Below are 72089 nucleotides of genomic sequence, written 5' to 3'. Positions count from 1 at the left end.
CTGAAAGATATTAGCTTGAATCTAATCAGGTTTTCATCTAACGGTGAATGTTGAATGCTTTGTTACGAATCAAATATTGATTGCAAACCCTGATTTAAAAAACTATATAAGGGAGAACTCTAGCAACTGGGAAACCTAATCCTCACATCTCCTGTGTGATACTAGTTGTATTAGCTAGAGTCAATTCTCCTTTAACCTTAGGTTTCTATAGAGACCTTGTAGGTTAACGACTTGAAGACTTCATTGAGATTGTGAAGCCATACCGATACTACTTTCTTGTAGTTGTGTGATCTGATCTTGTTGTTTCTATCGTACTAAGTACAATCATAAGATTGGATTGATATTTATTTCTCCGATAGGAAAGATATAAAAGAAGTCACAAACATCTTCGTCTCATCGTTTGTGATTCCGCAATATCTTTTTTCGCTATTCGATTAAGATTATTGTGAGGTGATTGATAATACTGAGTTGTTCTTCGGGAATATAAGTCTGGTTTATCAATTGGTTCCTGTTCACCTTGATTTATCAAAAGACGGAACAAAAACTCGTAGGTATTTCTATGGGAGACACATTTATCTATTATCGTAGAATTTTCAGTGTGATACAGATTTGTTTATTAAAGTCTTCGATTTTGGGTCGTAACAACTCTTAGTTGTGGGTGAGATCAGCTAAGGGAATCAAGTGTGTAGCATCCTGCTGGGATCAGAGACGTAAGGAGCGCAACTGTACCTTGGATCAGTGTGAGATTGATTGGTGTTCAACTACAATCCAGACCGAAGTTAGTTTGTAGTAGGCTAGTGTCTGTAGTGGCTTAATACAATGTGTATTCAATCTGGACTAGGTCGCGGGGTTTTTCTCCATTTGCGGTTTCCTCGTTAACAAAATTTCTGGTGTCTGCGTTATTTCTTTTTCGCATTATATTTGTTTATATAATTGAAATATCACAGTTTGTGCGTTGAATCAATCAATTGGGAAATCTAACCTTTGGTTGTTGATTGAAATTGATTGATCCTTGAACATTGGTCTTTGGTACCGTTCAAGTGATTTCTCTTGTATTCAGTTAGACTCGCAGATTTCGATTTGCATGAGTAAGTATTGAATCACAAAGTGAGATATAACTCTTTGATATACTTTTGTTAAGATTGAGTCTGATTGTCTAGTTGATTCTCTTAAAATTATATTGGAGTTAGTCCATACAGATTGCTAAGAGAAATATTGGGTGTGGTTGTTAGACCTCCACTTTTTCAATTGGTATCAGATCAGGCAAACACATTTAAGACCTCAAAAGTCTGTGTTTGTAGCGATGTGACTCTATGGACAAGAGTATTAATCTCTGATAAACGCATCACCAAAAATAAAAGTCATGTCTCGACTATATCTATTAAAGAGAAAGATTCATCAATCTCAAATATAGACGAACCATATGTTCTGAAGAGACAGACAGACACTGACATGTGTTCTACCGGTTACCCTTCAAAAGAGTCTATCTCTATTAATAAAAGGGAAACAGCTGAAGAGAGTGAACTGATTCTAAATCTTGTTAGAATCCAAGCTGATAGATTTATTCGGTTGAAAAATCATGTCAATGATCTTCTTGGTGTCGTAAGAGACTGCAATTCCAAAAACGATGTAGTTCAGTCTTCAAGTATCCTACTTGAGGCACGCCTTGAAAAGGATATTTTGGAAATTGAACATTACTTGAATAAACTCTCAATTCAATGATGTTTCAAAAAGTCCTCTATAACATCTACTTCTCTTGAAACCAAAAGATCTCCAGTTTTAGAAGTAAAACCCGAATCCCTTCCTATTAAAAAGGATGTGACTGCAATCTTCATTAATCAAGGATCTTGCACATCAAATGTGGGAGGAGTAAATCTTCAAACGATGATGTTAAGACGAAACCTTCTAATCACTCTCTTGATCAGAAAGTATATCTCTTTTGTGATTCAAAAGGTTTTGTTAAGCTAAAGAGAAACTCTAGGTTGAATAAGAATTCCATTGTTCAACTTCAACACACCTTAGACTTAATTCTCAAAGCTGGAACTGACATTCGTATGTCTAAACCAATTGGTTTTCGTACTTACCCTGTGTATGCTACCAGGAAAGTCAGTTCAATGAGTTCCTCAAATACTCAGAAGCATAACAGACGTCTTAACAAAAATCGTCTAAAAAGAGATCAGAAATTTTCCTTCTTCAAAAAGGGAGATAATAGTACAGTTGATGTGAACAAGGTATCAGGAAAGAAGGGCAAAGATGATGATATAATAAATAACCTAGAAGAGTTAATTTAAGTTTATAAAAAAATCGTCAATAGGTTGTTAACTTCCTCTAGCCAAAATTCTTCAGGTAAGAGTCGATACTAGGAGTCATGTTTTGATAACAGTAAAATTTATGACAACTTTTCACATCATAATGGTTTTCCTCCAAATTATCGAAGGAAGAAGGATAACCGAAAACAATATTCATTTAATGAGCTAAAAGATCATACTTGTGTCAATTAAATCACAAGGTTGAAATCCCACTTACGAAAATCCTGGTTGAGTGAGAATTGGTTAAGGTAAACTTATTGGAAAAGTGTCTATGACTTTTTAGCTAATTTCTTATCGTTCTTAGATGGATTGTCAGTTAACACTTTTACATGAGTATTTTTTTCTCTGGTTGTTCTTTTTTTGTTTTTGTTTTGTTTGCTCTATGCTTTCAATCTTAGTTTTTGAAGAGATAAGATGCATGGACCTTTTTTTAGCAACAAGGTGCTATGTAAACTATCTTCACAAATAGCCCTTCTGGTTGAGGTTTTGTGGACCCTCTTCTTACGGGTACACGTACGGTTTCAGGGTTCTCTCACAAACCGATCTTGTAAACCCTAAGTCTTTCCGAACTTGTTTATATACCCTTCCTATTGAGTTGAATTATCTCACTCTAGGCTTCCTATTATCAATGGATTATTCTTCTTGCTCTTGGGATTTACCTGAAGACTTCATTGATAATGCGGTATATTTCGAATTCGATGAAAAGAAGGGAACTTTTGTTGAAGTTGAAGGATCTTTTCCTCAATCTCCTGATTCCTACTCAGATATTGAGGAGGTTGACGAGATTTCAACTGAAGTGGTTCCTGACTTTCTCAAAAACTTTGAGGATGCAAAACAACAACTTGTTGATACAATGAAGTGTCTTGATGTGGTAAGAACTGAGTTGAAAAAGGTAAACTCTGACCTTATTCTCATGAAGACACATGTTAAATAACTTCTCAGTGAGGATATCCACTCTGAATATACAGAGGATACTGTCTATCACAAGCTCAAAGACCTCAAGGCTCGTGAGGATCCTGAATTGTCTTTTTGACATCAGTTCGTGTTCGACCTTGGCATAGCAGTCCACTTTGTTTTCTTTTTTATCTTGTTGATTTTATTTTGTCTAGTAAATATTCTTATGAGTATTTTATTTTCTTGGTTTGTTTATAAGAATAACTAGATTTTGGAATAGCCATTATTGTGATTACACATAGCTATGTCCAACGTTTTCATCTTCATTGTTTTTTAGGTTTATTTGTTTAAATTCTAAAATTTGTTTGGAATATGACTTTTGTAGTATTAATCTTTATGGTTTTATATTTTGCAAATATATTATGGGATATGTGTGTTTGCGTCCGTGAACTATGATTGTCCCATACTTTGTCAAAAGTTAAGTCTTTCGTATGTCGATATGCATGTATTGATAAAAGAATGAATGAACTTTTGACATTACAAAATTTTTAAGCCTATTATATGTCATTATGCAAGTATTGATGGAAGATAGGATGAACCTTTTTTACAAGGATTATGTCTATTGTATGTCATTGTGCAAATAGTGATGGAAAATAGAATGAATCCTTGTCTATTCCGCAGTATTGATCTTCCCTGATCCATATTTTATGTATATATTGTGAGGCTCCGTAAGTTCTCTTATGTTGAGCATTTCCGATTGAATTAATCTTGGGTTCTCTTATGGTTAATTTAATTGAGTATTTTTGGATTCAAATTCGTATTCGTATGTGATTTGTTAAGTCCAAAGAAATCATTCTTTTCTTGTGAAAGTAAGGTCGCTCTTGTTGTTCTTTCGGGAATGACACTTTATGGGGGAGAGTTCTTAATTGAACTTGCGCTTAATTGCCAAATCTTTTTGGGGAGTGCGGTTGTGGAATATTATAGGGGTTATCTTGTATATTTATAAACTCCTTGATGAAAGCATTTAGCTTCGGCTATATGATTGCATCTAAAAAGTTGATATGTGCTTTCTTTTGGTCATGAAATGTCTCTATGGAAATTTCATTGGGATCCCACTAGTTTTCGTACCTTTGCCAATTTTATTGATTAATGTGTAGTTCACACTACAAATACATATGGTTTTCGGATCATTATGTAAGGGGAAGTGCTTTCCATGTGAGATGGAGTATTGACTAACGGGGAGTGATACATATCACCATAGTATTGTTGTCGAAGTTGTGATACAATTGAACTTTGATGTTATGTAATATTACTATGACATGATGATTGAGAATTCTTGTTTTCTCATTGTTATGGATACAAATTTTCAACAACAGTGATACTAAACTTACAACCTTTGGGATCATTGGAGTACTTAGAAGTGACGAAGATTTCGAGTAATGTTGAAGAACCAAGAAGATCAGGCATGTGGAAGAGAAGCTACAAAAGTTTATTTATCTATTTTTGTGTTCCATATGTATTGATAGTTTTGTCACTAAAATTCACAAAGGGGGAGATTGTTAGAGCACTGATCGGTCGGACTCGCATGTTGTTTGATGGTGAAAACGGTTTCTGCTGATTTCGGTAATTTCATGTGTTGTGGGTGAGAAACAAGCCTAAACCCTAAACAATGTACTGCAAGGGAGTACTTTGATTTGAGATATCAATCTGTACAAATCCGTCCTAAATCAAGAAATGGCCGTTCCAGACTTGCTTCGGTCACAAAGTGAAGGAGAAGGGTTTGTCTTAGGGAGGTAAGCGAAGAGAGTGTTGAGACCAGAATAGTTGATTCTGGAAGAGTAGTTGTTTGACGACTTATATCAGAGAGTGAGACACTAGCAGGTTGGAAAGCTAGCAAGTGATTTCTGAGTGTGGTGTATTCTCCTGACCAAAACTTGTTCTTTGGTGGAAATAGGTGAGACCTATTTATACAAGTCGCAAGGAAACGTACCCTGGTCTCATAAGAAGTGGAAACGGTTGAGTAAATGGAAGAAAGCGGTAACGGGTAACGCCTGGAATTGATGTTTCCATAATGAAGGAAACGTTTCACCATTACTACTTGTATTTACTAACCGCCTCACTCTTATGACACTTTCTTGTAATGGGCGTAGTGTACGCCGCACGCTGTAAATCGCCAGACCAATACCCTGATGAGAATCCCCCAGTTTGTGACATGTTTTGATGTCTCGAGTGTTTTGTGTAGCATGTTGCTATTGTTTGGCAAGTTGAGCTTGGTAGGCTTACCGGCTCGGTGGTTACCTTCGACGGTCGAGATTTTGCATCTTGAGAGGAAGGTTAGACGTTGATTGTGGTTACCTTCCATGGGTAGCTAGTGGCGTGGCCACGGTGCTGGCATGGCTTGCACATGCTCTTGGCATGGCTAATTAGGGTTTGGTGCCGTGACCATATAATTGGCATAGTTAAGTGTGCGTTGTGGCCAAAGAATTGGAATCGTAGCCAAAGGTTGCCACAAGTCGTTTGGTTTAGTGGCGAGCTTGTACGGCTGAGATTTGCATCTCAGAAGGAAGGATAGTCGTTGATTGTTGCAACCTTCCGTTTGGCAGCCAGCGGCATGGAGGCATGGCCGACATGGCTTTGGCGTGGCCAAATTAGGGCTTTGGCACCGTGGCCAAGAGTTGGCACCATAGCCAAGAGATTGCCACAAGTCGTTTTGTGGCAAGTTTTTACGGCTGAGATTTGCATCTCTGGGGGAAAGGTAGCCGTTGATTGTTTCACCCCTCCGTTTGGCAGCCAGTGGCATCGAGGCATGGCCGGCGTGGATTTGGTACGGTTTAGGCACGGCCAAGCTAGGATTTTGGCATAGTTTTAGGCGCGGTCAAAATTAGGGTTTTGCCATCGTTTAGGCGCGCCCAAAATTAGGGCTTGACATTGGGCCAAAAGTTGCCACGCGTTTGGTGGCGAACTTGGACAACTGGGATTTGCATCTCAGAAGGAAGGGTGGTCTTTGATTATTGCAGCACTTCGTTTGGCAGCCAGCGGCATGAAGGCATGGCCGGCGTGGCTTTGGCATGGTTTAGGCGCGGCCAAGCTAGGATTTTGACATAGTTTTAGGCGCGGCCAAATTAGGGTTTTGGCATAGTTTAGGCGCGGCCAAAATTAGGGCTTGGCATTGGGCCAAAAGTTTCCACGCGTTTGGTGGTGAACTTGGACGGCTGAGATTTGCATCTCAGAAGGAAGGGTGGTCTGATTGTTGCAACCCTTTGTTTGGCAGCCAACACATGGAGGCATGGAGGGCGTGGATTTGTCATGGTTTAGGCGCGGCCAAGCTAGGATTTTGGCATAGTTTTAGGCGCGACTAAAAATTAGGGTTTTGGCATAGTTTAGGCGCGGCAAAAATTAGGGCTTGGCATTGGGCCAAAAGTTTCCAAGCGTTTCGTGGCGAACTTGGACGACTAAGATTTTCATATCAGAAGGAAGCTGGCCGTTGATTGTTGCAACACTTCGTTTGGAAGCCAGCGACATGGAGGCATGGTCGGCATGGCTTTGGTGCGGAGGTGTGGCTGGCATGGCATGCCATTGGCACGGTGGTGCGGCTGGCATGGTTGGCATGCCTTTGGCACAGAGATGTGGCTGGCATGGCATGCCATTGGCACGGAGATGTGGCTGGCATGGCATGCCATTGGCACAGTGGTGCCGCTGGCATGGTTGGCATGCCTTTGGCGCGAAGGCACGGCTGGCACGGTTGGAATGCCTTTGGCGTAGAGTTGTGGCTGACATGGTTGGTATGCCATTGGCACGACGGCGTGGTTGGCATGGTCGGCATGCCATTGGCACGGTGGTACGGCTGGCATGGTTGGTATGCCATTGGCGTAGAGGTGTGGCTGTCATGGTTGGTATGCCGTTGGCACGGCGGCGTGGATGGCATGGTCGGCATGTCATTGGCACGATGGTACGGCTGGCATGGTTGGCATGTCAGTGGCGTAGAGGTGTGGCTGGCATGGTTGGTATGCCATTGGCACGACGGCGTGGCTAGCATGGTCGGCATGCCATTGGCACGGTGGTACGGCTGGCATGGTTGGCATGCCATTGGCGTAGCAGTGTGTCTGGCATGGTTGGCATGCCATTGGCACGGTGGTGTGGTTGGCATGGCCGGCATGCGTTTGGCACAGCGATGTGGAGATTAAGGTTTGGTATGTCAAAACCCTAATTATCATATACAGCATGTGGTTGGTGTGTGCGGAGATGATGCTAGTCAATATCATGGGTTCTGCCGTGGAATATAAGATATACATAAAAAAGGGTACGCTGGTAAATTACACGTAGACATATTGAATGGCTCAATAAATGCGCTAGTGGAGATATTGGTACCCTCGGCTTCGTTTTCTTATAGAGTAACGTCACGTTAGACTAAGGTTTTACGATTTTAACACTAAGCTAAAAACCACCATCAACACATGCGTTGCTATCTCAAGCATGTTTGTCAATGTTAGTGATCTAAACTATAAGTCTTGATTTCTAGTCTACTTATAGCTAAGTCTCGGACCAGGATAGAAAGTGTAGTTGAGCTCAAGACTCCATGGAGATCATCATACAAAGACGAAGAACTACTCAAGGAACTGGTGGAACTTAATCGACTAAAAGGTATGTGGAAACTTGAACTTATCTATCACTGAAAAGTCTATCTACTCCATCTCCTATCTTGAGACAAAAGTCGTTTTGCTATATAGACTTTGATTATGCACATTTGCTATTTCGAGCCGAGTTTATCTCGCTTATATATTTCTCGAAATATGTGTTGGTAAGATTTTGCTTTGTCCAAGTTCATCTTTACTAGTGACGAAAATCATATTAAATTTCAATTACTTGAAAATTGCTTTGACGAAAAATAGTGTGTGAACAACAACTATATAACATCCTCTAAGAATGTTTCAATGATTGAAATGAGAGTTTAGATTACATAACCATGGTTGGATATAAACACTGTGTGGTAACTCATATGTGTATAAGTCCTTATTCCTTGAACCAAAGTATGCGTATTTTACCGCACAAGAAAACCGGAACTAGAGTCCGCGTACCAAGTTCGCGTACCAAATCCGCGTACCAAGTTCGCGTACCAAATCCACGTACTAAGTACGCGTACTGTCGGAGGTTCTCATCCCGAGAATTTCTGCTGGAGTTTGTGAATTGAAAACAAACTTATTCTGGGTATTTAAGTACGCGTACCAAGTCCGCGTACTTAAGTTGGTTATTTTCTAAAAACGATTATTCGTGAACTTAAACTTATATAAACTAAGGAATGCAAGTTCGCAAGGGTTAAAATCGTAAAACCATAATTATACATGCTCCTGATCCGGCAATAGATGAGTATTGAGGCTCATATCTATCGTTGAAGCATGAAAGCTCATGTCATAAAATCTCTGACTGAGAAGGCTGTCTCTCAGAGTATATGTAGATGTGTAGTCTACCAGCTGAGGCAACAACACATCTCATGAATACTGAGCAGTATCAGTAATTATTTCTATACAGAATCAAATGATTGGACGGCTCCTAGACAACGTGCCTGCTAGTATAGAGCGACAACATCTTCAGGATACAACAAGGTTTTCCCTGACTATATAAAGGAAATATGACATTTCAACAAGATCATGTTTCTCAATTCTCAGATAATTAATGCTCCTAGACAGCATGCCTGCTAGTATAGAGCCTTCAGTTAATTATCTATAATCGTTAACTTAATATTCAACAATATTCTACGATTCTTAGTAATATTTCATCACTTCAATTTGTGGTTCTTCCCAGCAGAATTCCACGGGTTAGTGATAAATATTCAATGTGCAGGCATCTGAGCAGCTATCGAGTAAGCCCCGACCAAAATGGTGTTAGTGTACTCGGCAATAATGCACGAACGAGCACCTGAATACGCAAACGAGCATTCCAAAACATGAAGGAACGATAAACCTATACAAAATATGAAGAAAATAATAAATAATAAAATATTAATCAAGGCGCTGGGGACTGGGCCCACCGGACGGCCGGTCGTGTCGTGGCCAGTTCCACGTCCAATTTTATATTTTATCATATTTCTTATTATTTTTCCTGATCTCATGAAAATCCCTTCATTTGAAAAAATCTCATTCGTCTCAAGGAAACTCCCCAGTCTCATGGTGTTTCCTCGTATCAAAGAAATAATAAAATTTAGGAAAAGTGTCGCGGGACCGGGTCCACTAGCTGGACGGCCATGCCCGAGACGCGGCCGGTCCCACACCTCATGAGTCCTTATTATTTTTATTATTTCCCTCATCCCATGAAAATTCCTTGATTTCATGATATTTCCCTCAATTCATGAAATATTATAAATAAAGGAGAAAACGCATGGGACCCGGGCTCATTGGCCGGCCTGCCATGCCCTAGCCATGGTCGGTCCCACACGCCCATGTCTTATTATTTTAATAATATTTGTTTCCTCATCTTATGGAAACTCCTTCACTTCAAGAAAATTCCCTGGTTTCAGCAAACTCCTTGGATTCATGAAATTTCACTCAAGTTCATGAAAAATAGTATAAAATTAAGAAAAATCATGGGACTGGGCCATAGCCGGCCGGTCACGCCCTAGCAGATCTACACGCCTCTTATTTTATCATTATTATTTTTTATGTTTCCCTCATCTCAAGGAAACTCCTTGATTTCAACAAACTTCTTGATTTTATGATATTTCCCTAAAATCATGAAAATATTATAAATTAGGAAAAAGTGCCTTGGGACCGGCTCCTTGGCCGGACGACGATGTCTTTTCCTATCCGGTCCCACACCTCACGATTCCTTCATTATTTTATAATTTTATTCCTTGATCTCATGAAGTTTCACGGTTTCAGCAAAATCCCTGATTTCTTCATATTTTCTCAAAATGTTGCTCAAACGCACACCGGAAAATATCGAAACTCTCAGGACTGAGACACGGACATTATGGTGATGCAGGCATGTCTCCTTGACCGACCAAAGCCGGACCTGAGTCTTATAAATAGCCCGTCCCATGTGTTTTAATAATTTTGACCTAATTTGCTCAATTGCTCATACTGGTTCCAAATTATTCTCAAACAGCTGGGAGTTTGTTAAAACGACCATCAGTTGGTCCCATGACCACCAAGGGCCGGTCTCATGATCCCTTGATCAGTCCCTCATCTCTCCATAATCAGGTTCTGCTACCTGACGCTCATAGGAGCACTATTTGAAAAATGATTAAACCAACATTTAATCATCCTTTCACCAACTGGTCTTCAAGAGACTTTGGCATTTTGCTCACTGGAGCATCTGGGCTCTACATGGTCGGTTCATCATCCCATGTAGCCGTTCCCTTCTCCATTTCATGAATGATTTTCAATAAATCATCAATTTATCATCAATTCAGCAGTTGATCAAAGTTAGGGTTTCGAATCCAGAGCTCTGCAAAACGTAATTCTGAGTAAATTCAAACGCCAATAATTTTTATGTTGATCCCATAATCAACACCCTAATTAATTATACTAGGGTCAACTACCAGTATTTTAATTAATAATCTTGGTCCTGTCACCAATGATTCCTCAAATGAGCAATATTCGCTCAAATGAGCAATATTTGTTCACGTTAAGAATATTGGTTCAACTGTCAATATTCAATAATTCATTAAATGAGCAACATTTTTTCTCGTACGAGCAGCATTTGCTCATACAAGCAACATTTGCTCATACGAGAAATATTTGTTGGTCTGACTATCAATATTCAATAATTCATCAGACGAGCAACATTTGCTCAGATGAGCAATATTTTCTCAAACTAGCAATATTTTCTCAGACTAAGGAATATTGGTTCAACAATCAATATTCAACGATTCAGCAGCACTTGCTCAGGTTATCAACATTTATTCGACAATAATATTTTCTGTCTCAGCAGACATGTTCGATTCATGAGTCTCAGAACATTTGCAAATTATGTTCAACTCATCAATACAAGGACTCATAGTCCCATAAAGTCAGCAACTGACTAACTAAATACACATCTGTCTTGCAGACTCCACATTCATGAGATATCAATCGTGTCACATGGGGGGATATTAACTAGGCTTTTGGTCTGGAGGTCTACGGCACGTGTGTTCATACACACGATGAGAATGTGAGCAAGTAGTGCAATTAGTTGGAGGATTTAGCAAAGTAGTGGGTGGAAAGTTAACCAAGTCTCTGCACGACGAGCAACTGGTTTTAACACGATTTTCCACTTCCCCACTCTTTGACTCCAGTAACTGTCACACTTCATGGGATCATGGTGTTTTCAATTCAGCAATATAAAAGGCCTCTGAATCATGATTGAAACAGACAAGAATCTCTCGACAAGTTCACACAGATAATCCTTCGTCTACACGAACTCATCGTCTGAGCAATCACTCTCAATTGAGTAAAATTCAACCATTCAGAACTTCCTTATGCAGAATACACAACACACCTACAATCTCGATCACCATTGATCTCACACATTTCTCATCTTCCCTCATGCATATCAACTCATACTCTCTTGTGAACGAATTGACTCTGGAACGACCATTGTGGTTTAGGCCGGAGTCCTACAGATTGATCTCTCGAACTTAAAGCACTCCCTTCTTGCAGTGCATCTATGTGAGGTTAAGCATTTGCTCGGTTCAAGGAATCTCCACACGGTCATCTCCTCAATTCCGTAAAAACCAGCAAATCGTTTTTCCCCATCTACAGATTGGCGACCACAATGGGAGATTAATCTCTCGGTTGCAATCTCAAGCTTCCACCATATGGATGGTCTTAGGATTAAATCAACTGCTCCGGATCCCAGCCAGAATCTCTCGAATGGTCGTGTTCCTCACGTTCCTTCAAACAATTCTGGTTACAATGACCTTTCGTATTTTACTACTCCATTTATCTCTGTTGAATCAAACGACGGAGAAATCCCAACTTTGGCTGAATTAGCGCGGAGACAAAGCAATTTGCCGAGAAACGTGGACATATTAAAAGGAGCAATGACAATCTGTTCACCTTCTTAGTGCACGTGACAAGAATGCTCGGAGCAAAAATGGTGGAGCGCCCAAATGCTCCAACTGATGACCCTCATCAAGCCAACAGTTTCACTACTTACGAGAAGCCGGTGGATCAGGAAGTCACACACTTGATTGAAAATCTATATGAACTCCTGCACTTCTCAAGAGATCAACGTACAAATACGTTTGTTGCACTTAACCAAATATCATAAGATGTGCAACTAACTCCGTCATGCCTAGCAGTTGAGCAATCATCCATGATGTATGAGCGTTCAATCAACAACATCACATTTGGATAAGAAGACCGCATGGCAGATGAAGGTCATAACCGATCCTTGTACGTGACAGGTTTTATCAAAGATTCTGAATTCAACAGGGCTATCGTTGATACGGGCTCTTCTACAAATATTGTTACCATGAAGACTCTCAAAGCAGCCAAATTCCCACATAGTAAAATTGTTCGTCATCCCATCTTGATAACAAGCTTTGAAGGAAGTCAGATCCACACATATGGATATGCATACATAGACCTGAGGGTAGGGCCTATTCAATCAAAAGATAAATTTCATGTGATTGAACAAGAACCTAATTACCACATTATAATTGGAAGACCGTGGCTTCATGATAATAAATTAGTTCTTTCAACATATCATCAATGCATGAAAGCTCTGCTCAATAACAAAATCGTTCGTATCGCAGCTTCATCATCTCCTTACGCTCCGATCTATGACGCTGAATTCCTTGAATCTCAAAAGGACATCCCTGAACCTCCCAGGAAGATTTACAGCATCCCACTCCCAAGCTGGAAGTCCATTGAAGAAGTTGCTGACAAACCATCATCCTCAGGCGCTAAGCTGATCAAGTCATCTGTTACACCGGTCAAGCGTCGCAAGGACCAGGTCTCAACTCCGGGGTCTAATTTCATATCCAGTCATGATGCGGAAGGGAGGATCATTTACCGCCGACGTAAGGATTAGAAATTAACAGGGGAGAACGATGAAAAGTCTCCCCGCCTAGAAGAAATATACTAGAGCGAACCATCACTCCATGGGGAAGTCCAAGATGCTCCACGAAAATTGTAAGACGACACTGATTCCACCACTGATGACCTCGAAAAAATTAACATCGGGACAGAGGAAGATCCAAGGCCAGTTTTGATTAGTTCCATGTTGTCACCAGAGGAACGGACGGAACTGATAAATCTACTGAAAGAATATTATGATGTTTTTTCTTGGACGTACGAAATGCCTGGACTAGACGACAAATTAGTTACTCATCATATGCACATCACTCCCGGATCTAAAGATGCCAAACAACCGCCTAGGCAGTTCAGACACGAAGTTGAGGAGCAAATCAAGGTCGAAATTCGGAAACTACTGGCAGAAGGGTTTATCAAACCCATCCAGCATCCGACATGGCTCGCGAATGTTGTTCCTGTCAAGAAGAAAATGGTCAAATCAGATGTTGTGTTGATTTCAGGAATCTAAAAAAATGTTGTCCGAAGGATGATTTTCCCCTACCCAACATTGATATGCTCGTTGATGCAACCAATGGTCATGGTATGTTCTCGTTCATGGATGGTTACAACGAATACAACCATATTAAGATGTACGAAAATGACGCCAACAAGACCGCCTTCCGCACTCCTATTGGGAACTTTCACTACACTGTGATGCCCTTTGGATTAAAGAATGTCGGTGCTACCTATCAACGAGCCATGACTTCCATATTCCACGACATGATGCACAAGCAAGTGGAAGACTATGTCGATGATGTGGTAGTGAAGTCGAAGACTCGAACATCCCACCTTGAAGTTCTGAGACAAGTATTTGAAAGATGCAGAGAATACAAATTAAAGATGAATCCTTTGAAGTGTGCTTTTGGTGTTTCTTCCGGAAAGTTTCTAGGGTTCCTGGTCACAGCAGAAATAATCAAAGTCGATCCAGACAAGACGAAAGCTATCACCACCATGCCTCCTCCATGCACTGTGAAGGAACTCCAGAGTTTCATGGGCATGGTAAACTATATTGGACGCTTCATTCCTGGATTGGCTCAACTCATTACTTTGTTCACCCCCTACTGAAGAAGGGAGCAAGTTTCACATGGACAGTCGTCCAACAGGAAGCATTCTAGAAAATATAGGAGATACTATTATCACCTGATGTCATGAAATCTCCGGTGCAAGGACGACCACTGATAATTTACACAGTTTCCAGCGATGTCGTTATCGGAGCATACCTCGCTCAAGAAGACGAAGAAGGTATCGAACGACCGATCTACTACTTCCGCCGTACAATAAGAGACACTCAACTCCGACACCCAAAATCCGAGAGGGCATGTCTAGCATTAGTACATGCAATCCAGAAATTCAGGAATTACTTGCTATCCAACAGAGTCGTGCTTGTTTCCAAAGTTGATCCTATAAAGTTTTTACTGTCAAATCCAACCTTAATGGGAAGACCAGCAAAGTGGCTACTTCAGATGTCAGAATTTGACATAGCTTGTGTACCACCCAAAGCAATCAAGGGACAAGCAGTTGCATACTTTCTTGCTGCTTTTACAGGGGAATATGCAACAATGATACATGAAGATGTGCCCGGTGAGTTTCCAGAGGTATTGATTATCAAGGAAGAAACGTGGCTCTTATACTTTGACGGATCCGCCACCCCTAGCAAAGACATTGGAGGAGCGGGCGTGGTGCTAGTCTCTCCATCTGGTGAATTCTTCTCACATTCATTCAAACTGGATTTTCACTGTAACAACAATTCAGCGGAATATGAGGCTTTCTTATTAGGTTTGTCCCTGGCCAAGCAAGCAGGAGCAACACACCTTGAGATAAGGGGAGATTCAAAGTTACTGGTCAATCAAATGAACGAAGCATATTCTCTCAAATAAATCACGCTTGCACCATTCAGAACAGAAGATCAGTGGATCTTAACCCATTTTACAGATGCCACAATTGTCCATACTGGACGAACTAACAACAGGCATACTGACTGTCTAGCAACTCTCGCTTCTAAACTGCAATTCGAAGGAGCGGAGAAAACAATCACGGTACAAAGGCGTGTTGTATCATCTACCTGTCTTGCTCAAGTTGAAGATTCAGAAAAACGATTGGCGGACACCCATTATTCATGAATTGAGTAATTCTCTTTCAGAAGGGAAAGTCAGTCTCAAGGAACTAAAGAATTACTTCTTGCTTCATGGAGCATTATACTATCGGAATCCTAATGGGTCTTTATCACGATGCCTCGGAGACGATGAAGCGGGTGAGCAACTCAAACGCGTACATGAAGAAATCTGCGGACAGACGTTGGTGGTAACACTTTACAGAAAGATTCAAGGGATGGGATACTATTGTCCTTCCATGGAAGCTCAGTCAAGAACTCTGCAAAGATCTTGTCCCAATTGTCATACGCCTCCTCATCACTTAGAGGCTTTGACAGTTCACCATGCTGGGGATTGGAGGGAACCTTACATCAAGTACCTTAGGGACATTGAGCTGCCATTGGAAAAGAAGGAAAAAATCAAGCTCATTTAGAGAGCTAAAAGACTTTCCTTTCTGGACGGAATCTTATACCGCAAAAGTTTTGGTGGGAACCTGCTGAGATGCTTAGTTGAGCATGAAATCCCAACAGTTTTAAAGGAAATGCACGACGGAGAACATCAATAAAAAAGGAAACTATTTCTCCAGATTCACGAGAAATACTATTGGCCGACCATGGAAGACGACGCAGCTGCACACGTTAAGAGGTGTCATCAATGCCAAGTCCATAGTAATCTCATCCATACTCCTTGTCTCCCGTTGAATTCTGTGAATAGTCCATGGCCTTTCTATAGCTGGGGACTGGATATCATAGGGAAAATCAATCCAGCATCTTCGAAGAAGCATGAATACATCATCACTGCAACTGAGTATTTTACCAAGTGGGTTGAAGCTATCCCTCTCCGAAGTACCACTGGAGTCATGATCGCAACCTTCATCAAGGAACACATAATATGCAGGTTCGGTATTCCTAAGCACATCATCATTGATAATGGAACTCCTTTTGCCAACAAACACGTGACAGAATTGCTCGAGGAATACGACATCAAACAAGTTTTCTCCACACCATACTATCCCCAAGGAAACGGACAAGCAGAGAGCACTAATAAAACTTTGATTTGAATTCTCAGTCGAACAATTCATGATAATCCTCGGACGTGGCATGAAAAATTGCCTATGGCTTTATGGGCCTACCGGACCGCACCAAGGAGATCAATCGGGACTTCACCGTACTCTCTTGTTTATGGAGCTGACACCATACTCCCGGCAGAAATCAAGATTCCTTTAGCAAGGATCGCCACATCCAGTGGAGTACAATGGGATGAAGCAGAAGTGTCCAATTCAAGGATTGCTGAACTGGATATGCTTGAGTCAAGGAGGGCTAAGGTAGAAAAAATACGTGGAAGCATACAAACAAAGGATCTCCAGAGCTTATAACAAAATGGTAAGGCCTTGAACATTCCAAGTAGGAGATTTGGTGCTAAAGACAGCAAAACACATTCAACAAGATATGTCTGCTCCCAAGTTCTCTCCAAAGTGGGAAGGACCATATGTGATCATCAAGGCAGTGTCCAGTGGATATTACAAGATCTTGGCCATTGATGGAGGAGTGGAAGGAAATATCATCAATGTTAAATGGCTCAAGGCATATTATGCCTGATCCATAGAAAACCATTACCTTTTCATTAGTACAAGCATTTCTCAAAATGTAATTTACATTCCTCCAAAGAGTATGCAAAATACTCCTTTGTTTATTAAACCATTTCATAAATGAACAAAAAATTCTTTCCATGATCAATCATTCTACCTAAAAAAATCCTAAGCCTATTCGAAAACAACAATCATAAATGCTCACTCAGAGTAAACCATCCAGCAGAGAATAATTATTAAAAATATCCATGTCGAGCTTCTTCTGAGAGTTTCTGGTCTTCACTTTCAAGTCCTGGACAGCCTTATCAACTCTTGCTGACTCTAAGGAAAGTGCCTTCTCTTCTTCCAAGAAAGCAGTTGTGGTAGAAATTGCATCAGCAGCAGCCGTTTCCTTGTCGATTTTGATCATCTCGAGTCGACGATGGAGCCAACTCATGTTGAACCCTATGGTCTCACAATTCGAGATCATGTCATCCCACCTATGAAGTTCATGATTCTTGACGTCCCGCAGATTCATATCGTTCATCTCTTCAATGATCGGTAACAGTTCGGCAACCGTAGTCATAAGGGTTGGGAGAAAGCCTCTTCATATTTCCGTCATAGCAATATGCCCGTACCGTCTCCAAATTTTAGTGTACATAGGTGCGTGACATTGGGAATGATGAATCCACCGACAACCTCATTATTTGGACTAGTATTGATCATGAGAGCTTCAAAAGGGAGTCCAGCTGTTGGATATTCATGAACATGAGCTCTAACCACAGCCTCCGCGGAATCAGTTGATTCTTCATCAACACGGTTATTGTTATCGTCAACCACGACCACGGACTCCCCATTCCTCCTTTTTCCAGCATCAACAAAAACGCGTACATCAACCTGTGGTAAAGAGGTTTGCAATTTTAGATGAAGATTGGATAAACCATTGAGTAAAACTCCAACCAAGAAGTTATAGAATCACTCACAGATGTGCTGGCTTCAGTATGAGCTGATCTATACCGAGCAGGGCTCTATCAGTCCGCTTAGGTCTCGAATTATGATAAGGAGACGGATTCTTCTGATTATCCTGCAATAAATTATTTTCCTATGATCAATAACTCTGATCAAATGGAGATGAAGAAAATATACAACTTACTGAGACAGACGCTTCCACTTCATGCTTCGACTGAGATTCGTTTCGAAAAGACATACTACTGCTGGACATAGTAACGAAAGGTATATTAATCAAAATTTTCTCTGCGCGATGAAACTAACTCAGGAACAGAAGAAGTATATGCGTAAATGCTAAACCCTAAGTCTTGGAGATATATATGATATACGGTGGGTGCTTATCTTCTGCGGATAGTCAATTCAGTTGCGAATTTTACTAAAACCCTAAGTTCCAAACAAGATCGATACTGGAGATGCATAGGAAAATAATACACTGGGGACTGACCAAAGTTGGACGTGGTCAGAAAGCCAGACGTCCTTGTGTGTGTTATGTATCTTTTCGGCATATGTGGTGTGTCTGGATACTTTCACAGATAGAAGTCGTTAAAGCAAGTAAAGGAAAATCACAATGGGTTTAGCGCAAGAGCATTGGCTCATTCTATTTGGTTCAATCAAGAAGAACCGACATTAATAAAAGGACTTATCTTTCAAAAAGAAAATCTTAATACTGAAGTGAAGTTGTTCAAAATAATCAAAGAAGATGTCTATTATGAAGACTAAGAAAACATTCAAATGTTTAAATAAGATCAGGAGTAAAGTTACTCGTCAGATTCGTCGGAGTCATCAGATTTGTCAGACTCATAATCATCTTCCTCAGAATCCTCTTCTTCGTCGGAATCACTTCCAGAGCCATTGATGGAGTCTAGGTGGATATCAAGATCGTCTGAACCCGAGTCATCTTCGGCTTTATACTCAGCTTCGAGTTCATCTTTAACTTGTTTTGCGAACTTTTGGAGCTCTCTGGTACGCCGATGCGGCTTGATCTTGCGCTCCGGTAACACCCACACGGTTTCCTCTTCAAAAGCGTCAGCGTCAGAGTCATAGGGTACACCGTCGAAAAATCGGCGTTTTTCCTCATCTTCTAGTATTCTGCGCCGGATTCGACCCTTTCTATGCCGACGATCCTCTACCTTATCATCCTCAGCTTTTCTCTTCATTAGCTCAGCATAAGTGATTGTACGATTATTAAGAGGCGCACTTGGCTTTGATCCCTTAGCACGGTTTGTCTTAGCACACGTTTTAGCCGCAGGGATCCTCGAATCCTCCTCAGAAGAGCTGGAAGAATAATCACTGCTAGAAGACACCATTTTTTGGAGCCAAGAGCACAGAATCATGGATATGTTGATAATAAATTCACTCCAAAATGGTAATCCTTAACTCTTACCTTTTTACAACTCCACTAACAATAGTGATGGCAATGCAAGAGTTAGCACTTCAAAACTTGCTCGTTTCTTCCAGTCTGCAAAAGCGAGCAAAAACTCAGGTTTTCATAAAATCATGAACATAAATTTTCATCATGTGAACAGTCACGACCAGGTTATGAAAATTTACATGAAAACAATATTTCATCACAAATAATTGTTTACTTTAACGATTGCTCAAAATCATATTTGTCAACATAAATATATATATATATATATATATGCGAGAACTATTCATATATATTTTTCATGAAAATATATTTCACGTGAGCAAAACCCACGTAAAAAATAAAAGAAATTCGTGACCAGGTCACGGTTTTACAAAAGAAAAAAGAGGAAATAATAATCTTTTCCTTCGTACGAGCATTCTTTCTTTGAAAACGAAGGTTTATTTCAGTTTTGTGAAAAGTTCACATTTTTTAAGATAAATGTTTTGGTTTTCACGAAATCTCAAAAACAAAATTTTATCAATGGACACAAGTTTATTTCAAAATAAAAATCTCTCTCAAGTTAGGGATTATTGCTACTCTCTTGAACTAACGATCGAACGAACATACGTTTTCTAAAAATAAGGGTTTTCTATATAGAATAAAGAAGAGGTGATAAAGGTGGTGTCCGTTTGTAGGTGAAATAAAGAAGAAAAGGGATTAATTCCCTTTTATATCAATTTTATTTCCAAAACCTAATTCCATAAGGATTTCCTTTTTGGGCCCGGCCCGTGAATCCTAAACCAACCAAGGTTCCACCATCAAATCAGCGGTTCTACACTAGTTTATGCTCGTTGGATGACACTTTATTGTGCCACTGGGGATTTAATTCAAACCATGGTTTGCTCATTCAGTCAAAAATCCGGTAACGTCTTGTCTTATCTTACGACTAAGTTCAATTACTTATTTTGTCTATAACTGGAAAATCACCATTCAGTGTTGACTTAGGAACATGATTGTCCCTCACTAAGCAGGGGACTTAATGTAGATGGTGGTTTTCGACAAGGGTTAAAATCGTAAAACCATAATTATACATGCTCCTAATCCGGCAATAGATGAGTATTGAGGCCCATGGCTCTCGTTGCAGCATGAAAGCTCATGCCATAAAATCTCTGACTGAGAAGGTTGTCTCTAAGAGTATATGTATATGTGTAGTCTCCCAGCTGAGGCAATGGCACATCTCATGAATACTGAGCAATATCAGTAATTATTTCTTAATAGAATCGGAAGATTAGACGGCTCCTAGACAGCGTGCCTGCTATTATAGAGCGACAACGTCTTCAGGATACAACAAGGTTTTCCCTGACTATATAAAGGAAATATGACGTTCCAACAAGCTCATGTTTCTCAATTCTCAGATAATTAATGCTCCTAGACAGCGTGCCTGCTAGTATAGAGCCGTCAGTTAATTATCTATAACCGTTAACTGAATATTCAACAATATTCTACGATTCTTAGTAATATTTCGTCACTTCAATTTGTGGTTCTCCCCAGCAGAATTCTACGGGTTAGTGATAAATATTCAATGTGCGGGCATCTGAGCAGTTATCGAGTAAGCCCCGGCCAAAATGGTGTTAGTGTACTTAGCAATAATGCACGAACGAGCACCTGAATGCGCAAACGATCATTCCAAAACATGAAGGAACGATAAACCTATACAAAATAGGAAGAAAATAATAAATAATAAAATATTAATCAAGGCGCTGGGGACTGGGCCCACCGGCCGGCCGATCGTGCCGTGGCCAGTCCCACGTCCAATTTTATATTTTATCATATTTTTTATTATTTTCCTTGATCTCATGAAAATCCCTTCATTTGAACAAATCTCCTTCGTCTCAATGAAACTCCTCAGTCTCTGGTGTTTCCTCGTATCAAAGAAATAATAAAATTTAGGAAAGGTGTCGCGGGACCGGGTCCACTAGCCGGCCGGCCATGCCCGAGCCGTGGCCGGTCCCATACCTCATGACTCCTTATTATTTTTATTATTTCCCTCATCCCATGAAAATTCCCTGATTTCATGATATTTCCCTCAATTCATGAAATATTATAAATAAGGGAGAAAACGCACGGGACCCGGGATCATTGGCCGGCCGGCCATGCCCTAGCCATGGCTGGTCCCACGCGCTCATGTCTTATTATTTTAATAATATTTGTTTCCTCATCTTATGGAAACTCCTTCACTTCAAGAAAATTCCCTAGTTTCAGCAAACTCCTTGGATTCATGAAATTTCACTCAAGTTCATGAAAAATAATATAAAATTAGGGAAAACCGTGAGACCAGGCCATAGCCGGCCGGTCACGCACTAGCCGGTCCACACGCCCCTTATTTTATCATTATTATTTTTTATGTTTCCCTCATCTCATGGAAACTCCTTGATTTCAACAAATTCCTTGGTTTCAACAAACTTCTTGACTTTATGATATTTCTCTAAAATCATGAAAATATTATAAATTAGGAAAAAGTGCCTTGGGACCGGATCCTTGGCCGGCCGGCCATACCTTGGACTAGCCGGTCCCACACCTCATGATTCCTTCATTATTCTATAATTTTATTCCTTCATCTCATGAAGTTTCACGGTGTCAGCAAAATCCCTGATTTCTTCATATTTTCTCAAAATGTTGCTCAAACGCACACCGGAAAATATCGAAACTCTCAGTACTGAGATACGGATATTATGGTGATGCAGGCATGTCTCCTTGACCGACCAAGGCCGGCCCTGAGGCTTGCAAATAGCCGGTCCCACGTGGTTTAATAATTTTGACCTAATTTGCTCAATTGCTCATATTGGGTCCAAACTCTTCTCAAACAGCTGGGAGTTTGTTAAAACGACCATCAGCTGGTCCCATGACCACCAAGGGACGGTCTCATGATCCCCTGGGGTCAGTCCCTCATCTCTCCATAATCAGGTTCTACTACCTGACGCTCACAGGAGCACTATTTGAAAAATGATTAAACCAGCATTTAATCATCCTTTCACTAACTGGTCTTCAAGAGACTTTGGCATTTTGCTCACTGGAGCATCTGGGCTCTACATGGTCGGTTCATCATGCCATGTAGCTGGTCCCTTCTCCATTTCATGAATGATTTTCAATAAATCATCAATTTATCATCAATTCAGCAGTTGATCAAAGTTAGGGTTTCGAATCCAGAGCTCTGCAAAACGTAATTCTGAGTAAATTCAGACGCCAATAATTTTTATGTTGATCCCATGATCAACACCCTATTTAATTATACCAGGCTCAACTTCCAGTATTTTAACTAATAATCTTGGTCATGTCACCAAGGATTCCTCAAATGAGCAACAACTATATAATGTCCTCTAAGAATGTTTCAATGATTGAAATGAGAGTTTAGATTACATAACCATGGTTGGATATAAACACTGTATGGTAAATAATATGTGTATAAGTCCTTATTCCTTGAACCAAAGTATGCGTACTTTTCTGCTCAGGAAAATCGGAACTAGAGTCTGCGTACCAAGTTCGCATACTGTCGGAGGTTCTCATCCCGAGAATTTCTGTTGTAGTTTGTGAATTGAAAACAAACTTATTCCGGGTACTTAAGTTCGCGTACCAAGTCCGCGTACTTAAGTTGGTTATTTTCTAAAAACGATTATTCGTGAACTTAAACTTATATAAACTAAGGAATGCAAGTTTGCAGACCGTGGCTATAAATTTCATGAATCGATCGAGTGAATCAAATCGTTTTTGCTTCGATTGTGTCTTGTATACTTATATAAGATCTAAGCAATTGAAAAACTCTCTAACTAGTTCATTTGAGTCATTTGAACTAGTTATGGTAAAGAAGAATATGGTTGATATGAAAGTGCTCATATGGCTAACCATTTGGTTAACTACTGTTGAAGCAACTAGATGTACATGTTTGGGTACGGTTACACAAACCTAAATAAACGTGCATTTCATTTTTGTGTAACAAGCTAATTTTCGATCTAACGGTTGAAAGATATTATCTTGAATCTAATCAGGTTTTCATCTAACGGTGAATATTGAATGCTTTGTTACTAAGCTAACATTGATTGCAAACCCTGATTTGAAAGAATATATAAGGGAGAACTCTAGCAACTGGGAAACCTATTCCCCACACCTCCTGTGTGATACTAGTTGTAATAGCTAGAGTCGATTCTCCTTTAACCTTAGGTTTCTATCGAGGTCCTGTAGGTTAACGACTTGAAGACTTCATTGGGATTGTGAATCCAGACCGATACTGCTTTCTTGTAGTTGTGTGATCTGATATTGTTGTTTCTATCGTACTAAGTACAATCGTAAGATTGGCTTGAGATTGATTTCTCCGATAGGCAAGATATAAAAGAAGTCACAAACATCTTCGCCTCATCGTTTGGATTCCGCAATATCTTCTTTCGCTAGTCGATTAATATCATTGTGAGGTTATTGATAATACTGACCTGTTCTTCGGGAATATAAGTCTGGTTTATCAATTTGTTCATGTTCACCTTGATTTATCAAAAGACGGAACAAAAACTCGTAGGTATTTCTGTGGGAGACAGATTTATCTATTATCGTAGACTTTTATGTGTGATACAGATTTGTTTATTAAAGTATTCGACTTTGGGTGTAGCAACTCTTAGTTGTGGGTAAGATCAGCTAAGGGAATCAAGTGCGTAGTATCCTGCTGGGATCAGAGACGTAAGGAATGCAACTGTACCTTGGATCAGTGTGAGATTTATTTGGGTTCAACTACAGTCCAGATAGAAGTTAATTTGTAGTTGGCTAGTGTCTGTAGCGGCTTAATACAGTGTGTGTCAATCTGGACTAGGTCCCGGGGTTTATCTGCATTTGCGTTTTCCTCGTTAACAAAATTTCTAGTGTCTGTGTTATCTCTTTTCCGCATTATATTTGTTTATATAATTTAAATATCACAGGTTATGTGTTGAATCAATCAATTGGGAAATCCAACTTTTGGTTGTTGATTGAAATTGATTGATCCTTGAACATTGGCCTTTGGTACCGTTCAAGTGATTTCTCTTGTATTCAATTAGACTCGCAGATTTCGATTTTCTTGTGTAAGTATTGAATCGAGAAAGTGAGATATAAATCTTTGATATGCTTTTAATAAGATTGAGTCTGACTGTCTAGTTGATTCTCTTAAAAGTATATTGGAGTTAGTCCATACAGATTACTGGGCGAAATATTGGGTGTGGTTGTTAGACCCCCGCTTTTTCAACTTTATTATTTGGTATCAAGTGTTTTTGCTTAACGAAATTCAGTGCAATTGCGGTGTTTACAATGATTATATTTGTTTTAATTTCTTCCGGTTGATAAAAATAATGACAAGTCAGTTTCTTTTGATTTGTATCTATTGTTTTAGGCTTAACGAAATTACGGGATCTTCTGTTTAGTCCATCTGATTCCAGATAAGAGAAACCAAGTTTATTCTGATCTTGGTTAGACTTATCAATTGGAGGATTCGGTTATTCAATTCTAGTCGAATGCCTTTACAAGAAAAACTAGTTAACTAACCTAGTGTTTATCTTGTCTACAGGGAAAGGTCTAAGTTATTTTTTGAAATAATTAAACCTTGATTAGAGAAATAGAGTTAATTCTGATCTCTATTTGAGTTTTGTCGAAATAAGAGATTGTACATACGCAATCGGTTCGACAAAAGAATTAAGTATCTTAGTCAATTTTTCGGACTAAAGGGAAAATTGCTTCGGGTTATTGTTTCCTTGATACCATACTAACACTAAATTGCTTTTATGGTTTCAGTTTTAGTATTGGTTATCTAAAATGGTATGTGAAACCTTCGTGCTTAACTCTTGTAGGTTGTACAAGTCTTATAGATTTGTAAGATCCTTTCGGTTTGTCCTTTGTTTGCTCGTACCTTTGTCATTTTTGTGACAAAAAGGGGGAGAAATATATGAGTGAACAAGTGATGTTTAATCACAAGGAAAGGACATTAGTGCTTAAATGTTATATCTAACGAAAAAGTAAAGCATAAACTAAGGGGGGAACATACCATCATGTTGTGTAGTATTTCATACTACAAAAGGGGAATAACAAAGTTGTCCGAATTGAACATTTACCTAACTTGATTTTAGGGGGATTAAAAGCTTTTGTTATTCAAATGTCAATAGCGGCATTTATTTATTGAATATATGCAGGTTATTGTGTTGTTGAAACTTGCAATCAAGCGTATGAAGAATGAGTTATTTTGTAATTCGTTTAGCTCCATATGTAATAAGAGTTTCGTCACTAAAATTGACATAGGGGGATATTGTTAGAGTATAGCTCAGTTAAACCCACCAATCGTTGGTATGTAAAGTTTGGTTGTCATATTTTAGTATCAAAACTCATCTAGAGTCGCTTGATTAAATACTAAAGTCAACTTCATTTAGGTTAGACTAGAAATTCTAGGAATGTTGAGACGTACAAGTATTACTTCGAAGACCTAAAAAAAATGAAGAAGTAACGACTACAACGACGACATCATCCTTCCTCTTGAGGTTAGTAATATTGACTTAATCTTGTTTACATTCCTAATGTATCTTTCAAGTCGGATTATATTGAAAACATAACATGCGAAGATGTATATAAATAATACTCTAGTGGTTAGACTTGGTCATGACATTATGGTCAAAGTGTCAAGGAATTTATTGAATTGCGAAGTATAACGCTTATCTTTTGAACTTCGTAAATACGACATCGACATAATCTATTGTATATAGTTGCTTGATTACGTGTGCATTATATAGGTATGATTTCACCCTAGGAAAAAATATTTTACATTTGTTTAAAGGAAGTACATATATAAACTTGTTTCATAATCGAAAGGAAATCATGATTGGTCAGGTTCTTTATTGAATATCTTTTGAATGACCAATATAAGATGACAAGGTAGAACCTATCTTAACTTGTTGAGATTTTTGGTATAACCTGTCATAGCCTATATAATATAGATAGTTGTAATCCGTAAAAGTTACATTGGAAATCAAGGTGTAATCGATCGCAAGCTATATTGGAATGCAAGTTGTAACTGGTTACAAGTTTCTTTGGGATCCAAGGTATGACCAGTCACAAGATGAATTGGGAAGCTAGTTGTAATCGGCCACAAGCTACCTTTAGGAAGAAAGGTGTAACCGATCACAAGCTACTTCGGGAATCAAGGGGTAACCAGTCACAAGCTACTTTGTGGACCAAGGTGTAACCGATTACATCCTAACTTGGGAATCATGTTATAACCGGTCACAACATATTTTGGATTGATGGTATAATCAGTTCCAACGAGCAAAACCAAGTTTACTTGATTCACATATTTCTTCATGATTTGTGTGAATTAGGGTTTTGGGTTTGCTAAGATGAGAAGCTTCTAGATGTCGACATTATTTGAACATGTACATAACTCTTATCATTAATTATTCAAAGATATTCTTTGATACTCAAGGAGATTCCACGTCCGAAAAAGTGAAAAGCATTTAATTATGATTTTCATCATATATATTTTAATTAACATCAGTTAAAGCATATCCTCTGGAAAATATTATTATTTAATGTGCTAGACTAATAGAAGTTTTCTATGAGAGTTTCCGAAAATATGGTTTTGCATTTAAGTGGAAATAGGTTTAATGACCCGTCCCTCCATCGATATTTTCCCTACTTAGCCGCTACGGTTATCCGGCAGTGTGGGTTTTCAACGGGCATCGCTGCGGTAATCCAACACCAACTTTTTGGGAGGTCACTCATCCCTGGATTTCTCCTTCCCGAGTACGCTTGACTGCAGAGTTTTCTTCCAACTATGGAGAAAATTGCGTTGAAATGGCCTCAGTGTCAGGAAAGGACTAACCATTACCTATATTCCTTTACATCGGCGAACCACTGCTGAAATCGGGGTTAAAAATAGGAAAACCGAAATTAGGTACTTTAATGTGAATATCTTGAGAATATTTTCGGTTTTGGAATTTTCTTGTTGTCTAAACAACCTTGGCGTATAAATATTGTTAGATCACTGCTCGATCGAACTCGAAAGCGTTGCTATCTCAAGATTGTTTGTCAAGTTTAGTTGTCAAAACTATAAGTCTTGATTTCTAGTCTACTTATATCTATGTCTCGGGTTAGGACAGAATGTGCAGTTGAGCTTTAGACTTCACGGCGTTGATCGATTGAAGACGAAGAACTACTAAGGGGATCTTGTGAAACTTCATCAACAAAAGGTATGTGGAGACTTAAACTCATCTATCACTCAGAAGTCTATTTCTATTCTATCTCCTATTGAGACAAAAATCGTATAGCTATATAGACTTTACTTTATACACATTTCATAATTAGAGTTGAGTTTAACTCGCTTATATCTTTCTCGAAATATGTGATCGAAAGCTTTTTGCTTTAACCATGTTCATCATTATTCTTGACGAAAGTCAAAGGATGATCATGTGAAAATCACCTGGTAACATTTTACACGATTTTGTGTGAGACAATCATTTGATGTAGGGTCGGAATATTTATTATTGATCATTCGATCACTTGAAAATTGCTTTGAAGCTAACAGTTTGTGTGAGACAACCATTCCCGTCTTCTATGAATGTTTCAATGATTGAAATGGGAGTTAAGAGCTAAAATCCATGTATGGATACATTACGTTTGTGTACTTAGTGTAGAACTGTTTTGTCGGAATTCAGGATCGGAAGTTTGCATACTCGTTCACAAACTTATTCAATTGTTTAAGTCAGGGTACTTAAGTTTGCATACCCTTTCTCAAACTGATTTAACTGTTGAAGTCTGGGAACCAAGTTTGCGTACCCCTTCGAAAATGGTTTCAACTGGGTTCCGTCGGGAGCTAAAGTTTGCATACTTGTTTGCAAACTGTAGGCTTGTGACCAATGTCTGGAACTTAAGTTCGCGTACCCGTTCGCAAACTTAAGAGGTTCAAGTTCTTAAATCGGCTAAGTATTATTTCATACTCATGAACAAATACATTTATAAATTAAGGAATGCAATCTTTGCAAACTGTGGCTGAAATGTTCATGAAGTGATTCTTTTGAATCAAATGATTTTGCTTCAATTGTGTCTTGTATACTTCTATGAGAATATAAACAATTGAACAACTCTATTAGTAACACAATTATATTCATTTGATTATAAATCGATCTAGAAGTGTTAAGATGAACAAGGTTAAGAGAAAAGTGTTCTGATAGACACATTTATGTGTCTGAATTGTCCGCGATTTTATACATTGTTAGTGCTCAATTTTGTATTTATTTTATGTTCTTATGTCTTTGTAGGTATTTTTTGGAAAAGAAACATTTTTGGAGAAATTGGCTCAAAAAGTGGCATTTACTCTCGGGAGGAATTACTAAAAGCACCCCAAAATGGATAAGGGGCACCCTAATTGCTATCGGCACCAAGCAGCTCGAATAAGGGGCAACCATCTTCAACAATTCAAATTCTGAAAATTGGCGGGAAAAGCTATTATCAGAACAACAAAATTAGGGTTCGTAATTTGAGGACATTTTCGGGAGATTAAATGGCTGTAACTGTTTGGGTATCTTCCTTTGAGTCTAACAGAGTTGGTAAGACCGATCAAACCATAATTGGCTAGAACGTGAATTTGCAGAAAACGGAACGTGAGAATTTTCTCGGGATTCTGTTAAGAGTGATTTCGGAATCTGGCGAGACTTAAGCGTGGATTTGGGTTGTTATAGGTAAACATGTTGAGTATGGCTGTTTCGAGCGAGTAAAATGGGTTGGATAATTGCGTGGAAGAAATCAGGGAAGAGGAGATATTCACGAGTTTTTATGAGTGTGCCATGTGTCCCGAGAGAGTTTTACTCATTCTGGTACGTGTTTGGAGGATGAATCAACGTGTAAGCTTCAGTTAAACACGTGAAATAGAATAAAAAGGGAAAAAAATTCCTCAACTTAGAGAATATTTCCCGTGGAGAATATAATTTTTATTGCGAGCTATTTTGGATTTATGGTGAAGATTTGGAGAGCCTGTCGAGTATAAATAAGGAGCTGAGGTTCGAGAAAAAAAACGGAGAGTCTGGGAGAAAGTAGAGAGCTAGAAATCACCAAATCATAATTTGCAAAAAACTCTGTTGCTGCTGCTGTGAAGAAGAACTCGAAGAACATATCCTGTCTGTAACAGTCGCAAACGCTGTCGTTTAATAACCACAGAAGTGCTGTATCATTTATCGTTTAGTTGCAATGGGTCTTTTGTTGTTGAATTGTTGCAACTGCATAGAGACTGAACATCTTCAGCGACTGAAAATCATTGTAAGCTATTTATACTCTTTTGAATACAATGAATAATCAAAGTTTCTCCATTTTTCTTCACATGAGTAGCTAATTTAATTTGTAGGGTTTGGAGGAAGCTATTTTCTTGATGAGTTTATTTAAATAATTATTTTCTTTATCATATTTACTCCCCTTTTGTGCTAATAATTCCTTAAAAATTCTCTCTTCTTTGCATGTCTCACTTAAATTGTTTTGAATAGTTTTAAACTATTGATTTTTATAGGGCTAAGGAGAATTAGGCTTAAGATTAATGACGGAGTCATAAAAATAGAGATTGTAACTTTTTATCCTCTAAGGCATGAGATTGAGTTCGAAACTGCCTTGAGTAATTTGGAGTATTGTTTGCAACATCAAAATAGTGGAATCATAACCATAGTTCTCCATCTCTTTTACCAACAAAAATCTAATTACTTTATTTTTATTTAGTATTTTTCTTTATTAGTATCAAACCAAATCATTACAAAAAGTATCAGAATCGAATCCTTATTCACCACTTGTAAAAATTGCATCATGTTCATATGGATAACTTCGGTTAACTGTTATTGAGCGAACTCAATATACACGTTTAGGTACGGTTACCCATATCTATATGAAGGTATATTTCATTTTTGTATAACAAGCTAATACAATCTAACGATTGAAACATATTAGCTTGAATCTTAAATCAAGTTTCATATAACGGTGAACATTGATTGCTTTGTTCCAAAGTTATCAAACCCTGATTTGAAGACTATATAAGGAAGAACTCTAGCAACTGGGAAACCTAATCCCCACACCTCCTGTGTGATACTAGTTGCAACTAGAGTCGATTCTTCTTTAACCTAGGGTTTTCCTAAAACCATTATAGGTTAACAACTTAAAGACTTCATTGGGAGTCTGAAGCCAGACCCAACTATTTTCTCTGTATTTGCGTGTTCTGATCTTACTTTATTTATCGTATTGAGTAATATCTTCTCTAAGATTTGCTCGAGATTTATCTCCGATAGGTAAGATATAAAAAGTAATCACAAATCTCTTCGTCTCATTCTTTGTGATTCCACAATAACTTGTTATAATACCATATAGTTAAGTTATTGTAAGGTGACTGATATTAATAGTCTGTTATTCGGGAATATAAGACCGGTGTATCAATTGGTTCTTGTTCACCTTGATTTATCGAAAGACGAAACAAAAACTCATAGGTATTTCTGTGGGAGACAGATTTATCTATTCAATATACTTTTCTGTGTGAAACAGATTTGTTTATCAAGTCTTCGACTTTGGTTTGTAGCAACTCTTAGTTGTGGGTGAGATCAGCTAAGGGAATCAAGTGCGTAGAGTCCTGTTGGGATTCAGAGGCGTAAGGAACACGATTGTACCTTAATAGGTGTGAGATTGGTTAGGTCTCAACTACATTCCAGTTCTAAGTTAACTTGTAGTATGATAGAGTCTGTAGAGGCTTAATACTGAAAATGCGGGGGTCTAACAACCACACCCAACAATTCGTTTGGCAATCTGAGAGGACTTACTCCAATATACTTTCTAGAGAATCAACTAGACAGTCAGACTCAATCTAGAGTAAAGTATATCAAAGAGTTTAATATTTTTAACTCTTAATTCAATCCGCAATCAACAAATAGAAACCTGCGGCCCGATTGAATAAGAGGAGTAACTTGAACGGTACCAAAGACCAATGTTCAAGTGTCAATCAATGTAATCAACAAACCAAGGTTTGATATTCTAATTGATTGATCTTAACGCACAAACTGTGTATTTCAATTATATAACAAAATATAATGCGGAAAAGAAATAACACATACACCATAATTTTTAACGAGGAAACCGCAAATGCAGAAAAACCCCGGGACCCAGTCCAGATTGAACGCCACACTGTATTAAGCCGCTACAAACACTAGCCTACTACCAATTAACTTCGGACTAGACTGTAGTTGAACCCTAATCAATCTCACACTGATTCAGGGTACAGTTGTGCTCCCTACGTCTCTGATCCCAGCAGGATACTACGCACTTGATTCCCTTAGTTGTTCTCACCCACAACCAAGAGTTGGTACGACCCAAAGTCGAAGACTTGATAGACAAATCTGTCTCACACAAAAGTCTATAGGATTGAATAAATATGTCTCCCAAAGAAATACCCAAGAGTTTTTTGTTCCGTCTTTTGATAAATCAAGGTGAACAGGAACCAATTGATAACCCGGACTTATATTCCCGAAGAACAGCCTATAATTATCAATCACCTCATAATAAACTTAATCGACTAGCGAAACAAGTTATTGTGGAATCACAAACGATGAGACGAAGGTGTTTGTGATTACTTTTCTATCTTGCCCATCAGAGATATAAAATCTCGAGCCAATTAATGCAATTGTACTCAACACGATAGAAAAATCAAGATCATATCACGCAACTAAAAAGATAATAGTTAGGTCTGGCTTCACAATCCCAATTAAGTCTTCAAGTCGTTAACCTACAGGGTCTCGAGAAGAAACCTAAGGTTAAAGGAGAATCAACTCTAGTTATATAACTAGTAACACACAGGAGGTGTGTGGATTAGGTTTCCCAGTTGCTAGAGTTATCCTTTATATAGTTTTCAAATCAGGGTTTGCAATCCAAGTTACCTTGGTAACAAAGCATTCAATAATCACCGTTAGATGAAAAACCTGATTTAACCAAGCTAATATCTTTCAACCATTAGATCGAACTTAGCTTGTTACACACAAATGAAATGTACCCTCATTTAGGTTTATGTAACCGTACCTAAACGTGTACACCATGTTGGTTCACAAATAGTTAACCAAGGTTATCCATATGATTAATCTCATATCAACCTTATTCATCTCAACCATAACTAGTTCAAATGACTCAAATCAAACTAGTTAAAGAGTTGTTCAATTGTTATAAAAAACACAATTTAAACCTAATCTATTTGATTCACTTGAATCAACCATGAACATTATAGCCACAATTTGCAAAGATTGCATTCCTGATGATTTAAATGTTGAAGTTCATGAACTGACCGATTTGACAAAGTAACCAGCTTAAGTATGCGTACTCAAGCAACCGGATTTGAGTTTATTTAGTTTCCAAAGTCAGCAGAAATTTTCGGTTCGAAAACTTCCGCCAGTATGTGTATGTGTACACATACTTAAGGTGACTAGTTAAGAGTTTGTCAAAACCAAACTCAGTAGAAATTTTCGGTTTGAAAACTTCCGCCTGTATGCGTACGGGTACGCATACTTAACCTGTCTCCTTCACCAATTTCGTATACACACATATGCATACACTTGTCTCCTGGTTTATGGATTTATACACTAATGTGCAAACACACTATATATGCTTATATCCAAACATGGTTACATTCTCAACTCTTTATTTCAATCATTGAAACATTCTTCTATAATGACAATAGCCGTTTTCACACATTATTAGCATCAAAGCAATTTCAAGATATTGAAATAATCATTATAGAAATATTCCAAGCCTACATCAAATGATTGTATCACACAAACCATGTAAGATATTACTCGGAAATTTTCTCATGATATAATATGAACTTGGTCGAAGCGAAAGCTTACCAACACATATTTCGAGAAATATGTAAGCGAGATATACTCAGCTCGAAATCTCAAATGTGTATAGAGAAAACTATATCTTAACACGACTTATGTCTCAATATAGGAGATAGTAGAAATGGACTTTCCAAGTGATAGATGAGTTCAAGTCTCCACATACCTTTTGTCGAAGAAATTCCACAAGCTCCCCTTAGTAGTTCTTCATCTTCAAATGATGAACTCTGTGAAATCTAAGCTCAACTACACTATCTATGTCCTAGTCCGAGACAACTATAAATATGCTAGAAATCAAGACTTATAGTTTTGATCACTAACATTGACAAACATGCTTGAGATAGCAACGCATGCGAGTTCGACCGAGCAGTTCTCTAACAAATACAGTGTGGTGTTCAAATCTGGACTAGGTCCTGGGGTTTTTCTGCATTTGTGGTTTCCTCATTATATTTTCTATATAATTGAAATATCACAGGTTGTGTATAGTTCAATCAATTGGTAAATCCAACCTTTGGTTGTTGATTGAAATTGATTGACACTTGAACATTGGTCTTTGGCACCGTTCAAGTTGTTTCTCATAATAATCAGGCTCTCGGATTTCTATCTTTTTGATTTGCTGATTACATTGAGAAACAGAGATATAACTCTTGGATGTATTTTCTTGATTGAGTATGAATGTCTAGTCGATTCTCTTGGAAATATATTGGAGTTAGTCCATATAGATTTCCGAAACGAAATATTGGATGTGGTTGTTAGACCCCCGCTTTTTCAAATACTAGAGTTTGCATTTCTTGCAAACTATCCTAAGAGTCAAGCAAACTTCATTCTTGTTGTTTCTGGTGGAGCCATCTATCTGGAGAGGAAATCTCTTACGACCGCTCGTTTAAAAAAATTGTGAGATCAAGAAGATCTACGAGTACCGTTGGTGGGAAACTAGATAATTGCATTATTATTGTAGTTTTTGATTATTGATTTTATTGACTAACGGTTGTTGAAACTTTGGTTGCACCTAGTTTGTTTATTCTTGAGAACCTTCTCTTCTGATATAAGGCTCACTCAAACTAGATCAAAGTATTGACGAGATCTTTCGAACCATTTTCGATAGACATCTTGTGAAATCCATTGTTAACAGACTCTGTTTTGTGCATGATTGATCATAAGAGGTTTCAAGTGTGTTCTGCAGGTTATTATTGAAGACAAACGAAGATTTGAAGACGACGAAGTTTTTCTTATTAGTTTTTGTATCTTGTGATATGTGTGCACAAACCTTGATCGGCTGGGATCCAACTAGAATCATGTTTATCTTTGATAGACTTGATTGATTAGTTGCGCGAGATCGACATCACCTTATAGTTTCTATTTGAGATCTATATTGATTGATTGATTGCGAATATGAAGTTTTATTATTTCGGTAATCAAAAGATAAATTGATCTAAACAGACAAAGGAGTATATTAGATTAAACAGAAGAGCCTTTGTCAATGACCCATTAATATCTTATTACCAAGATTTAATAGAGTGGTTACGAAAAAAAATTATCCTTTACTATTTGGAATACGATTTAAAGAATTGGTGATTCACGTGTGTTATTATGAAATTCGAAGGCGCGGGGATACTAAGGAAACTAAGTAGCTAGGGGTAGTCTACTTGGTCTCAAATATACGAAGTTGGATTACATTTTGTATAGCGGCTTAATTCTGAGAGTATTCAAAACTGGACTAGGTCCCTGAGTTTTTCTGCATTTACGGTTTCCTCGTTAAAAAAATCTTGTTGTAATATTTACTTTATTATTCCGCATTATAATTTTTTTATTATAATTAAATTAAATTGAACTTCTACGTTAATTCATAACACTTGATATTGATTATATAGAGTTTCGGTTTATTACCGTACCTATTATCAAGTGGTCACTTCGTTGTTGTATCGTCTGGATCTTGAATCCATAGTCAATCACGCAAGTGATCTTGTTGTTGTATTGTCTCGATCTCGTATCTACAGACGATCACACGAAGTGTGTACCGAATTTGTTATATTTTCTCGACTCTATCCATATACAATCACACTTGGTAAAGGATCGATAAATAAAATATTGTGGTGTATTTGGATAGGGGTGCACATGGACCCGTCCAAACCATCCGAACCGACCAAAATTTCACCGAACCAACGCAAACCTGATATAGCTAATGGCCTGTTCGGTAATTGTTATATAAACCCGACCTATTTGCGGTGCTTCTCGGTTATACACAAATACCGACCGATCAAATATCCATTGGCTAAGAAAACTCTAGTAACCTGCATATAATAGTTTACCTAGATACTCAACCTCATATGTTTTAGTGTTTTACTCCCTATCCTTTCATTTTTCTTTTCTTCCATTACACCATTTTTAGTGATTGTAAACGGAAGAATTCAGTTGCAAAGCGGGGTTGCAACAGTTTAAGCAGTTACGAGACGATGTTGCAAACTTTCGCAACGTTCACTAGCAGTTGCGAATTTTCGGTCGCAACAGTTTGAAACTGTTGTAACGTAAATTTTTCGCAACATTTTTCAACAGTTGCGAAATTAGGAGGTCGCAACAGTCCAAACAGTTGCGAAACTGGAATATCGTAATAGATCACTGCAGTTGCGAAATTTTTGTAACATCAAAAGAATAGTAGTTTTGACTGGTCAAAACCATGTTTGACCGGTCAAAAACAGCTCAAAATAAGGGTTCCCTATGACAAATTGACCGGTCAAAACCAGGTCAAAATAAGGGTTCCCTGTAACAAATTCTGTTTAAAGCAGAGTTCCTCTGCAAGTTTTTCAGCAACAATTACTGAGGAAATTCACTGAAATGCTCAGCTTTCGGAGGCAAAACATACATGCATTAGTTTCTACACCACATAATTTTCTATTATTGAACAAAGAAATCTTCCAATTCAAAAAGAGAGGCATACATGGGTTTACTCTTCAGTTTATAAGGAATGAGAAAGGATGCAACTAGGAAAACATAGAGCCATTTCCTAAATTGGTTTGCCTTCAAATAATGACAAGTAACAGCGAAATAAAGAAATTTCAGTAGAGAAACATACTGGTGAGCGGGGAGGGAGTGTTGTAGTCCAGTTTCCAGATGAGATTCCCTCCCAACTATACAAAGGAATCATCCATACTTCATCAATTTGAGATTTCCTCCCAACTACTTGTAGCCTTCAAGATCCACAAAGCTTCCAGCTGCTTATACACCTTCCGCAGTATGTTCCTTCTCCAATCCCTGGAAATCAATTCAAAAATATCGTTAATTCTAAATAACCAAACCAAATAAGAGCATTACATCTGAAACAGATACATTTACCGTATTTTTGTCAACAACCAAACCCATTTTTTGAGAATGATATACAATAACACCAGTTCCGAAAAAGTGTTGTGAGTGCACCTAATCTGTAAAGTGACCAACACATATATGCAAACATAGGGAACCATTACTGGATAAAATGAGATTCAGTAGTCACTTCGTTACTGAATACTATTATAGAAATGGGAAAGTACTTCCAATCAACAAATGTCCATCTAGTGGCTTTATTACTTAAATTCTTGCATGCGCAACAGATTAGGTTAGAGACCGAAAAAAGTTGCGGTCAACTGGTGTACAAACACGCATCATTCTGTAACTACAATATGTACCTTGTTGCGATGGCGGTCCACATAGCTTATGTATTCCAAAGGGACTCGAGCACCTCTAGACAGCTCATCAGATATCACTAGTATTAGGTTATCCAGCTATGGTATCTCTTTCCCTGCAAATTCTTTGTGATGACATGGCGAGGAACAGCTGATCTAGAAAGCATGTACCTGGAATTTGCAGTTTAACAGCTGAGTCATCAGTTGGAAACAATAATAGAAATATGCTATGTTGCAGCTCTGTTGGTAATTTATGCAACATTATACAAAAAATTAGAAGTTTAGTAGTAGAATTATTTGTTTACCAGACCTTTGAAGGGAAAGGAAAAAGTAAAAAGAAATTTAAAAAAGAGTAAAAAATAACACAAGGGAAGAATGGATATATTACAACTAACTTAGTGCAGACTTACCCGGGTTCAGCAACATACACCAGGCCACATTTGAAATGGAAATTTCTGGCCTGCATTATGAATAAGAACGAGGAAGTTAGTTAGCTTCGAAGATAACACTGCATATAATTAGGAATAACTTGTCGTACAACTAGGACGTCATTTTTAGGAGCTGCTCCCTCGTGATATGTCACCATGATGCAACGCTCCATATAAAAAACTCAGAAAATAACTGCCCTGACCTTACTTAATTACATATGTGAGCTCCTGAATCACTTATGCACTTACATGATATTGAAAATTTAAAATCTTCATTTACAAACTTCTTAGATAATTATATAGTTGATGTAGTGACATCTGATAATGACCTCGTATATTAACTGACTTAAATTGTATGGACGCCTTAGGAATTAGGCTTCTTGAAGTCAGTACCCTGTAGATTCAACGCAATATAATCTAGGAATAAGGTTGTTAGTAACCTGTAAACCTGCCACCACATACAAAAGTTGACAGCACATTTGTGATCTTGCAACTAAATACGGGGTGCTGAGAGAACTTCTGTAAGTTTCTCACCGCAAAAAGTGGTCGTCAAAATTTCTTATGAGGTGCATTTTTATATGATCCCAGTAAGCTTATATCATGCAAAATTAAGAGTACAAGAAAAAAAAATCCAACTAAAACTCACCTGTTGGTAGGAAAGAGACTGGATAACTGCACCACTTACTTCCAAGAAGAAGTTTGGAGTTATAGAATGTAAGTCTTGAACCTAGAGCACAATCACCAAACAAAAACTTGACATTATAACCAAGCATGACATAAGTTTGTGGCCAAAACTTGCATTACATGTTAAGTAAGTTCAAAGCCTTCCACTGAAGTAAATTGAGCTAAAGTAAGATTTATAAGGCACTAATACACAAAATAAAGCTAGCTGATAGATGTTTTTTTTTTTGGCAAACATTAAACTTTCGAGCTGGGAGTAAGATTGAAGATGTCAAAAAGGGAAGTGGTCAAATCCAAAACAAGCTCATGTAAAACATACTCCTCCAGGTAAAAAAAGTGAGCAAAATAGGTTTCAATGGGAAAGAACGACATGTTGAAAAATAATTTCATTGAACCAAACAGAATGTTAATTGATCCCACAACCATACGCTATTCAATATCAGATTTTCACTAAGAAGGAACCCAAAATTGAAGTTGAACAAACTAACCTGGAGTGTACCACGAGGAATAGTTACAGCCTCCCATCCACTTCCAGATGAGTCTTTACTCTTTTGAATAAACCTTAACGCCCTCACAACCTGTGAACAAAATGCCCGAAGAAAAATTTATAACATAGTAATGGAAGTATCTGTAACACCTCTATTAATAATACAAGACATTTGAAGCCTCTTATCAATAGTAGCATCAACAACAAAACACCAACATAGGCTCTCCAGGCTTTCATTTTATTTCAAATAGAAAATAAAGTTCTAAAGGTGGGATCTACTACATATACTCCCCTCGTGCATAATAAAATGCTTATAGTTCATGTCTAGTAGATAATCCAATAACATAGCCATAAGAATATGATAGGCATCTTAATATAACAAGCCAGAAATAGTTCAAGAGGGACAAGAAGCCAACTAAGTTACATCTGCCAGAAAACTGAAACATGACAACACTATATTTAGTCTAACATGGTAGACAAATACTCACTCTCTCTAATGGAAGGAAAAATGATGAAGCACTTGATGATTTGCTCCCTGGATTTAAGGCCACTACTCTTCCTTGCCAATCCACTACTGGAGAACCACTTGAACCACCTTTTGTCCCAGATGCAGCCTGTAAAGGAGAGGCAACAACAACACAAAAATTTCAGCTTCACAAAAAGAGGCCACATTCGAAACAGAAATTCCTGGCATGCATTATAGATAAGTACAAGGAAGTTAGTTAGCTTCGAAGATAACACCGCATATGATTAACAACCTCTCGCATGAACCAGCTTCCCACAATACAATGTCTCCAACACTGGTACCAACTGAAGCATGGAAATAACAAAAAAGAAAGTAAGTTAACATAATGAAAAGAAGGCATAAGGCATTCTACTAATTAAAGTGGATCATGATGAAAAATAAAAGTCCAAAGGTAGAAGAAAAAAAGCATATAGAACTCAAACAAGCTGAGTTTGTTGAATGGGATGAAAATCCATGCTCGTGGGAGATGATCCCTGACTAAATTTCCTCGTAACAGTCTTGGGAAAATCATCATGTGTGCTGAAGGCTTGTGTATGACTTTGGCTCGGATAAGTTACTGGTAATATATTGACAGGCAAGTTACCCTACAAAATTTTACGTCAGCATCAATTGGAAGTGGAAACATACTATAGACTCATACAGAAGGCTTCATAGTCTCTAGGCAGTGACATCTCATAAAATATCTATTCACATACTTAAGCTACATATTAGTTGCAATCAAGACTTGAGTCCGAGTGACTGAAAAGATTACATCATTTATTGGTTGACTACCGTCCACATTCAAACCATATAAACATGACAAACTGCAAACTGGTGTTGTTTCTAGCGAATATCAACAAGTTAGGTCAGAAACTAAAAATAACAAACTACAAACTAGGATAATTCATATCTCACTGGAAAAGTATGATGAAACATAACTTAGGTCTGAAAGAAACATGATACGAACTCTAAGGAGAATACCTTTAAGTTGTATGACGCTTCCAGTTTGTCAAAAATGTTTCCCGAGATTTCAGGTTCTAACTCCTCAGAAAAAGGATGCAATAAATTAGAACTCGTAAGTTGGGATAAAGTGTACACTCAATTTCTTTATAAAGGAAAAATCAAGTATACAAAAGTACCCTGTGGGTTCATAGAACAGGTTCGTAGCAACCCCTTCCCTTCCGTCGGCAACCACGACTGGACCTGATACCTGTTCAACATTAAATAAGCTAAAGTAAAACAACCCAGGGAGTTTCAAATTTTCTGTTCAGTGTCAAGTATCAGTAAGGCATTTCAATTCAAGCACAAGGAAATTTGGTTTGCAAGGACAGATACTTTTTAAAAACATAACCGAATTTGTGCACTTGACAACACCATAGATCTAGATTCAAGTTCAACAAACTGAAAACTTGTAACAAGGCATTCATCAGAATTTTCAAACAATCAAAAACTAACCACGAGATCTTAAATTTGTATAATTCACTAATCCCTGTGAAACCATTACAAAATTATTAAAGCATACCAGCATCTCAAACTGTGACCGCAACATCATCAGCCCTTACCTATATGCCTGTGAACAATGAGATGCAACAAAACCTGTAAAAGAGCATTGCCTCCATGAAAAAACTCAAAAGAGAACTGAAACTAAGCTTCTTACAAGGGAAAAAAAACAAAAACCTAACAATGACCTTGAACATAAAAAAAGATACAATCAAAGAACAAACTTAAAACTGAAAGCCACCTAATGACAACAATTATGCTTAAGTTGTTAATATTGAACTGAATGTTTAAACTTTAATATATTATACAGAATGAATCCTAGCTAGAAACATGATATATGTACCAAAATTAGTAGTTGCAAGAAAAATACCTGAATCATTTCCAGCTTGAATTGGAACTGTCTTTGCATTAGCTAACCCTACAATATACCCCAAATCACCAACAACAATAAATCATTACCAAAATCCTAAGAAAATCTAACCCAACAAAATCAAAACAAACCCAAATCATAACTTAAAAGTAGAAGACCAATTGTGTTGATTTTTTTTACCAGAGTGTTTGAAGGAGTTAACGTTGTAGAAATTATTAGGTTCTTTACAGATCGGAACCATCCGATTTCTATTTGAAAACTCTTTGACAAGGAAAGCGTTGTTCCTCTTCATGATCTCTCAAATCAAAAACTCTAGTACTGTTAGCATTTTCTTGTTAACCTAACAGAAAATGGGTTTCACACAAAATCAGATTCAATTAAATCCAGAATCAAAAATCAAACATAAGATGAAATCAAGCGAAACACTTCATTACACTTAAAGGAAATGAGAGGTTCAGGGCTTTTTTCTTCTTTGTGCAGAGTTTTTAGAGACTAGAGAAGAGAAACCGAACCCTAAAACAACTTTTATACGTAAACCTAACAACCCTAAGTCGGAAAATGAATTGGTCGGCTTGATTTGGGATTTGAGATCTCTGAAATCGCTAAATCATTCGAATTTCAGACATGAGAGAATAGAACGAGAGAAGAGTGAAGAGAACGAGAGAGAGAGAGAGTGAGATTTCTGTTCGAAAGAGGATAAGATAGAGAATGAGATAGGCTAAACCTGAGTCAGTTTTGAAGCTGACTATCTGAATGGGCTGAAACCGAGTCAGCTTGAAAGTGTGGGTAGTCACACTCACGAGTCGCACGCGTACATCTCCAATATGTTGCGAATTGTAACAAAGATGAACAGTTGCAAGTTTTGTAACTAAAATAAACTGTTGCAAACTTTTCGCAACTGAAAATTCACAACAGAGGCTAAGTTGTTGCAACTTCTAGTTACTAATCCTTGAATTTGGTGTAGTGTTCGACAGAATTCACATAGAGGCGAGTATTGACTTTCTTCCATTTATCCAGACACCTGCTAGAAAATCTCAAAATTTGAATTAATATTTATGCCCGTTACTGGACAATACGGAACAAATTTCAAAACGAATTTAACCAATATTAAAAACTTGGTTTACATTCAAACAAATTTAGATGACAAATGTCTTGGTTTTTCTTCAATGGATGAATTGTCAGCGTATAGAGATTTCCCTCAAGGTGGGACTTTGGGGTTAACTTGAAAGCATGATAATAATAGAGTTGGTAATGTTAAGTATTCATGAGTTAAATTTGTTAATATATATCCCTTTTTAAGGATAATATATTGTTTCCTAGTATATAGGATCTTTGCTTTAATCGTAATATTGGGCTCTATATATTCATGAGTTGTGTAACCAGAATTGATAAGATTATCATAATAAGAATTATCTTCTTCTCGATCTTATATTTGTGAAGATGGTATCTATGAGCTAGGGTTCTTGAATCATGGGTAGTGATTCAGAATTATACCAAAATAAATCAAAACAAAAAGGGCAGATGGAAAACAAATCTGCTCCTATTATCGTTCAATCTGAAGGTGCAACATTCAAGGCTGGGATTGTTCTTGATGAAACAAACTATGATTTGTGGTCACAAATCATGGAGATGCATATTGCTGAAAAATAAAAAACCTCTTTTATTATGGGAAGGACAAGAAAACCTATTGAGGAAGATCCAAGATATGAGAAGTGGCACACAGATAATCAAAAGGTCAAGAGATGGTTGTTGATGTCTATGTCACCTGAAATCATGAAGAGATATATTCGGTTACCTACTGCTAGAGAGATTTGGGATGCATTATCTAAAGCCTTTTATGATGGAGATGATGAGATGCAGGTATTTACTCTAAATCGACGGGCGTTTTCCGCAAAACAAAATGGCAGAGCACTCTCAATTTATTATGGAGAACTAACTGAAATATTTGGAGAGCTGGATCATCGTGACAAGGTGGTTATGGAGAATTCTAATGATATTGAAGCCTATCGAAAATCAATTCAGCGCCTAAGGGTGCATATATTCCTTACTGGATTAGATGAAAGTTTTGAGCAAATCCATGGTGAAATCTTGAGAAAGGATCCTATTCCTGAATTGGAATCATGTTATGCACTCGTTCGTCGTGAATCTGTTCGACGTACAACGATGGCAAAAGAATCGGAAGAAGTTGAACCTGCTGTTATGGCAACTCGAAACCGGTACAATCAAAAAGGGTCCTTTCAGAGATACTCAAAGACTGAGGTGGACAAGTCATCACTTAAGTGTACACACTGTAATCAATCTGGACATACAATTGACATGTGTTTCGAGTTGGTTGGATATCCAGATTGGTGGGATCAACATCTGGAGAGGAAGAAGGAGACAAAGAAAAATTCTGGTGCTCCAATGGATTCAACAAAGAAAGGAAAGGATTCCATGGTAATATCTACATCAGTAGCAAGTACAGGTAACGATGTTAAGTTTTTAAATGTTTCTTCACTTGTTTTGAATAATTCATGGATAGTTGATTCTGGTGCCACAGACCATATGACATGTGATTCTAAAAAAATCTTTCCCCTTAAACCATCCTTACAAAAAACAGTCTCTACTACAAATGGCTCACAAGCTCCAATTACTGGTGAAGAGTCAATATCTCTCACTGAAACTTTAAACTTAGATTCTGTCTTAGTAGTTCCTACATTAGACTTTAATCTCCTATCAGTTTCCCAAATAACTAATACTTTACATTGTGTAGTGATATTTTGTCCTGACTGTTGTGTTTTTAAGGATATCACAACAAAGCAAACGACTAGTTACGGTGTTAAGCGTGGGAAGATATATTATCTGGATTTGGTGTCAAGTAGTTCGGATAAGCTGCGTCAAACTCTTCTTGATGATGGTTCTGAGGAGGAGAGACAAAATCTCAAATTTTGTTATGGCATCGACAATTGGGACATGCGTCGTTTGGTTATTTAAAAAAATTATTTCCTAGTTTATTTGAAAAACTTGATATTTCTAGTTTTCATTGTGAAGTATGTGAACTTGCAAAAAGCCATCGTGCTTCTTTTCTATTATCATTCAATAAGAGTCCGGTTTCTTTTATGATCATACACTCTGATGTTTGGGGGCCATCTAAAACTACTACCCTGGGTGGTTCAAGATGGTTTGTTACTTTTATTGATGATTGCACTAGAATGACGTGGGTGTGTCTCATGAAAAACAAAAGTGAAGTTACCGCCTTGTTTCAAAAGTTCCATAAGATGATTGACACTCAGTACAACAAACAGATTCAAGTACTTCGTAGTGATAATGATGGTGAATATATGGATTCTGAACTTCAACATTATTTGGAGGGACACGAAATTATTCATCAAACTACTTGTTCTAATACGCCTCAGCATAATGGAGTAGCAGAGAGAAAGAATCGTCACTTACTGGAAGTGGTTCGTGCTTCATTGATAGAGGCACATATGTCATTGATGTATTGGGGAGAGGCACTTACTTCTGCAGCATATCTTATAAATCGAGTGTCATCCAGTACTATTTTGTTTCAAATACCCCATCAAGCTCTTGCTGAAGCAGTTGTGGATCCAACAGTTCCTAATCTGCCTCCTCATGTGTTTGGTTGTGTAGCTTATGTTCATCTGCACAAGAACCAACGTGATAAGTTGTCTCCTAGAGCTCTGAAGTGTGTATTTGTGGGATATGCAACAACTAAAAAGGGATATCGTTGCTATCATCCTCCAACCAAAAGAATGTTTGTTACTTTGGATGTTGTATTTCATGAAGATACTATGTATTTTTCATGTGAGTCTGAACTTCAGGGGGAGTACCATAAGGAAATTCAGACTCTTAACTATGATGAAGATATATGGGAAATTGATGTATTTGTTATTGTCAACTCTGATGATATGGTAAGAGAATCTGTTGATGAAGGTTCTTCAAGAGAAGAAACAGAAAGTACAGTATTGGATCGTGATATAGAGATTCAAGATGAGGTTATGATAGAAGAGATTACAGAGTCTACGTTACCTCAAGAAGATGAAACACCAAACCAATCGTCTGCTACGGATGTTCTTGAAGAATCTAGGAAAAAACTTCCACAACGTGTAAACAGAGGTATTCCTAAACCCAGATATGAACCTGAAATCTCTAGCAAGGTTAAGTACCCTATGAGTCATTATGTCTCTCACCATCGTTTGTCTAAAGCTAATAGGGGCATTCGTAAATCAATTATCTACTGTTTTTATTCCTAACAATGTGCAGGAAGCATTAGCTGATCCAAAATGGAGAGCATCTATAGAAGAAGAAATGAGGTCCCTTTTTCAGAATGATACTTGAGATTATGTTGATTGTCCAGAAGGAAGAAAGATTGTGAGGTGTCGTTGGATTTTCACCAAGGCAAATGGTGAGATTGAGCGTTATAAAGCAAGATAAGTTGCTAAAGGGTACATCCAAACTTATGGTATCTACTATACAGAAACCTTTGCTCCAGTAGCGAAAATCAACACAGTACGAGTCTTGTTATCGCTTGTTGCAAACTTGGATTGACCTTTGTAGCAGTTTGATGTAAAGAATGCCTTCTTGCATGGTGGATTCACTGAAGAAGTTCACATCGAGCTCCCACCTGGTATTTCAGTTCCAGGATCTCATGGTAAGAAGGTATGTAAGCTAAACAAGTCATTGTATGGACTAAAACAATCTCCAAGGGCCTGGTTTGGCAGATTCACCAAATCTATGAGGAACTTTGGATATCTTCAGAGTAATTCTGATCATACTTTGTTCATAAAGAAAAGGAAGGATAAAATTACTGCTCTTATCATATATGTAGATGATATGGTGGTGACAGGAAATGATCCAGAGGAGAGGAAATCTTTGCAAAGATACTTATCAAAGGAATTTAAAATGAAAGATCTTGTTCATTGAAATACTTCCTTGGGATTGAAGTTTCTCGATCCGGTGAAGGAATTTTCTTATCACAATGGAAATATGTTCTTGATCTGCTAAAAGAAGTGGGCATGTCAGCATGTCAGCCAGTCCATACACCTTTAGAAGAAAAGGTAAATCTGTGTATTGAACCTGATCAAGTTCCTACTGATAAAAGGAGATATCAAAGACTTGTGGGGAGATTGATGTATCTATCTCACACAAGGCAAGATCTTGTTTATGCACTCAGTGTTGTTAGTCTATTCATGCACAATCCAGGTGAACAACACATGGATGCAGTTTTACGTATTTTGAGGTATTTAAAGTCTGCTCCTGGAAAAGGAATTTTATTCTCTAAAAATTAAGATTGTAGAAAGGTTGTGGCATATACAGATTCTGACTATGCAAGATAAATATATGGCAGACGTTCTACTGCAGGCTACTTTACCTTTATGGGAGGTAACTTAGTTACTTGGAGAAGTAAGAAACAAAATATTGTTACACAATCAAGTGCAAAGTCTGAATTCAGAGGTATGGCAGATGGCATTTGTGAAACTTTGTGGTCGAGGCTTCTCCTTAAGGATTTGGGGGGTTCCTCTCAAGAATCCTATTACTCTGTATTGTGATAACAAAGTTGCGCGTGATACTGCTCATAATCCTGTTTAGCATGATCATACTAAACATTTGGAGGTTGACAGGTTCTTCATCAAAGAGAAGCTGGACAACAACATTATTGAGCTGTCACAGGTTCCGTCTGAAGAACAACTTGCAGATATTCTCACACATGGAGTGTCAAGCAAAAAGTACTTGGGTTTTCTGGACAAGTTGGGCATGTATGATATCTATGCACCAACTTGAGGGGAGTGTTAATATATATCATTTTTTAAGGATAATATATTGTTTCCTAGTATATAGGATATTTGCTTTAATCGTAATATTGGGCTCTATATATTCATGAGCCGTGTAACCAGAATTGATAAGATTATCATAATAAGTATGATCTTCTTCTCGATCCTATATTAGTGAAGAAAATTTTGGTTAATATTAACTTTCTCAATAATCAATCCCAATTAGGCTAAGGCGACTACATTATCATCTCCTTTTCAAACTTCTTCCATCTATTTTACTAACTAAAATCCAAGTGTTGTTGATTTGGTTGATAATCAAAAGGAACCTACAGGGATGTGAAAAAATTTATTAATTGATTTTCATAATTGAGATACTGCAATTAATAGGGTTTAGCTTGATTTGAATTTGTTGATTGATTTTTTTTAATTAAAGCACTGCTATTAATGGGGTTTAGTTTAATTTAGATTTCCTGATATATTTTCAAATTAATTGAGGTAGTGTGATTTGGATTTATTTGATTGATTTTCATTAATTGAGGTACTCTTATTAGTGGGGCTTTGTTTGATTTCTATTTTTTTTTATTTTGTGTGTTGATTGTTATTTCTGATCATGTTATTGACTTATTATTGGTGGTGATACACGGAGAATAGAATTGGATTATTTTTTTGACTACATGCATGTCAATATGAATTGGATTTCGCTTGTATGAGTAAATGATGATCTTTGTTTCTTCTTTTTTTGGTTTAATGGGTTGAACAGTTCATATGTTTCTCAACTTGAACTATCGGCATGTTTTGAATAACGTAATTATAAGTTTATATCGGAATATCAGTCTTATTGAATGAAGTGCTAGAGCATTTTTGAACTAGCAGGTTTATGACCGTGCGATCTGGTGAGATATGACTCATCTACCTATGAGTTATAACCCCAGTTATCCATCTTTTCTTTCTTCTTCTGAATACGACTGAATACATCTCTATGGAAATCAGGAGGTAGAAATGGAAGAACACTACTACAGATTAATTTTTTAATTTAAATTGTCAAACCAATACCATAATCGGGTCTAACCTAGCACAATTGAATTAGAGAAAGCTCACTTCTTCTATGTAACTTTCTTTAACGTTTTCTATGATCTCTGTCTAATTAATAACCTGGATATTATCTCGTCAAACAAAAACTAAAAAAGTTTCCTATTGAATTAGAGACGAAAAGTTTAATGGTGTTGTTGCTAATGATAGTGATGATGGTGTTAATGGTGATGATTATGAATGACTTGATAATGATCTACTAGAAATAGGAGGTATTGATAGTTGATAGGTCACGATGATAAAAATTGAAAACCTTTAGTTTCTATCTGGTCTTCAGTAGATCAATCAATCACATTCATGTGGCTGATTATAAGCGATTAATTGTTTCTCCTATTAAAACAGAAAATAATGGAAACCATATTTTCATAAGTAAGCAACGATATGTAAATGATCAATATAATTCACATTGATGAAATTTGGAAGTATATGAAGGAATTAGAACACTGGGTGCTTTCATTTAAGGGGAACAAGTTTCAGCTGGTTTTTGCATGATCAATTATCCGGCGAGGTAACCACAGTTAGATGATGTAATGTCCTAGCTAGATGACGCCATATCTGATAGAATTGTGTGGTTAGGGTTCTGCTAGTTCAAAATTGCCTAGCACTGCTAGAGCAAAATTCTTCCCATCCTTCCTTATTATAAAATTTTTGGAATATTTTGTTGTATTTGGGAGAGGAACGATGAAATTTCATTGTTCCTGAACTGATTCTAATGATGCCTAGTTATGGTCGGTACGATCCGAACTAAAACTTTACTCCTAATTTGGTGTTACTAAGAAAATAATCGACATGTATGGTTCTCTGTCCGGCAAGTGTTGAACACGGAACCTGTAATGACCCGTTCCTCCACCGATAATGTTTTCATTTAACCACTGCGGTTATCCGGCAGTGTGGGGTTTTCAACGTGCATCGTTGCGTTACTCCAGCAGAAACTTCCCGTCCTCGGCTCCAGAATATATTTACAAGCCCAGATCTCCGATGTTCCTTGCACCTCATGAGAAGCACCTGGACCAACCCCGTCTAGCGTACCTTCACACCCTCGGCAAGTGACCCATCGTCGACTCTGATACCGTTTATAATGACCCGTCCCTCCACCGATACTGTCCCCACTTAGCCACTGCGGTTATCCGGCAGTGTGGGATTTTCAACGGGCATCGCTGCGTTACTCCAGCAGAAACTTTCCGGATGGTCACCCATCCCTGAATTGTTCCAGGCCGAGCACGCTTAACTGCAGAGTTTTCTACCAACTCTGAAGCCAATTGTGCTGAAAAGGCCTCAGTGTTAGGAGAGGACAAATCATTAATCATATTCCATTCAGCCAACCACTGCCGAATATCGGGATATTACAGACCCGAACCGACTGTTGTGCACCCTTATATTTGGGTATCCTCGTCTTTTCAAAAATGATTTTAGATTTTCAAAATGATTTTAGATTTTAATTAGTTTAGATTTATGTTTTAAATTTAGGTGAATGGTATTTAAGTAACTTAAAATAATTAAAGATAACTTAGTAATTTACCCATTGTTAGGACACCCTTTATAAACATACTCTGGATGGTATCATCGTTTAGTATGCATCAAAAAAATAGAATATGACTCAAAACAGGTTTCAAAAATATCGGATAGGCGGCATATTTAGAATTAGCTAAAGCAAAATCTGTTTCCAAAGTGTACAAAAGCCCAGCTGGTATACATGGGCTAATCATCTTTGCCCATTTTCTCAAGGGGACGGAGGATGGACTTTCTACCTTGTATGCTCTTTCATTACACTGTAGTGTTAAGTCAAATGGAATCGTAATATATTAATGCAAACAATTTGATACTATAATTAAGCATTAATAACCTTAAACATTGATTAAAGAGATTCAGTCGTCAGACAAGATATCATTTTATTAGTATACATTAATTAACAATCTGTGGAACCAATGATCATGGAAACTCTGTCAAGAACAAACTGTATCTGTGAGTAATAATGATGCATTATTAGTTCTTGTTTTACCATTTTTGCTTTAACTAACTTAACTTTGGAAACGGATTTTGCTTTAGCTAATTCTAAATATGTGGCCTCCATTTAAATCCCTTCTGGTAAACTCTGTCGACTGAGTTTGCAGTCAGTGTTATTGTATCGAATTTATTGTGCAATGTCGAAACACGTGACAGACCCAAAATGGTAGGTCGACAGCATGTGTTACATTAAGTCTTATTTTACAATTTGCTTTTATTTGTATATGTTTAACTGTAGTTTGTACCTACTCAGAAGAATCCGAAAGGATATGAACTATGAGTAAAAGATCTCACGGCTAAAAAAGGAAAAACAAAATCATGCCATTTTTATAACAATGAACAAGGAAGAAAAAGGCAAAAACAAGCAAGTCTGGTCGCTTCGCTATTAACTCATGCCACTATTTGGGAGTTATGGAAAGTGCATAGTAACAAATTACATAGTGCCAAGGATAGTGTGTGAAAGAGGTCATAATGCTCATCAAGAACTCTTTAATACACACGCGAGCACCGGCACGCGCTTTTGCGCGTGCATGGACCTCACGCCCAACGGTCCAAGGCAGCCCAAATGCATCCATCGCTACCACTCATTATAATAAAATATTAGAGGGAGGGTAAGGGGGAGTTCCTTTTTCCTGGTAACAAGAACTTTATTAAAGAAAGCTACAAGGACCTCACAACACGGGGAGGTCGTCCCCATTACATCGTCATTCAGAATAGGCTGCAAAAAGCTAGGTAGGTTTGAAACCCAGATCTGATTAACACCAGGAATAACTGCATTTTTAGCCAGTGTATCTGCAACAAAATTAGTTTCTCGATAATTTTGTTGAAAAGATACATGAACAAAAAAGGAGGCCAAAACATTGATATCCCTTAATAGATTAACTAAAAACCATGGTGCCCAACACTTACCAGTTACAAGATTAACTATATGCTTAGAGTTACTTACAACCTCTAACTTATTGATGCCTAGATCGGTAGCGATTTGCATTCCATCTCTCATGGCACAAAGTTCTGCCATGTTGCTCCCATTCCGGTAAATGTGTCTGGTAAAAGCTGCGATGAGGAGTTCTTTATATATAATAGAATAGATATTGATTTACGTATTTATTTTGACCGGAATGATGTTTTGTAATTGTCTATCTTTGCAAATTGAGGTCTTGTTGCTAATTCCAACAGCTTTCTGAATATTTTTTTCCTTCCAATATGAATTTTCTTTGTTCAATAAAAAATTAAATAAATACGAACAATTTATCAAAGAATCTCGATAGGATGGTCCACCCCTGAATATGAACTGGATTAACATTAACATAGATGGGGCTGTCAGAGGTAACTCGTGTTTTGCAGGTGCAGGTTTCATCTACAGGGATTCAGATGCACAAATTGTAATAGTTTTAGCTCAACTTTTAGGAATTACGACTGCCTTAACTGAAGAAACTTGGGCTTTGCTTTTTGAATCAAAAACAACAGCAGAAAGACAATGGTCAAAAGTTCTCTTCGAGACGGATACAAAGAACCTTCTGCGCGTCACATCCCCTACACCCCCACCCACCCCCTTGGCACATCTCAGGAATGATTAAGGAAATAAAGAATAGGCTACGACAGATCCCACATGCTGCCATACAACACAACTACAAAGAAGGAAATCAAACAGCGGATGATTTGGTCAATCATGCGGCAGACGGAAGTCAGATGGAAAAATTTCAGCAAAAATTTGGGACCAGGCAATTCCTCAAATTATATTTCATGACTCCGTGAGTACCACGTACCCACGTCAAATTGTAACCTAACCTTCTTTAGTAAATTACATACTTCAAAAAAAGAAAAAAAAACAAACAAACAAACAAAGAAAAATTAAATCGTATTCGAAAGTCAAGAACTAAGTTTTTTCAGCAAGAAGACACATCTAGAAAAATATTGTATATACATAATAGCTTCTTCATATTCTGTGAAAAAAATTAAATAATAATTAAAAGCAGGAAGAATAGTGAAGAAGTAGGTGAGAAAATCTAATTAATAATTATTAGTGAGTAGAACGGTGAAGAAGTAGGTGAAAAAATAAAATAATAATTGGTAGTAAAAAGTCTAAGGGCGGCAACAAAAACCACATGCCAACCACATAGGTTTTTTTTTTGATGCAAAAAAGAAGTTTTATTGAGAGAATTAAGATGTTACGTGAATTTCTTTATCAACCCACTCTTTTATATCACGAGGAAGAGTAGATTGAAAAGAGAAATGAGACCTAGTTATTCTAGCTTTCTTAGCTAGTTTATCAGCAACACCATTTTTCTTTCTTTTAACAGAGATGCATTTCCAAATCTCTAATCTACTAAGCCAATACTTAATATCTAAAATAAAAAGTTGATTCATCCAATGAACATATGAATTTTTCTCGTTGATGGACTTAATGACTACCTCACTATCACTCTCAAAATTAACTCTGATAAAGTTCTTCACAACTGCCAAAGTAACAACTGCAAGCATAGCCCTGCACTCTAACTCCCCCACTTCAATTCCTTGCTTCATTCCACCATCAAAGTATTTCCCTTGCACTCCAGACAGACACCTGCAAAATCCCTAATAATCAGACCAATTCCACTTTGAGAGTTAAGTTGTTTAAAAGAAGCATCTAAGTTGATTTTTAGAAAACCATTCTCAGGAGGCTTCCATTTGGGAACCTGCAAAAGAGCATTATTGATACTTGAATTATGAAAATTCAAAACAGTCAGACTGTTAATCCCTGCAACTGAGATGTCCATGTTAGGATCCTTATTCTGAAAATTTTTGGTGCATTATCTTTCCAAATGGTCCAGGCAGTTACCATAAAGGTTTTGTTCATGTCATCTCTAGTAATGCCAGACCCAAAAACTAAGTTTGCATTAACTGAGAACCAAGAAATAACCCATCGTCTAAAAGAACCATGTTGAGCTAAGATTGTAGTCACATTAATATTAACATCTAACCAAATAGATCTAGAATAGGGACAATCTAGAAAGAGGTGATCACAAGATTCAATAACATGATTACATAAACTACAGTGAACCTCAATGCCACTTTTATATCTAGATAGCTTGTCTCTAGTTGGAATTATGTCCCTAATACATTTCCAAATGAAAAGTTTAACCTTGTGAGGAAGTTTAACTTTCCAGAGAGATTTCCAAACCTGAGCTGGGACAATTATGGGACCTGCAACAGAGTTAGGTCTTTTAGAGAGCACATTATAAACACTTTTAACTGTAAATTGACCCTTCCTGTCTGGTAAATAAGGGAATCTTTACCAATCACAGGTACATTCATTGCAGGAATTTTATTAGCACAATCCTCATTAAAGATATAATGAACTAACTGAGCATTCCAGGATCTAGTATTTTCTATAAAGAGTTCAGAAACATAAGTGTAAGAAACAATATTAACTAAACCATCAGCTGGTAAGGGAGGATGGTTTAATCCAATCACCCAGCAATCAAGCCAAATTTTTGTTTTAGTACCACACCTAATAGACCAAAATCTGTTTTCCTTTATAATTTCAATACACCTATAAATTCCCCTCCAAATCCAGGAGCAATTCTCATTAAGTTTCTCCAGACGAAGAATGCTGCAATTCTTAAAGTACTTAACACTTAAAATTTGCTCCCATAATTCATCATCTTATGTAACAATTTTCCAAACAAGTTTGCAAATGAGATCAGTGTTAAAGGTTTCAAGGTCCCTAAATCCTAATCCTTACATCTCCTTAGACTTGTTTATACTATCCCATCCTACAAATTTAATACCTTTACCTGACTTATGACCCCACCAAAAATTCAGCTGGAGAGAATCAAGCTTATTAAGCAAAGTTGTAGGGATTTTGAAACAAGACATTTGATAAGTTGGTAGAGAATTCAAAACATATTTAATCAAGGTAGATCTACCAGCTTGATTAAGAGTGATACTCACATAATTCTTGAGCCTAGATTCAAAAGATTGCACAATGGGATCAAAAGATTTTACCTTTGAGTGTCCTAACAACAAAGGAGCACCCAAATATTTCTCAGAATTTGTGACAATAGACATGTTAAGAGTTGTAGCAAGATAGTCACAGTAATCAGGTTCAAGGTTATGACTGAAATACACACACGACTTATCAAAATTGAGCATCTGACCAGAAAGATTACCAAAAATTTGCAAAATCCTTAGAATATCATTTACATGCTGCATATCAGCTTGACCAAAGATGAGAATGTCATCTGCAAAAAGTAAATGGAAAATAGCAGCAGCTTTCCTAGACACTTTAATTCCAGTAATAATTTTATTAGACTCGTCTATTAAAAGAGATCTAGAAAGAAATTCCATAGCTAGAATAAAGAGATAAGGAGATAAGGGATCTCATTGTCTTATACCTCTTGGCTCAAATTGGTTACAAGGAGAACCATTCAAAAATAAGGGATCTCATTGTCTTATAACTCCTGGCAGTAGTCACACATTGCATGATAAGATCACAAAAATCAGCATTAAAACCAAATTTAAGTAAAATACCATTAAGAAAACTCCATTCAAATCTGTCAAAAGCGTTTGACAGGTCCAACTTAAGAGCCATAGTTCCAGAGTAACCTTCCTTATGCTTCATAGAATGGATCATTTCACAAGCAATAATAACATTGTCATGAATTACCCTTCCTGGGACAAAAGCAGCTTGATAAGGAGAAATCAGTTTTTTCAATAAAGGCTTTATTCTATTTGCTAAGATTTTAGAAATAATCTTATAAGAAACATTGCACAAACCTATGGGTCTAAACTCAGATGGTATTTTTGGACTTTTACACTTGGGAATAAGTGAAATATAAGTCTTATTTAAACTCCTAGGCATGTGACCACATTGAAAAAACCTTTTAACTACATCAATAATGTCCTTACCAACAAGCTGCCACTGAGTTTGATAGAAATCGGCTTGAAACCCATCAGGACCAGTAGAGATCCAAGCAGGCATGCTCTTAACAACATTCTCAATTTCAATATCAGTAGGAACGGTATTTAAAACCTATGGGCTTCCAACCACATAGGTTTCTTTGGTATATTATTAGGTTACATTCGGTAATGTTTTTTTTTCTTCCAAAAGCACTGTCAAAACATATTTAAAGTAATAATTTTTCATCATAGTGTTTGATAAAGTTTTTGCAAAGTGCTTTTTATGCATAGTATTTTCAAAATTCTCCAACTTTTAAAAGCCGGGGAGGAGGAGTTTTTTTCTTTTTGATACTAAGAAAAATTTATTGATCAGAAGAAAATATTACAGATGTCTTTCTCCACTACATTGGAGATATCAGGGGATACATTTTCTTCATACTGGAAACTTCAATTTTCATCTCTAGTTTTTTTTGCTATAAAATGAGCTATATTATTACAGAGTCTGTGAACAGACCTACAAAACCAAAAGTTTTTATCCTTAAGTTTACTTTTAATTTGCATTCGGATTCCTTGATTGAACCAATGAACTTGTAACTCATTTTCATTAATGGATCTAGCTACATTTTCACAGTCTACCTCAAAGATTACTTTGTTGTTGTTCAGTTCCTTCATCCATTCCACTGCTTTTTATAGAGCTTTACATTCAAAATATGCAGCACCATACTCCTCAGTTACGTCCTCTTCCAGTTGATCTCCTCTAGCTCTTACGCATTGGCCTGCAAAATTTCTTATTATTAGCCCAAAGCTTTCTTTTTTACTACTAGGCATATAAGAACCATCAATGTTGATTTTAACAAAATCATTATCTGGTGGTAGGGCTGCACAAAACCGAACCTAAACCGTGAACCTTAACCGAAACCGATCATTTCAAACCGAACCGAAACCATATTACCCCAATGTAGTCACGGTTGTTAGTTCCCTAAAACCGACACTAGTGGTTTCAGTTTCGGTTTGCACCCAAAACCAAACCGAAGAAACCGAAAAAAAAATGATTCCTAAATAACTATATGTATCTACAGATTTTATAAACTAATCATAGTCGTATCCTTTAGGTTAACAAGTATGTGAAGTAATGTTAGGAGTTGATTTTAGGTAATAAGCCTAGTTTAATTTCATTTTCCTTCATTGAGTACTTCTTATATTCTTCCTCGATTCCTCTTGTTTTCTCCTCCTCCTCCTATTTTTCTTCTACCTCTTACCAATCTAGAGATTCAGTCGTATCTTCTTATCCCTCACATCATCAAACTACTATTCCCAGTTCTCTTCCATCACTAATTACTGTAATCGTTCTTCAAAATGAATTGAATAAAGGAAAACCTCTTTACCAAAGCACATGATGGATTTTGGTCTACAGCTGAATATGGGTTTGTAGGATGGTATTTATGGTTTCAATTAAGTTCCCATATGAACATTGATCATTACTATCAACTGATTTTAATCGAATTTCAACTGAAACCGTAACCATTCTAGAGAAATTAGGTTGTTTTTTATAAATAATTTGGGTTTCATTTTGATTTAGGAAAGGTTTAGATTTGTTACTTCTCTGTAATTTCTGTTTAATTCTTATTGTTTAGTTGTGTTTGAGTTTTAGTACAAAGAGAGGGAAGAAGACTAGATGTATTGTTTTTCTTAATACTGACCTTTTAATTCATGATTTTCTTTGTGGGTTTTTATTTTACATTGCAGATTTGTATCATGCAAATGGGAATATAACTAGATGTATTTTTATTTGCATCATGAAATCAGTATCCATTGTAGAACAGAGACATAAAATTTATTGAATTCACTTTAGATTTGTTGTATTTTTGATTTACAGCAACATGAAATCAGGCTCTGGAGAACATATTGTTAGAGCATAGCTCGGTTGAACCCACCAAGAGTTGGTATGTCAAGTTTGGTTGTCATATTTAGTGAATCAAAACTCATGTTAAGAATTGCTTGATTATGTACTAGAGTCAACTTCGTATAGGTTAGCTTGAAAGTATTAGGATACGAGACATTACAAGTATTGCGAAGACTTGAAGATGTGAAGAAGCAAGGAGCTACAATGACAACAATCATCCTTCCACTTGAGGTTAGTGATATTTGATTTGAACTGTTTCATTCCCTAACGTATCTTTCAAGTCGTGCATACTGAAAACAAAACTGCGAAGCATATTTGAACTCTAGATAGACATAGTATTAAGGAATACAATACGAGGTTTATTGCTTAACCATTAAACTTTGTAGATAAGACATCGCCATAATTATTTGAATGTTATTGTGATTATGTATGGGTATGAGGTGAGTATTTCATCCTAGGGAACAATGTTTACATGTGTTCTAAGGAAGTAAGTTCATAAACTTGTTTGTGAATCGAAAAGGAAAATTCCAGGCGTTATTGGGATTGTTATTCATTGCATATCTTGTGAACATCCAATATGTGTGATTAGTAGAACCATTCATGACTTGTTTATGTTCTTGGTAAACTATTCACAAAGGCTTGACATATGTATTGGTGTGACTTTTATTAGTGAAACCGATCTTAAGTAATCACCTGAGATGGTATGATCGGGTTTGTGATTTTATGTCTGACCAAAACTGGGAAAAGAGGAACCGATCCTAGTAAGAGGTGCAGTACATCACAAAGGGGAACCGATCCTTGTATGAGGTGCAGCAGGTTTATAGCAGAAATGGGAACCGATCCTATGGACATGTGCAACACGTTTTTAGGCAGAGGGGAACCGATCCTATGGACATGTGCAATACATTCAAGTTAGATACCATATATATGTGGGAACCGATCCTAGTACCTAGTCAACCGAATTTTGGAAAGCTAGTGTGACTATGCACAGTACTCACATGGAGGTAGAACCGAAACTTGTTTTGGTAGAACCGTTACACCCATGATTTGTGATCGAATGTTATTTGATCAATCGCATAGTTCTTGAAAATCATATGAACCAATTCTAAACTTGTTTGGAAGTGTGGAAAATCGGTTTCAAGGTTGTAAGTATGAAAGAGAACTTACAAAGTTAGGATGTCGACATACTTTGAACACGTGTTGTGAATATTTATTATTTAATTGCTCAAAGTTATTCCTTAATAGATAAGGGAAGAGAATCCAAAGATCGAAACATAAATAAGTTAAGAATCTTTTAATTAGGGTTATTAATTTCATTTTTAGGAAAATAAGAATTAGTAATGTGCATTTACTAATTAAAGATTTTCTGAGAGATTTCGATCATTATTTTTGGACAGCGCATTTCCAGGAATTATGGAAACCAAATTTGTGCTTTAATGAATATCTTGAGAATATTTTCGGTTTTGGAAATTCCTTGGTGTCCAAACTTCCTGGTCTATAAATACTGAAGTTTGCATTTCTAGCAAACTAATCCTTCGTAACAGCAAACTACCTGTTGTTGTGCTGATACTGGTGAAGCCGCATATTCGGAGAGGAGAGTAACCTAATTAGGCGAAATCTCTTACGGCCGCTCGGTTTAAAGTATTCTTTGGGATTGAGAATCTCTAGTCAGTACCATTGGTGGGAAACTAGATAACTGTGGTTTATCTTTTGTTTTCATTGATTTGATTGACTAACGGTGGTTGAACTTTGATTGCACCTAGTTTGTTTATGCGTGAGAATCTTCTCTTCTGATATAAGATTCAATCAAACTAGTTCAGAGTTTCGACATGGATCTTTAGACTGTTGCTAGTTCTAAAGACTATCTTGTGATAATCCATTGTTAACAGACTCCATTCTGTGCGTGATTGATCACAAGAGATTCAAGTGATTGTGTGCAGGTATTTATTGAAGATCTAAGAAGATTTGAAGACGGAGAAGATATTGAAGATTTCTGATTTGTGAGTTCATAATCTTTGGTGTGCACAATACTTGTTTCGGTAAAAAGAGGATCCAATTAATAATCGGTTTTATCCTTGTGATAGAATTGGATTGATTAATTGAGTAGATTGACATCAACACAATTCTTTGGATTAAGAGTGTTGATCGCAAAATCTTAACGATTACTTTGGTAATTGAACATAAGATAGATCTAAGGACCTGAAGAAGGAGTTTATGTTAAGATAAACAGGAGAGACTTTGTCCGACTCATATCACTTGGTTGAAGAGAGTTGATATCAAACATATTTGTTGTTCTGTTACTGTTTGGAATACGAACCAAAGGAATTGATCCAAGTATGTGACTTATTTATAAGTTGGAGGCGTGGGAATACAGACGGAACTAGGTGAACTATAGTTTTAGTTGCTTGGTCTCAACTACACGAAGTTGGTGTAATTTTGTGTAGCGGATTAATCCTGAGAGTATTCAATTCTGGAATAGGTCCCGGGGTTTTTCTGCATTTGCGGTTTCCTCGTTAACAAAATCTTGCTGTGTCATTTACTTTTATTTTCCGAATTATTATTTTTTTACTATAATTAAAGTAAATCACACAAACGTTAATTCCTATTTACTTGATAAGTGAATCCTATTGTGTTTGGTTAAGTCCGAACCTTTTTATCAAGTAAACATACTTCGTTGTCGTATTGTCTCGATCTCGTATCCAAAGAAGATCAGACGAAGTAGGAACCGATTAGTTTCATTGTCTTGACTCAGTCCATAGACAATCATTTTCGGAGAAAGGACTTATAGGTAGGAAAAGTTTTAGATTGAGGTATCAAAACAATGAAAAAAAGGCTTTTAACTTTTGTAAGTCAAAAGTTCATCCTATTTTTTATTAATAAATTCATATCAACATAATAGAGATATCTTTTGAACGAGTATGGGACAATCATAGTTCACGGACGCAAACACACATATCCCACAACAGTTTTTGCAATATATAAAACCAATAAAGATTAGTACTGCAAAAACAATCTTTGCCCTCAGAAGGTAGAATCAATATTTTTCGCACGGATTTACACCAAGAGTGGTTACCAAAAGCGTATAAAAATATTTTCTTAACAAAGAAGAACTTACAAAGTCATTAAAGACCATGCATCATAGTTCACATAATATGATTGTGAACATTCAAGAATCCCATAGAAATGCGTACTACTGACCATTCTTGAACTTCCTTCTTTGTGATTCACCAACATCATTCTTTTAAAATCTAAAATGATCTTAGAAGAGAATTACTCCAAGAATCCAAGTGCCCAAGTTCAACAGAAGTAGAACACGTGCGACGAAACGGAGCAAAACACTCAAAAACAAGATACGGACAAATACCAACCTCAACTCATCCAAATTTAAGATTTCTCATCATCATTTTGAAGGTAATTCAAAGAGGAAGAGTATTCAAAAAGAATGAGGTCATTCCGAGTTCGTACGAAGAAGTTACGACCAAAACAAATTTACCGAATATCGACGTCAAGTATGCATACGGGTTTGCAGACGAATTTTCGTATCCTGGAGCAGTACGAAAACGGGTATGCGTACTTAAATCCCTGAATTTTGATTTTAAATGATGTTATGCATACCTGGTAAATGTACCATGTATTCCAAACATCCTTAACTATTATTTTCAAACCTAAACATTTGAAAAACTTAAACATATATCAAGTTAGGTAGAAATGAACGATAAGAAAGGTAAGTGGATCATTATAAGTTCTCTAAGAAAATAAATGAAAGCACAAATCTTGCTCAATTTTATAGATATACCCTTTTTTTAGATGAATCCAATTGAATTCTACAGCCTTGCCAAACATAATATGTGCGCCCAAATTCTCGTGCTTCCCTCACTGTATACATAACATGGCATTCCTTGGTGAGGACGCACTTACAACTCACTCAAGTTGTGTTGAGATGAACAATGTCTTGCTCACCACAAGTGAATTTGGATTATCATGAAAGAGATCGCTTTTAGAACTTTTCACATCCAAATCCATATTTCTAAAGAATTTTTTAAGTTCCAACATCATGGATACTGCCTTTTCCATAGTTATGGAATTTTCTGGGAGATCATTCATTTTCATACTCAAAGCATCATTGACTTTCTTTGGAACCCACTTACGAGTGTGATTGGAAACAACCGGAACCTTCTTCTCATTATTCTCTTCAAGATTTATCGAAAGAGAATTGGATTGACTATTTTTTTGCAAGTTAGTCTTTCTCCAATTGGGAGCATCGGATCTTGTCTTCGTCTTTACGAAGTTATCCTTTTGATAACCATTACGATTGTGAAAAAGATTCGTATGATGTTTATAGGAAAAACTAGGATTATCACAACACTAATTCCTTTGCCTAAAGGTTGGACAGTTACAACCTGTAACGTTAAGGGGATTAGTCTTAACATATGATCTTGGTTTCACAACATCTTGTGTTGCCCAAACGAGAACATCATGAAGTTTCTCATTCCTTGAACGGAAATGACATCTCCTTTCCAAGTGATCTTTATTTCCGCAATTTTGGCAAACATAAGGAATGTTCCTACCTCGATCTGTGTGTGCTGATTTTGGAGGTTGATATACTTTGCTCTTTTGAACCTTAACTGTCGGTGAAAGTGTTTCACTTTTTCCATCAGTGGAAACATTTTGTTGAGAAGAATCAGTAAACTTGACAAATTTTAACTCTTTGCTAGTACTTTGAGCATTTATCCCTTATAACCCAATCCTCATGTATCACGATAATTTTTACTTGCTCCTAGAATAGTGGTTAATTTGCTTGAACTAGTATTGAACTTTTTCAAGTCATCTTCCAACATCTTGATTTTATCAAGAGAAGCAGTTAAATCAGCTTCAGGGCATTTTTCTCGAGCGAGATACGCGCCTTCTCTGTCATCAAAACTTGCTTGCTGGGAATTAATCCTTGCTTCAGATTCTGCAAGTTTCTCTTCCAACTAAAAATACTTTTGATAAAGATTATCACATTCAAGTGATATCATACGTAGGTTTTCCTCATAATCCTTGAGGATCGATTTGTTTGAACGATTCGAAACAAAAACACCTGCATAACATCTTCTCAATTTCTTGTTTGTACGATAGAGATTAGTCAGAAAAGGTGTGACATGAGAAGTTGTCATCTTCTTCTTTTCCAATGAATTTAAAAGCTTAACAATACTCCGAGACTTCCTCATCAACATCCCTATCAATATCTGAATTACCTTCGTCAGAAAGTTCATCCAACTGTTCTTCTAGGAGAGTTTCCCAGTTATCAACAATTTCCACATGTTTAGATATTGACTTAGTTGTGATAGTTATGTGGACTCTGGAACCGGTGATAGTCTTAAGGTTTTCAAACAGGTACGCGAACCTAAAATTTTTTGTTGACTCCGCAACGTGGTTTAGCTCTTTAGCTTACAAGCCGGTACACATATTATGACTAACCTGATTCACGAACCAGTGTAGTATTTGTACTTTGTGCATTTACTAACATTGTTGATTATCTTCAAGTGCGATTGAATTGTTTCTATGAGATAATTTGCATTTTATTAATTATCTAATAACACTAGACTTATTTGATCACACGATTGTGACTCAAGATTAATGTCTTATGTGTTCATAAAAATGAGTGTTAAGATTTAAGTTTAAACCAGCTAGTTTCGGCTAACCATGTTAAACATAGTGTTTGTATACGGTTCGGTTTCACCTAATCCGAGTGTATATCTTGCTTATCTAAATCAGATTCAAATTTTCATCTAACGGTGAATATTGTTTGCTTGGTTCTGAAGCTATATTAGCTTAAACCTAAAGCAACCTATGCTTTGAATGTCTGTAAAAAGGGGAACTCTTAGCAACTGAGATCTCTGAATCCTGAGACTACTTTTTGGTGTGTCCTAGCTGTATCTAGAGTCATCCTCTCCAGAAACCATTTTTGAGTTTAGCGACTATAATGACTTCACTGGAATTCGTGAAGCCAGGTCCAGTTATCTTTTATCTAGATAAATTGAGTATCATAATATTCTTCAATCGTTGATTTATCACTTGAACAAGATAGATATAAATCACAAAGTTCTCTTCGTCCCAACTTTGTGATTCTACGGGTTTTATACTTGTGAGGTGAATAATTGTTAGAGCACTGCTCGGACGAACTCGCAAGCATTACTATCTCAAGCTTGTTTGTCAAGTTTAGTTGATCAAAACTATATACTTGATTTCTAGTCTACTTATAGCTATGTCTCAGATTAGAATAGAAGTGTGTAGTTGATCTTTAGACTTCACAGGGTTCACCAATTGAAGAAGATCTACTGAATAGTTTGGAGGAACTTCATCAACAAAAGGTATGCGAAGACTAAAACTTATCTATCACTCAGAAGTTTATTCTATTATATCTTCTAAAGAGACTAAGTTGTATAGCTGTATATATACTTTTATATTATACACAATTGAAATTTCGAGCCGAGTTTATCTTCTTTATATATTTCTCGAAATACGTGTTATAAGCTTTTAGCTTTATCAAAAGTTCATCATCTACTTGACGAGTTTATTTGGAGACAATTTATTTGTTGGAAACTAAATATTAAGTCAAGATGATCAGGTGAAAATTACCTTGTGAAAATGAAGGGGTCTAACAACCACACCCAACAATTCGTTTGGCAATCTGAGAGGACTTACTCCAATACACTTTCTAGAGAATCAACTAGAAAGTCAGACTCAATCTAGAGTAAAGTATATCAAAGAGTATAATATCTCTATCTCTCGATTTAATTCTTACTCAAGCAAATGGAAATATGCGAGTCTTGATTAAATCCCAGAGAGATAACTTGGATGGTATCGAATACCAATATCCAAGTGTCAATCAATATAAAGAAACAACCAAAGGTTGGATATTCTAATTAATTGATCTAACGCACAACCTGTGATATTTTAATTATATAAAAAAATATAACGCGGAAAAGAAATAACACAGACACCAGAATTTTGTTAACGAGGAAACTGCAAATGCAGAAAAACCCCGGTACCTAGTCCAGTTTGAACACCACACTGTATTAAGCCGCTACAGACACTAGCCTACTACCAATTAACTTAAGATTGTATTGTAGTTGAACCCTAATCAATCTCACACTGATTCAAGGTACATGTGCACTCCTTATGTCTCTGATCCCAACAGGATACTACGCACTTGATTCCCTTAGTTGATCTCACCCACAACCAAGAGTTGCTACGACACAAAGTCGAAGACTTGATAAACAAATCTGTCTCACACAGAAAAGTCTATAGGAATGAATAAATCTGTCTCCCACAGAAATACCCAAGAATTTTTGTTCCGTCTTTTGATAAATCAAGGTGAACAGGATCCAATTGATAAACCGGACTTATATTCCGAAAAACAGCCTAGTGTTATCAATCACCTCACAATAATCAAAATCGTATGATTATGGAATCACAAACGATGAGACGAAGTTTGTTTGTGACTACTTTTCTATCTTGATTATCGGAGAAATAAATCTCAAGCCAATTTTACAATTGTACTCGTACGATAGAAAAACCAAGATCATATCACACAACTGCAAGAGAAGTAGTATCGGTCTAGCTTCACAATCCCAATGAAGTCTTCAAGTCGTTAACCTACGGGGTCTCGAGAAGAAACCTATGGTTAAAGGATAATCGACTCTAGCTATACAACTAGTATCACACAAGAGGTGTGGGGATTAGGTTTCCCAGTTGTTAGAGTTCTCCTTTATATAGTTTCCAAATCAGGGTTTGCAATCCAAGTTACCTTGGTAACTGTTGATGGTGGTTTTTAGCTTAGGGTTAGAATCGTAAAACCTTAGTCAAACAGTGACGTCACTCTGAAAAGAAACAGACTTGAGTAATAATGTCTCCATTAAGCGCATTTATTGAGCCCTTCAATACGTCTATGAGAAAATTACCAGGGTACCTTTTTTTAATGTTAATTAGGGTTTCGACATGCCAAAACCTGATTCCCACGTCACTGTGCCAAAGGCATGCCATGCCAGCCACATCTCCGTGCCAAGGAACGCCAACCATACCAGACGCACCACTGTGCCAACGGCATGCCATGCCAGCTGCACCACTGTGCCAATGGCATGCCATGCCAGCCACATCTCCGCGCTAAGGCATGCCAGCCGCACCGCTGTGCCAACGACATGCCATGCCAGCCACATCTCTGTGGCAAGGCATGCCAACCATGCCAGCCGCACCATTGTGCCAACGGCATGCCATGCCATGCCAACCACATTTCCGTGCTAAGGCATCCCAACCATGCCAACGCCCTACCACCATGTCGATGGCTGCCAAGCGGAGGGTTGAAATAATCAACGACTACCCTTCCATCTGAGATACAAATCTCAACTGTACAAGTTCGCCACCTAACGCATGGCAACTTCCGGCACGAGGCCAAACATCACGTTTATGCCAAAACCCTAATTTTGGTCGCGCCTAAACATGCCAAAGCCATGCGGCCCTACCACCATGTCGTTGGCTGTCAAACGGAGGGTTGCAATAATCAACGGCTACCCTTCCATCTGAGATACAAATCTCAGCCGTACAAGTTCGCCACCTAACACATGGAAACTTCCGGCCCGAGGCCAAACATCACGGTTTTGCCAAAATCCTAATTTTGGTCGCGCCTAAAACATGCCAAAGCCATGCGGCCCTACCACCATGCCGCTGGCTGTCAAACAGAGGGTTGCAATAATCAACGACTACCCTTCCATCTGAGATGCAAATATCAGCCATATAAGTTCGCCACCTAACGCATGGCAACTTCCGGCCCAAGTCCAAACATCACGGTTATGCCAAAACCCTAATTTTGGCCGCGCCTAAAACATGCCAACAGCCATACGGCCGTACCACCATGCCGTTGGCTGCCAAGCGGAGGGTTGCAATAATCAACGGCTACCCTTACATCTGAGATGCAAATCTCAACCGTACAAGTTTTCCACCTAACGCATGGCAACTTCCGGCCCGAGGCCAAACATCACGGTTATGCCAAAACCCTAATTTTGGTCGCGCCTAAAACACGCCAAAGCCATGCGGCCGTACCACCATGCGGCTGGCTGTCAAACGGAGGGTTGCAATAATCAACGGCTACCCTTCCATCTAAGATGCAAATCTCAGCCGTACAAGTTCGCCACCTAACGCATGGAAACTTTCGGCCCAAGGCCAAACATCAAGGTTATGCCAAAACCCTAATTTTGGCCGCGCCTAAAACATGCCAAAGCCATGCGGCCCTACCCCCATGCCGCTGGCTGCCAAACGGAGGGTTGCAATAATCAACGGCTACCTTTCCATCTGAGATTCAAATCTCAGTCGTGCAAGTTCACCACCTAACGCATGGAAACTTCCGGCCCAAGGCCAAACATCACGGTTTTGCCAAAACCCTAATTTTGGCCGCGCCTAAAATATGCCAAAGCCATGCCGTCCCTACCCTATGTCGATGGCTGCCAAACGGAGGGTTGCAACAATCAATGGCTACCATTCCATCTGAGATGCAGATCTCAGCCATCCAAGTTCGCCACCCAACGCATGGAAACTTCAGGCCCGAGGCCAAACATCACGGTTTTGCCAAAACCCTAATTTTTGCCGCGCCTAAAATATGCCAAAGCCATGTCAGCCATGCCGCTGGCTGCCAAAAGAAGGGTTGCAACAATCAACGGCCACCCTTCCTCCTGAGATACGAATCTCAGCCATACAAACTTGCCACCGAACGATTTATGGCAATCTCTTGGCCACAGTGCCAATTATTACCCACGACGCCAAAACCCTAATTTGGTCGTGCCAAGAGCATGCACGCGTTGCAACCATGTCGCTGGTTGCCAGACGAAGGGTTACAACAATCAACGGATGCCCTTCCTCTTGAGATACGAATCTCAGCCATACAAACTTTCCACCAAACGATTTATGGCAATCTCTTGGCCACGACGCCAAAACCCTAATTTGTCCTTGCCATGTAAGCGTTGCACCCATGCCGCTGGTTTCCCAAACGAAGGTTTACAACAATCTACGGATACCCTTCCTCCTGAGATGCAGATCTCATCCATACAAACCTTCCACCAAACAACTCGTGGCAATGTCTTGGCTGCGATGCTAACTCTTGGTCACGACACCAACTTGGATGCAATGCAAACTCTCTGGTCACGGCACCGACCTGGCTACGATGCATATTGTTTGGTTACGACACCAACTTGGCTAAAAATGCCAAATACTTTGGCCATGCCACACGTAGCAACATGCTATACATTTTGCACGAAAACACTCGAGACATCAAAACATGTCACAAACTGGGGGATGCTCATCAGGGTATTGGTCTGGCGGTTTACAGCGTGCGGCGTATACTATGCCCGTTACAGAAAAGTGTCATAAGAGTGAGGTGGTTAGTAAATACAAGAAGTAATGGTGAAACATTTCCTTCATTATGGAAACATCAATTCCAGGCGTTACCCGTTACCACTTTCTTCCATTTACTCAACCGTTTCCACTTCTTACGAGACCAAGATACGTTTCGTTGCGACTTATATAAATAGGTCTCACCTATTTCCACAAAAGACAAGTTTTTGGTCAGGAACATACAACACTCAGAAATTATCTGTTAGCTTTCATATCTGTTAGCTTTTCACTTTCTGATACAATTCGTCAAACAACTACTCTTCCCGAATCAACTATTCTGGTCTCAACACTCTCTTCGCTTCCCTCCCTAGACCAACCCTTCTCCTTCACTTTGTGACCGAAGAAAGTATGGAACGGCCATTTCTTGGTTTAGGCCGGATTTGTACAGATTGATCTCTTGAATCAAAGTACTCCCTTGCAGTACATTGTTTAGGGTTTAGACTCGTTTCTCACCCCCACACACGAAATTACCGAAATCAGCAGAAACCATTTTGACCCTCAAACAATTGGCGACCAAAGTGGGAGATTAATCTCTCGGTTACAATACGAATTTCCAACTATCGATCTCATACTTCGACCCAGACATCAAGGCGGTAGAAGCAAACGATCCACTCAGGGATCGACGACTCAGTTACCAGACGGCCTGATTACCAGTCATGACACGACATGGGATGACTGGGGACTTCCCAGAGGTTAAAAAAAAATGTTCCTCCCAGGGATCGACGACTCAGCTATCACACGACAAGGAGTGACTGGGGAATTCTCGCTATCACGGCGGCGCTTCCCACAAAATTCGGACTTGCACCCGGGAGATCCAGTTTCGTTAGGAGATCCAAAAAACCGATCACCTACCCGTATGTGCCTACTTTGCATAATAATGATTACCCGTCACTATTCATGAGGTAGCCGACGTTACTACGGTGATATTCGAAGATGAGTTGTTTATGATGAAGTATCTCTACAAGTTTATGAAAGGCATACCTATGGCTAGGGTTTGCACCAACACAAGGAAACAAGAAAACAAATTGAAAGATAAACGCTGGAGTACATACCTGGAATATGCTTGCCCACTTTATTGCTACCGCGCTACCACTAACACCAGGACGTGAGAGCAAAGCGCTAGCAGCTTGCATCTTTCTAGTGCCAGCAGCTTGCATCCTTCCAGCGCCAATAGTTTGCATCTTTCAAGCTCCAGCAGCTTGCATCCTTCCAGCGCTAACAGCTTGCATCCTTCCAGCGCCATATTTTCGCTCCACAACCATCCAGAGTCCAAAGCATCTTCTCCGCTCCATAACCATCCAAAGCAGCGCCATCCTCACCCATCGAAACAACGACATGGCTCCAGCACTCCGTAATCGAAACCGCGCCATCTCTGCACGATACACCTACGTTCACCAGAACCAGAGTCGCTTCCGCCACCCAAACGTTTCTTCAAGTATGACATCTCCAACCGTCACCAGAGCCGCTGCTACTCCACCATCAGGGCAAGAGACTCGAAGAGACGGAAAAAGCCGACCTCCTTTTACCACTGTTGACTTGGTGGAAAGACAAAAGGTTCTCGTAAGGCTCAGACAGACATGGATATAACACATAAAGAGATGCCTATTTTCTTCAAGACACTGATGGAGCGGCCGCCATAAGATTCACGCCAACCCAAGATAGAGCTGACAAGGAATGTTGTTAACATCCGGCGCAAGCACTTCAACATGATGCGTATTTATAGACGAAGAGGCTCGCGTTGCTCTTGAACGCCAAGTATAAGGGAATCAACAATCCAATTTCACTACACGTGAAGATTAGGAACGACTTCTCCAAAATCGAGGTAAAGAAAATCAGCAACCCTCCTGAGTTCACAAAGACTCTCTTCCTGTCAGAAGCTGCATGATTTCCGGGGACTTCGCACAAAAAATTGTGCAGTCTATGATGAAACACTTATTTGAGATTCTATATTTCCCCAAGGCGCAGCGTCAAGAAATATTTGCATCCCTCAACCGCACTGCATCAAGAAAGAAGTTTTTTTCATCTAGAGAAGTCGTTCCCAAACCCCAACCTCTCCTGGAAAGCACGATTGACAGATGGAACTGGGGACTCCTAACCACTGTTCGCTTGAAGGGTGTCAAGTTTGACAGCACACTGATTGACGCAACCACTCAGTTTCAACGTCATCCAGCAGCGGCTCCGCTTCAACGTCCTCCAGCAGCGGATCCGCTTCAACGTTCGCTTAGCAGCCGCTCCGCTTCAGCCTTCTCTTCATAAGCTGCTCCAGGATCCGAATCCGAAGCTTCAGCGTTTGGCTCCTTAAGTTTCAACGTCCTCTCCAAGAGTCGAAGCTGCTTCAACGCCACTCCTTACTGCAAAGGGTCGTGCCACCACACTCCCCATGTCAAGGATCATGACGCAGCCAGCCAATCTTCGTAGTCATGGCCACCTTTTGATCAATCCCGCCAAAACTCGTGACCGTGGACAGTTTGCTCGCTCACGTATCCAGCCAATCCTTTTACTTACATGGATGCCCATACAATTCCATCCAACCTACTTTGTTCCCACGACAATGTAGTCTCTTCTGATTACATATGCTACCAAGAACCGTTGCCGCTTATTTGTTGATACCAGCCAGAGCTTCACCGCAGAAGCAATCACTACAAAGGTAACCCGTACTCCTCCATGTTTTAGTCTCACGTGGAATAAGTAACAAAATCACCAGTACGAACGCTGATGGTGATGTCTTTATCATGTTCAAACCACTGACCAAACAAGATGGAAACATGTAAACCATACTTGGGCACTGAAGATCTACACGGAATCCCTTCACTGTCAAAGCTCAGAAGACACAGTCAACCAAAAGTCCATAGCCACAACAAGGTCATATACTCTTCAAGGGTGTAGCGCAAGTCTCTGTCTAGAAGACGCCTTCAATACTTTACGATGCCGTGGGGGATCCCAATCCTGCTCATAGGAAAACAACTTCAGAAACTAAAGAAAAATGCGACCGGGGACTGCTCATCGCAGTCCATCCCGACGACCATCAAAGACTCATGAGATAACTCCATAGACGCAACTGAAACATTTTCTTGAAGAAACAGAGGGAGCCACGATAAACAACATAACTCTCTCATTCCTACTTCCTCGTTATCCAGAATATTCCGTCCATGTGCATCCCAGCGTCACATCCAGAAGAGTACAATAAGCTTGTATCAAATCCCGTGGACATGGATTCAAGGCGATGCAATGAAAGTAGCTACACATGGGGACTACCATCATGGGACTCTTTCACTCCCCTCAACCTGGTTATTTCTGATTTCAACATCATCACTGTCGAAGTTTTACGATCCGCATGAATTTATCAACATGAAGCCGTACATGTGCACCGAAGACTCCAAAATCACGCCACAAAGATATATTCACATATTCGGCCATGCCATTGGATCTAACAGAAATATACTTGGGACTGCTCACTGCATCCCATTCCATACGATAGTCCAAGATTCAGAAGCTGGTTCGAAGGATGTATCTTGGAACAAAGTCCTTGAAGACTTGATAGCATCACATCGGCAACAGAATGTCTCCCAACTCATATATTTTATCCTGCATCTTCGGAAGATTTCTACCATACAATCATCCACAACATATCATCATCGTGATCAGAAGGTCCAGACACTGAATAACCTAAAGTCAAGGATGAACCGACAACGCAACAACAATATCCAAGATTAGCCCTGACATGATCGTTTCCGAGCATATATCCATCCCAAGAATGCAGTGGAGTTTTGGTAAATTTTGGAATCCACTGGAGAGACACTACAGACGAAAGCACGGATCTAGACGAGCAACAGAAGAGGGTCGATACCTCTTTTCATGTGGATGGAGTTTCTAGAGTTTGAACAGAATGAAGATTCCTTCTTGCTCCATGAACGAGAAAATGATGATTGGGCGTGACTATACCAACTCGGGCCCGCAATATCCCTCCTGAATTCTTCCTGAATTTTACTATTGGGCTGTTTTCACCTCCTAAATTAGCTCAAACCCTAAATATCCATGCGTACGGAGATAAGAAATTCTTTTCCAATCGAAATGGAGGGCGGACCGTCAAAATCCGAGTTCGTACGAGAATTCTACAACGATTCTAGTAAAGGGCGCTAATTAGGGTTTCGGCATGCCAAACCCGAATTTAAACAAAGTTGCCATCATTCCACGGAACTGAAGCCGGTCATCATCCTTCCATGGAACTGAATCCAGTCGTCACCCTTCCAAGGAACTCAAGTTGTCTCCACTCCAAGCCGCGCAACACCTGCAGCTCCACTCCAAGCCGCACAACGCCTGCGGCTCCACTCCAAGCCGCGCAACACCTGCGGATCCACTCCAAGCCGCGCCAAGTTTATACAAGCGGCTCCATCCCGAGCCGACCAATGCTGACGGCTCCATTCCAAGCTGACCAATGCTGACAGCTCTATTCCAAGACGACCAATGTTGACGGCTCCATTCCAAGCCTACCAATACTGACGGCTCCATTCCGAACCGACCAACGCCGGCGGCTCTATTTTAACGCCAAGTCTATGCTAGCGGCTCCCTTCCAAGCTGATGCCAATAGTCTGCATCTCAGCCAGCAACCATCTCTACCACTCTACGGCCTATCCAGAAGCACCACGAGCCAAATTTACGCAGAGCCACCAATGCAAGAGTCATGCATTCCCTTTACCTCCCAAAAAAGGTTATCCGGATCTTCCTGACCATCTTTCATGACTTCCCGTTTTGATTTTGTCCTTGTCTGTCACCATCTTATGCTTACTTTGCAACAAGGCCCATGTTCCGAACCAAGAAGGGGACTTAATGTTGATGGTGGTTTTTAGTTTAGGGTCAGAATCGTAAAACCTTACTCAAACAGTGACGTCACTCAGAAAAGAAATAGAACTTAAGTAATGATGTCTCCACTAGGCGCATTTATTGAGCCCTTCAATACATCTGTGAGAAAATTACCAGGGTACCTTTTTTTTAATGTTAATTAGGGTTTCGACATGCCAAACCCTAATTCCCACGTCATTGGCCAAAGGCATGCCATGCCAGCCACATCTCCGTGCCAAGGAATGCCAGCCATGCCAGCCGCACCACTGTGCCAACGACATGCCATGCCAGCCACATCTCCGCGCCAAGGCATGCCAACCATGCCAGCTGCACCACTGTGCCAACGACATGTCGTGCCAGCCACATCTCCACGCCAAGGCATGCCAG

At 38.3% G+C, this 72089-nt stretch overlaps 2 protein-coding genes and 1 long non-coding RNA gene across 3 annotated transcripts; all 3 read right to left on the bottom strand.

Moving 5' to 3' along the window:
* Positions 1-15667: 15667 nt before the first annotated feature.
* Positions 15668-19227, bottom strand: LOC113336805 (transcription initiation factor TFIID subunit 11-like). The gene is made up of 4 exons (XM_026582480.1): positions 18683-19227; positions 18066-18126; positions 17612-17809; positions 15668-15739 (listed from the first exon to the last, which is right to left on the bottom strand). The coding sequence occupies exons 1-4, from the start codon at positions 19225-19227 to the stop codon at positions 15668-15670; spliced, it is 876 nt and encodes a 291-aa protein (XP_026438265.1).
* Positions 19228-38422: 19195 nt separating this feature from the next.
* Positions 38423-39263, bottom strand: LOC113336772. Its single transcript, XR_003354011.1, has 3 exons — positions 39174-39263; positions 38904-39029; positions 38423-38506 (listed from the first exon to the last, which is right to left on the bottom strand). It is a non-coding gene; the product is annotated as an uncharacterized LOC113336772 (long non-coding RNA).
* A 94-nt stretch (positions 39264-39357) lies between these two features.
* On the bottom strand, positions 39358-41082 carry LOC113336804. Its single transcript, XM_026582479.1, has 6 exons — positions 40971-41082; positions 40791-40838; positions 40483-40516; positions 40060-40130; positions 39902-39957; positions 39358-39525 (listed from the first exon to the last, which is right to left on the bottom strand). Exons 1-6 carry the CDS (start codon positions 41080-41082, stop codon positions 39358-39360), a joined length of 489 nt encoding a protein of 162 aa, XP_026438264.1.
* Positions 41083-72089: the final 31007 nt, after the last annotated feature.

Source organism: Papaver somniferum, unplaced genomic scaffold (genome assembly GCF_003573695.1).
Source record: "Papaver somniferum cultivar HN1 unplaced genomic scaffold, ASM357369v1 unplaced-scaffold_154, whole genome shotgun sequence".
In the NCBI taxonomy this organism is placed as follows: Eukaryota; Viridiplantae; Streptophyta; class Magnoliopsida; order Ranunculales; family Papaveraceae; genus Papaver; species Papaver somniferum.
This window is presented reverse-complemented; position numbering and strand designations above follow the sequence as displayed.

What these genes read in the sequence shown, in the direction of transcription:
- LOC113336805 (XM_026582480.1), bottom strand. Translation starts at nt 19,227, where the DNA reads ATGGTGTCTTCTAGCAGTGATTATTCTTCCAGCTCTTCTGAGGAGGAT. An exon ending in AAGTGGAAGCGTCTGTCTCA is followed by an intron (nt 17,810 to 18,065) that starts GTAAGTTGTATA and finishes TCTTTACCACAG; the next exon opens with GTTGATGTACGCGTTTTTGT. An exon ending in ATACTAGTCCAAATAATGAG is followed by an intron (nt 15,740 to 17,611) that starts GTTGTCGGTGGA and finishes TTCCAATGGCAG; the next exon opens with CTCAATGTCCCTAAGGTACT.
- LOC113336804 (XM_026582479.1), bottom strand. Translation starts at nt 41,082, where the DNA reads ATGAAGAGGAACAACGCTTTCCTTGTCAAAGAGTTTTCAAATAGAAAT. An exon ending in TCAAGCTGGAAATGATTCAG is followed by an intron (nt 40,517 to 40,790) that starts GTATTTTTCTTG and finishes GCTCTTTTACAG; the next exon opens with GTTTTGTTGCATCTCATTGT. An exon ending in CATTGTTCACAGGCATATAG is followed by an intron (nt 40,131 to 40,482) that starts GTAAGGGCTGAT and finishes AATGTTGAACAG; the next exon opens with GTATCAGGTCCAGTCGTGGT.